Source organism: Mus musculus, chromosome 14, assembly GCF_000001635.26.
Source record: "Mus musculus strain C57BL/6J chromosome 14, GRCm38.p6 C57BL/6J".
NCBI classification, from domain to species: domain Eukaryota; kingdom Metazoa; phylum Chordata; class Mammalia; order Rodentia; family Muridae; genus Mus; species Mus musculus.
Window position 1 is genome coordinate 74,004,945 of NC_000080.6, and position 70,000 is coordinate 74,074,944.

General features: G+C 39.5%; 1 long non-coding RNA gene across 1 annotated transcript; it reads left to right on the forward strand.

The window, feature by feature from the left end:
- The first annotated feature begins 9,907 nt into the window (after positions 1-9,907).
- Positions 9,908-23,768, forward strand: Gm35517. The gene is made up of 3 exons (XR_383588.2): positions 9,908-10,131; positions 21,656-21,845; positions 23,558-23,768. It is a non-coding gene; the product is annotated as a predicted gene, 35517 (long non-coding RNA).
- The last annotated feature ends 46,232 nt before the right edge of the window (positions 23,769-70,000 follow it).

Genomic DNA, 70,000 nt, shown 5'->3' on the forward strand with positions numbered 1-70,000 from the left:
ATTTTAAGAGTAAGAAAGGAAATAAAAATGGGCTATTAAATACTCACTGGCTCAAATTTTAATTAAATACAGATATGCACTATTAGTGAGAAAACACTTGAAACCTTTAGAAAGGTAATCATTTGATCTCTTGAGCAATTATGGCAGGTATTTACAGTTTGACAACAGGTGGCAGAGGGACTTAATTGCTGGCTAGGAAGAACCCTAGAAGTAATTGAGAAATTACTGTCAAAGCTAAAATTTCTTGCTTTTCAGTCAGGCGTACAGATCATAGCTTGTGAAAAGTGTATGTATAAATTACAAGTAGACAAAAATAAAGACTAGGACCAGGACTAAAGATTCATTGAAAGAAGGTTGTGAAGGCTAGAGACAGACCTGCCCAGTACTTAGGTGTTTCCTAATTACAAATGTAGAAAAGTAGAAATTGCCTATAAGCAACATTCAAATACAGATTCATAAGGTAGAGAGTGTGCTTTACTCATTCAGCAAACTATCTCTTTAAGGAAAAGCTTTTTTATTTATTTATCCTTTCAGGTAGCATACAAAATAAGAGGTTTTAGTATGACATTTTTAAATTAATCATTTTATTCATTTACATTTCAAATGATACCCCCCTCTTCCTGATTACCCCTTTACAAACTGCCCATCCCATCCCCCCTCTCCCTCTCCCCTTTCCCACTATGAGGATGCTCCTCCACCCACTCACCTACTCCCACGTCACCGCTCTAGCATTCCCCTACTCTGGGGCATCAAGCCTCCACAGGACCAAGGGCTTCCCCTCCCATTGATGTCAGTTAAGGCTGCCCTCTGTCTTGTATGTTTCTAGAGCCACAGATCGCTCCTTGTATACTCTTTGGTTGGGGGTTTAGTCTCTGGGAGCTCTGGATTATGTCATTTTCATGTTTTACTTCATTGTTCTTTGCTCGTTGGCTCCAGTAACCCCTGCTTAGTTCCATGACCCTGGTTCTCTTCCTTGCTCCAGAGTTTCCTCATCTTGCTTTCTTACCATCTAGCTAGATTCCACATGAGAGAAGACGATGCTCATCCCTTGGTCTTTCTCTCACTCTCACCGTTTCCTGCCCTCACACTTCATGTCCACTGGACCATGTTGCACATATCTAATGTTTGAGCAGATGGGCGATGCAGCTCAGAAGCCATGTTTCATAGGGCATGAAATGAGGACAAAGGCTGAAAACCCAGAGGGAGACTGTACACATTAGACATCATCTGAATAACTAGAAAATAAATATAATCTTGATAAAAATGTTAGAAAGTGTAAGAACAGATGTAAAATGACTGCAGTCACTCCCCTGTGCTCTAGAAATCCCACTCAGCTTCCAGGTTTAATTCTAAATAATTCTTAAAATTAACTTCTTTTTCTTTCTCCTCCATATCTTAGATATTTCACTGATATTATCCCAATACTTCCTATCCTTCATATACAGAGACTCTGTATGTGGAATATGGACACTTTGTGAATGATTGATTATATAGCTACAGATTTATATTCTGTCTTTCCTAATTACTATTGTGTTTCTAGCCAGGTTTAATACTTCCATTTGAAATGCACTGTGTGAGACTAAGTTTGGAGCTAAGATGAAAGGACAGATTATCCAGAGACTATCCCACCCAGGGATCCATCCCATAATCAGCCATCAAACCCAGACACTATTGCATATGCCAGCAAGATTTTGATGAAGGGACCCTGGTATAGCTGTCTCCTGTGAGGCTTTGCCAGTGCCTGGCAAATACAGAAGTGGATGCTCACAGTCATCTATAAGATGGAACACGGGGCCCCCAATGGAGAAACTAGAGAAAGCACCCAAGGAGCTGAAGGGTGCTATAATCTTTTAAATAAACTCCAAGTTGGCTTCATACAGATTTGTTCTAAAATTCTTTTCTGAAGCAAAGTCAAAACTCTTCCCTTCAGAGCGGAGGTCTCTAAAGATTTCGGCCTCCATGGGCAGCAGCAAGAGCGAAGTCTCTGACCTATACTGACTCCCCCTGACATACTGAACTTTTCCTTCAGAAGAATTCCCATTTTAATTCCGTTCATCCCTTTTTCATTGAGCTCAAGTCTCACATTGGCTAGCCTGGAACTTATTGTAGCCCAGACTGACCGGAACTCACTGCAATCAATCCTTCTTGGCAGGGAGACCCAAGGCCTCTCAGTCCTTGAGGCTCATTGGCATGGCAGGAAACTCCCCATGTCTCAGCTGAGACCTTGAACAAGTCATTCTCTCTGTCCTTACTCCAGGCTGGCATAGGATTCAGGTGCTCTACATGTTCATTGACAAGTCCCACCTCAGCTTCCCAAGGGTTAGCGCTATAGGTATGAGCCACCATATATGGCTTTAATTAAGGCAGTGTTGCTTATGATGCTCACTCTTAGTGTGTTTCTTACGTATTAAAAAAAACCCTCAAACACATGTTTTATTTGTTTTAACATGGATTTTGTTTTATTGGTGGGGGCAAACATTTTAATTGAAATTTTTCTTTTCATATAATAGTTTTTGAGGTTTTCCCCACTCCCAATTCCTCTTAGATCCTCTTCACTTCCTTATCACCCGACTTTATGTTCTTTTCATCGTTCTCTTTAAAATCAAACAAAAAGAACGCCCATACAAAAACCCAACTCAACACAACCCCCCTAAAAGGCCTTGTCTTAGAGCAAAATTCAAAATAAACAAGCAAAAGAAAAAACAGACTGTAAACTTTAAGTTGCTATTTAGGGGAATTCCTGCATTGGTTCTGACCTCCAGGGATCATTCAACATCCAAGTGTGTGTCTTGTTGTGAAAATCTGGGACAGAGGGTAGACAGGTGGGTAGAGTTTCTACTTCCATGAACTAGATAGAGGGCATGGCTTCTGCCATACAGTTGTGGCATACAAGACAGTCGCAGATGCCTACCTCCCTGTAAGGATTATATAGTCTCAACCCCAGTATCCAATGATTGCTTTTGAATGTGTATTGCTATTCTGTTGGGCCAGTAAGTTGACCAGAAATATTTGGGAGAAGGGTATGAGTTTTTATTCCTCAAACATATTTGTAGGGTTCATACACATTTGTTTCAAGTACCTTTTAAATAATGCTTTATAGTTTCATTATGTAAGCACACACATTTCTTTTCAGGGATATTTTTGATATCGCTTTTTGGTACGGTATATGTATTTTTTTCACCATGTTTTTATAGTAGAAAGATATTCTAAATGTGATGCTATTTTGAACATCTATTTTAACACAATGCTATCTAAACACTTGTAAAGCTCCATGTGCACAAAAATCAAACAGGACAAGAGTGTTCCAAGCCATAGGCGTGGAAGGTTCACCATCTCAGAATCTCTTCCCTCATGGCAGAGGGGCTTCTGTCTGTATGGCTTACAGGAGTGGGGGTGCCCCTTTGTCAGCATTTTTGAGCTTGAGTATAAAATCTTTAGTTAAACTATTTTTGTATAAATGAGAAGAGGCAAAGGGAAAGATTGTTTCCCTACGCATTCAGAAAGAGACACTTTAGCTTAGCAGGACCAAGAACTTCTGGGCACAGAGCTTTAGGAAATGTCTGTAAAGCTGAGGCTGTCATAAGGGAGGGAAGACCCAGGTCAGGACAACAGGGTGTCTGGAAGGACTTGGAGAGGTGGCAGCATGCCTGACCTTGTAAGGTAAATCTCATGAGGCAGAGGTTCAGAGCCTTGCAATCATAAGGAGCTATAATGAGATCCAAGCAGAGATAACAGCTGTGAGTCCTTTAATATGTTCTTGTAAAGGCTCTAGTGACAGGACCTTGAGGGGTTAGAGCAATGATTCTTATTTCTTTAGTTATTTATTTATGTTTACTTGTTCACTTTATATCTTGCTCATTGCCCTCCTCCTGATCGACCCCCTCCCACAATTCTCCCCCCCTTCTCTTCTTCTCTGAGTGGGTGGGTCCCCCTGGGTATACTCCCATCTTGGCCCTTCAAGTCAAGACAATCTCTTAATTGTACCTCCCCTTGTAAAATAAAAAATCAAATTTCATACATCCAACATACAATGACACAGAATATACATTGCCATTTCAAAATGTAGAAATCAAGGTATAATGGAGAAATACTGAAACAAAGCAAGACTGATGGGTATTTGAACATGGCAGTGTTGTCCATGTGACTATATTCTTAGAGTTATAAAGAGAACATGGCAAAAGGGTTGCAACTCCTTTTTCCATCTCAAAACAAAACAAAACAAAACAAACAAACAAACAAAACAACAACCAATAAGGTTTTGGAAACAGAATCCCTGAAGGGAGTGCATAGTGAAGCTATAAAGTTACATCTGTATGGTGTTGAACAACATAAGAAATCAGAAATCCCAAAGCCATGAGACATTTCCAAGATAGGGAGACAGGAAGTGGAACCAGGCCAAGAAATAATAAAGCATATTGTAATCAGCAAAACTAGAAGCATCTAAGGAGCCATCTAAGCCCTTGACTTCAGACATGGATCTACCAGATTTGGAGTTGGCCCTGGTGGATTTCAGTCTTGCTTTGTTTCAGAGCAATGGCTCTTAACCTGTGGGTTGTGACCCCTTTAGGTGTTGACTGGCCTTTTCATAGGGGTGCCTAAGACTATGGGAAAACATGGATATCTACACTCTGATTCCGAACAGTAGCAAAATTACAGTTATGAAATAGCAATAAAAATTATTTTATGGCTAGGTTCACCATAACATGAGGAATGGTATTAAGGGGTCACAGCATTAGGAAGATTGAGAATCACTGGGTTAGAGACTGGATTCTGGGCTACTGGTGGGATTAGTAGAGGGATAGTAAATGATAAATCTTCAAGTAGCTAGGAGTTAAAGATGGTCTAGAACATTTTGTTAGCATCTTCTAAAAATCTAAAAGCTCAGTAAGGTAAATTAAATGGATCATAGCTTTCAAGTGTGATGGGAAAACTGCACTAGGAGGTAGTTCTAGTTGCTGATAGTGCTGTATTCAAATTTTTCCAGTTGTTATTTGAGCAATTGAAGAGCTTTCTCAGATTTCTAAAGGTAAGAGAAAGATTATTGGGATAAATCAGTTTCTCTGAATAGCAAAATCTAAATGTTAAGTTATGTTAAGTAGGAGATGAGAGTAAAAACGTTCAAAATCAGAAAACGCATGTGCAGTGAATCAAGTGATGTTATAAATACATGTTTAGATCAAATATTCAGTACCATAAAATACAGGCAGGAATTACTAAAGATTCACACAGGCATAAAATAGATTGCATCTAATGTGTTATGACAGGGTAAATAAATACAGTGAAATGCAGAATGGATTTAGCTACAGAGTTTGAATCAGAAATGGAAACTTCTGGTTTGGATTGTTGAATAAATTAGCACGGTGTGTTTCAAAGTCCAAAATAGGAAGTGAGAAATTATACTGATATTCCATGCTTGGAGTTAGGTTTGGAAAAGAACAAATTCAAGTGTATTTTTGATGAGATCATTAGAATAGATTAATGGAAAGGTTGGAAAATCAGAACCCAGCAATCTATACTTGAGTTTTCTCCACTTGTAGTATGTTCTTAGTTGGTATATTAAATAATTAACCATAGAATAAATAGGATCCTGAATGGGAGGAAAATTATCTATGGTATGGTCATTAGTTAGACTTTATAGTTGCTTTGCTGATGGAGTGGTCCTTCTCAGTAGGCAACTGCCTGTTTCTCCCACAGAACAAACTCATCTGTGAAGACAAAGCACAACAGTGGGGAGGAGGAAGAATATGGGGATAGGAGTGACAAAGGATGATGGGAAGATTTCCAGCGTGGTGGGCATGTTTCTAGTCTTTGTTGAGATGGTTACACAGGCACCAAAGTTTATCAAATATATTTTAAGCATGATCAATTTATGATTTAATAGCATGTAAAATATATATGTTAAACTTAGAAGGACTTGCATATATATAATTTTTATATATTTATATATATATTTATAATTTTTGTATACATGAATACATTAATTTCAAACTCATTTTTAATAGGTGCTTTGACTAGGTATAAAATTCTAGAGTGACAGCTGTAGTTCAGTAAAGAGGCCCCTTAGTGTCTGCATAATTCTATAGTGTTTGTCTTTGTTTTCTTTACATAAAATAATATTCACAGATTTAAAGTTTTGTCCTTACCATTGACTATAACAATGCATTGCCTTTTTAGATGTTTCAGTATTTCTTATACTTAGGATATGAGTTCTTAGAACTGTGGATTTCAAGGTTTCTTTTATTCAAATGTAGAGATGTTCCATCCATTGTTTCCTCAAACACCTTTTCTGCCTCTCTTTGTTACATTTGGACACTCCAACACCAAGAATATTAACTGACTATAGCAAGCTGCATAGCATATGGAACATCCTGTTCTTTTATAACTTTTCTTCATTAAATATTTCAATACCATATTTTCTATTAACTGTATCCAGTAAATCAGTTCATCTCATCTTCTGCACTGTAGCTTTCTTTTAGGTGATTCTTTTTTTTTTAATCTTTCATGTTTCAACTTAACTTTTTGAGCATCTGCAATATGGTTATAACAACAATTTTAATATCTTATCTGGTTATTTTAACATTTGAGTTCCAGGCCAGTTAGGCTGGTTTCTTTTACTCCTCATTATAGATTCCTTTCTCTACTGTTTCAGATGCTTGGTGAGCAACAACTTTTGTATTTCTATAAACTATGACAATTTTTTTTCCTGAGGTAGAATATAGTTGGCAAAAGAAATTTTGTGGTGAGAGGTTTGTTTACATAATTTTATCAGTGTGACCAGAGCAGCATTTAGCAGAACTACGTGGTTTTTTTTTAATGTATAGACAGAGCCTTTCTGCATAATCTACTTAATACACCATGAATTATCAGTGTTCTAATGTGTTGTAAGAACAGGAACTATTTGGGCCCTGTGTCTATATCACAGAACACCATTCTCTCTAATATCTGCTGCTGCTTTTCCAGACTGAGTTAGTTTATGTATAGACAACTATTCAATATTCTATATATCTGATGGGAAATGCCTGTGGATTTGTAAAGTTTATTTTCTATGCTGATTTTTACTGCCAGTACTATGGTTTGAGCATTCTTCTGCCCCCATATGGCCCAGACTCTGACAGCTGCTTTGCCAGTACAGGTGCCAGTTTGGGTGAACCTCCAAACTGGTTTTCATGTTGGCACCAGTTTGCATACTCACTGGAAGAACACAAGGCTTCCCTTTCATCCATACCCTCACCAACACTTACTATCTATTGTGTTCTTGTTAAGAGTTACCCTGATAGGTATAAGGTGATATTTAATTTGATTTTAATTTGTATTTTTATGGTCCTGATGATGAGCATTTAAAACTATATACTTGTTGGCCAATTGTATGATGCTGCTAAGGGTTTGTGGTTTTCTTTGTCAATTAACCAATTAAAAGACAGGACTCCTTAGGCTGTTGTAGCAGGGCTACCAAATGTACTGTGGAATTCAGGTTTCACTAGTAGGTGTCTTCATTTCAACAGTAAAGAACTTAAGAATGAATACAAATAGAAGCTTGGAGACAAAGAACAGACTCAAATAGAAGCCCGAGGGTAATTTATTAGAGTATAGAAGGAGAACCCCAAGGCAGGGAACCAGTGAATCTCCTAGCTGCCTGGAGGAGAAACATGGAGAAATGGAACACTCCTTAAGATATGGTTATACACCAGAATGGCCCGCACGGGAGCTTTGGGGAAGGAGGGAGGTGGCCCTAAGCACTGTTTAGGGAGTTTAGAAGCATGCTTAGGCTCTGGAATGATCCTACAGCAAAAGGCAAAAGAAAAAGAATCATCTACTGCCTCTTAGAATCAAGCTTTAACACTGTGGGTAGACACAGCTCAACTTCATGGCAGCTTGCTGGCTTGCAGGGACTGCAGTAGAGGGCAGGCAGGAGTTCCAGATGAGAAAAGAATTGTGTTAGGGTGAAGTTACCTTTCTAAGGGCTGGTCCCCTTGCCAGGTCCCTGGTTAGATTAGATTATGCCATAAGGGATGAGACAACGGCAAGTTTCCACCTAGATGCAGAACCTGTCCTCTTTTTAAATTTTTGATATATATTGAATATATTATATGGTAATATATAAAACATGATGTATCATATATAAAAATAAATATATGAATACATTCTTTAAAGTGTGCCAAAGTAAGTCTTTTGAGAAATGTCCCACTTCATGCATTTTGTTTTTGCTTTGTAATCTACTAGGTTTAACCAGGGCCATTCACATGGGCATGGGTGTAACATCCACTGGAACATGATTAACTCAAATATTGCATGTCACTAAAGATAATGACCTGTTTTCCCTCAGCAGCCTTCACCTATTTCCCATGCTCCTTCTCTGTATATGGCAGAATGCAGGCTAAACTATTCATTGTTGAAATCATGCTACTTTTGAGAAGCCATTGTAATTTATTAAACATATTGCTACTTCTTTTTAGGTTATATTTTCACTTTCTAAGTCTACCTCAGGTCACTATAAGTCAAAAGTAATTCAAGACCCTGAGTTGACCTGGGAGATCTTAACATTTGTGATAAGTGATGTTGAAAGGTATAGGGTATTGTCTGAGCAGAATTCAGAAAGGAAATGTTGGACTGATGGATCAATCTGCCTGTTCTTACAGAAATCAAGTGAGAGAACAGTGAATAAGACTGAAGGTGGGTGCCAGGCAGTGGTGGCGCACGCCTTTAATCCCAGCACTTGGGAGGCAGAGGCAGGCAGATTTCTGAGTTTGAGGCCAGCCTGGTCTACAGAGTGAGTTCCAGCACAGCCAGGACTACACAGAAAAACCTAGTCTCAACAAAACAAAACAAAACAAAACAAAACAAAACAAAACAAAACAAAACAAACAAAAACTGAAGGTGGTTATTGAGAACTTGGATTCTGAGAACTTAATGTGGAAAAATTAAAATAATCCACTAATATTGGTGATTGATTAAATTATATTGTACCATTATTAAAATTATATTTGCCAGTCTGGTATGGTGGGACATGTAATACCAGCTCTCGGGAGGTGAGGCAGGACAGTCAAGAATTCAAGCCCAGCCTCGCCTGCATAGTGAGCAACAGGCCAGCCTGGGTGACATGAGACTCATCTCAAAAAACAACTTAAAACTGCTTTTGTCCAATTCTTTTTGTCCTTTTACTTTTCTTAGGAAAATTGAAATTATAACATTATCTGCATTGTGTTCCTTTCTACGGAACAGTTAATGTTGCTTGTGACTCTCAGGCAGTCAAGCTTCCTGCAATGTAATGAAGTAATTACCTAAGGTAAAATAAATCTCAAACAAGGATGTTTGTAAATATTAGAAACACATTTGATTATTGCAGGGTGAACTACAGAGAAAGCCCATCCTTTATGCACAGTGATTCAGGGTGCAAGCTTATGCCAATGCCAATGCAAAAAAGAAAAACCATGGTGTTTATGGCCAAGAGCAGAATTAGATTAGGATTTATTTTAAGCAAATGGAGAAGAAGAGAGCATGATGAAGCTCACTAAATTCATTGAACAGGTACTAAGTATTGATTGTTGATCAATAAGTACTGAGTGTTGATCAGAAGTCTACAGTGTGTGTGTGTGTTTGTGTGTGTGTGTGTGTGTGTGTGTGTGTGTGTGTGTGTGTGTGTGTATTATTGTGTATGTGTTCAAGAGCTCTTACTATCTACAGTTATAACTTTCTGGGAAACCTGGAAATTTTGGGATTTTCTACTTATGATGTTTCATGTTGTAGCTATTAATTGGGTAATAGAAAGCCATAACTCATCAAATATTTATTAATAAGTAAAAATATCCATCTCATAACAGAGTTACACTAAGGCTTAAAAAGATCTCTAACACTATCCCCAGATAGTCAGAGTCTGCTCATGGCTGATTGGCTGAGTCTGCATGTCCTTATGTTTTCTGAGATGTACAGAAGGGAATTGTGTGGTCCATACTGGACAATCCTTTCTAGATCTTCTATGACATTGATGGCTCCTGTCTTTGATGTCTAGGTATGTCTATGTAGGAGTGGCAGGTTCAGAGTCCCTGCACAAGGCTGAGGCCCGCTGCTGACATTCTAAGTAACATGGTGATACTGGGCATCGGTTTCTGGCCAGAAAATATAAACATCAAATTGGTGAGCAAAGTCTTAACAATCTAATTCTATAGTATTTTAACATTTTTTCCTCTGGCAAATGTCTGTTTCCTGGTGATAAAACTGAACATTCTACATTTTTTCCCCAGTATAAATCAATTTATTTGAGATTTCCCACTGAAGAGATAACACAAAATCTGACTTTGGCACACAATTAATCACTATGAAGCCATTTATTAAAAAGACAGAATTAAACTATTTTATATCCTATTATGTGTGCCAGCTGTCAAAGGACATTCCTAAGGACAGTCAGTCAAAGCGCCAGATGCTGAGTTTTGGATCTGGGCACAAGAAGGAACAAGGAGTGCCTCACAGCCTTCTCAAACCTCTGTCCTGAGGGGCTCCCCACCAGCTGGGACAACCTCAAGACTTACTTAGGAGGTTGTTATAGCCCTGATTTGTACCACCTTCACCAAAGTCTCATACAAAATCGTTATTTTTTTTCTCATTTTCAAGGTTTTGGTAGTCATATCCTTAATTGTTCCTTTTAATTTCCAGTTTAATTCCTCTTTGAAAATGATGTCTTGTTTCATTTAAAATAATCCAAAGAAAAGTTAATCTTTGTTTAGAATGGGGATAAGGAAAATTAGGATTTATTGCTACAAATATATAATATGGTGGAAAATCAGAAAATATAGAAATGATTAAGGAAATATAAAGGAGTACCTCCTCTTCCTGATGCAGGCATCGTCAGGGTTGCAGTGTGGTTTGCTCTGAGACATTTTTTTAAGGCAGTGAGCAGTAAAACATGTCTAATTTTTGCAAGGTTGGACTTCATATGAATTTTTTTCTATAATAAAACATAATATACAATAGAACAGTACCATACACACACACACACACACACACACACACACACACACACACACACACACATATATATCTTGAAAATACTATTTTAAATGGTCTGATTTTTAAATATATAGCCATAATTTAAAAATTCAACTATTTGATTTATTTTTGTTTATTTTTTACTTTATTTGGGTGAACATATTTTGAATGTCATAAACCATTAAGCATGGTTCTCATTTTCTTAGAATGAATTTCTGAAATGAAACTTTGGGTGTCACTGACTATGAATATCTTTAAGTCCTTCAATGAACAGATTGTTTAATTGTCCTCCCAGAGCTTCCTATATTAATTTGTAGTGTACAGGAGGTAGTAGTCTTCCTAGATTTAAAAACAGTAAGTGTGGTACCATACATAGCATGTTAGTACAACAAATGTTCTCATTATCTTTCTATCTAACTCTGCAATCTCTCCTCTTCCTTCCTCCCCATCCCTCTGTCCTCCCTCCCTCCCTCCCTCCCTCCCTCCCTCCCTCCCTCCCTCCCTCCCTTCTTCCTCCCTTCTTCCTCCCTCCCTCCCATCCTTGTCATTTTAGTAGTCTTTGCTGTTACTATTAGAGTCTCTTTATTCATACATGGTTGATTTTTTTCAATATGATCTTTTTTTTTTTTTTTTTTACATTTCATCGTCTCCCCATACTTGCTCATTTGCTCTTTACAGTCTCAGTCTTTGCTTATGACAGAATATCTTTATCTACATACAGTGAATTTGCTGTCAACCTCCTTACATTTTTACGTGTTTGTACAGGAAACTCTTCAACATCTGTCTCCTTTCGCCCTGAAGGGAGCTAGCTGTTTTGCTATTGTCTAGCCTCCCTTTGCTCTCTGGTGCTCACACCTTTATCTCCTTTAGCACATTGAATAGTCCAGCCTTTCCTCGATGCGTTGTTACCTGGATCAGCACCCTGTCTGTGAAAAGCACCGGCTTGCTTCTCTCTTCCTGGAGTTCTGCCGCTCTGCCTGTTCATCCACCTGGGCTGCTACAACCCCATTTGAATGTTTGCATCTAGAAATTTCCCTTGCTTTGTGGAAAACAGGCTTTGCCAAAAAAAAAAATGTTAGCACTACCAACCTCCTACTTTGAACCTCAAATGGTCTCAAGTCCTACCAAGACTACTCATGAAGCACCCTTTGAGTCTCTCTAGGTCTTAATGCTCAACGGCTACTTGAGCTCGAGGCCACTAGCACTTCTCTGTTGTGTAAACTGATTAAGTTCACTCCATCCTACCCCATCTCTCTTATTTCCTCCCTATAGGATTGGAGGTATAGCTCAGTGGTTGAAAACTTGTCTTAGCAACCACTATGATCAGAATATGCTTTCTAAAATAAAATGTTATCAGAGGAACTTTTTTTTTTTCCTCAAAATACTTAGTCTTTTATTGCCCTCTGATTGATGTTTAATATTTTGGTCTAGTTGGTGAATTTTCTTGACAGACTTTTTTTTTTCTACATTCAACTAATGATAGCCATGCCTCTCCTGACCTAGCAGAGTAAGGATTATTTCAGGCAGAGCAATAGTCTTAGCTCTGCCTTCCAGGATGATATTGGGAAAGCACTGGGGAATATATAGTTTTAATACGTACCTACATATGTTACACTCACACTGTGATCCCTGTCATTCCAGTATGTATGAGCACCAATTGGGGATTGCTGAAAAAGAAAATGTAGCTTTTCATTCAGTAAGCCTGGTGTATGGTCTGAGAGCACGTGTTTGTAACAAGTTCCTGGGCTATCATCTGTGATGCTGCGTGAGAGTCACAGTCTGTGTGCTGAGGCACCCAGAAGATACACCCTAAAGCTTTTTATTTTGTGTCCATACTTCCATGCATCCTGAAACAACACAACATTTAAAAATGCACTAGTCTTTTTATGCAAATTCAATTTAAAGCATATATTTTGAGCTGGTCATATGGGAAGTGTTGCTGTTATCAGGAAGAATGAAGAATACTTAACCTGTCTCTTAGGCTCCCTGAGGAGGGAAAATATGTAAATAAAGAAATGAAAACTGTGGAAATATTAAAAAATGAACCAGCACATGCCGCGCTTGTGCCAGCAACATTCTGCCCTGGTGGCCTGGCTTTGGCAGACAATGGCCAACCTGTTTTTATCTCATGGAGACTCTGACTCAGAACTCCACAATCTCTCCACCCAGCTTGCTAGTTCCCACTGTTGGGTTGCTACCACACAAACCCTGTGCTTCAAATTCCCCACTGCCTTTGTGGTACACATCAGGCAAACCCACACTTTGCCACTGTCCCTTTCTCTCTTGAACCCAGATGAGCTGCTGTATGAAGAAAAACACAACACAAACTTAGTTCAGAAGCAATGGTAACTCAGTTGCTGGGTGCAGCAACTAAAATCCTAATCTTGTAAGCCTTATTAAATCTGACAGATCTGCCATTGAAACTGGATGGCACTTGTAGCTACATCTTGTCCTCCCATTAGCCCCATCCAAAAAGACCCTCCTACTCACCCAGTGATTGGCTCCTTTATTCATTAGGGGATTGGTTCATAAGAAGTTACCTGAGTACGTGACTCACTCCTTATCCTCAACCCCTCCCAGGAACAGAGAGCTGACACATCACCGCACTGACAAAGCTAGGGACATGCAGAGGGAGGAGGAAGGATGCAAGACAGGGTTGTGCTTTGGTTGCTTCTAAAGCTCTGGTTTATACTTGAGAAGAATGCCACAAGGGCTAAGGGGGTGTCTTCAACACTTTGTTTCTTAGCACTTCCTTCTTCCTCAACTCTATCATGTATAGTGTGATCATAATGAGAGAGGACTTACTTAAAAAGACACTGGTTAGAAAGGAGCCTGATATAGCTGACTCCTGTGAGGCTCTGCCAGTGCCCGGCAAATACAGAAGTGGATGTTCACAGTCATCCATTGGATGGAGCACAAGGTCTCCAAAGAAGGAGCCAGAGAAATACCCAGGGAGCTGAAGGAGACTGAAGCCCCATAGGAGGAACATCAATATGAACAAACCAGTACCCCCAGAGATCCTTAGAACTATACTACCAATCAAAGAAAACACATGATGAGACTCATGGCTCTAGCTATATATGTAGCAGAGGATGGCCTAGTTGGTCATTAATGGGAGGAAAGGCCCTTGGTCCTGTGAAGGTTCCATGCCCCAGTATAGGGGAATGCCAAGAATGGGAATGGGAGTGGGTGGGTTGGGGAGCAGGGGGAAGGGGGAGGGGATAGGGGATTTTTCAGAGGGAAAACTAGGAAAGGGAATAACATTTGAAATGTAAATAAAGAAAATATCTAATTAAAAAAAAAAGAGATAATCCAAAAAAAAAAAAAAAAAAAAAGAGTATCTGATAGGTCTGGCCTGAGTTGGTATCAATGTATGCTAGTTAGGAATACAAAGGATGTGATGATGTGATGCCAGGAGAGAGAATATTGTATTTCAGCCAACAGAAGCAACGGATCCTTAGGTAGATGTTCGGTTTTAATATCATAAATTGATATGCTTACAGTACAGGGTGACAAGTCATTGTGTTATTAATTTGGATTTAAAAGTACATGATCCCAATAGAGGCACAAACTTGAGTGCTAAGAGTAAAAAGACACAAAAGCCCTGCATTGCTGGTAGATATCATCCTGGAAAAGCCAGTCTTACCAAATCATTATAACACATTCAAAGGCATTGCACACTGGGGCACATCCAGAGCACATGTTATATTCGTCTGTCAATGATTGACAGGGCAGAGGTGGCATGACTCTGTCTTTATGTATATGTTTATTAGATGTGTAAATACAATTTCGTATTCTGGGTGCATTTTAAAATCAGAAAATGAAGTCTGTAGGCTCTTCTGAAACAATCTGTAACACATGGAAATACAAGTGACATAAACTTGATATGAATATTTATTTCCCGAACATCTGCTTGAATACAAAATATACAGTTTAAGCAAACTCAACATGAAAAAAGAGGCCGCTTAAACTATAAGCACTTAAGAAGTGCGTTATCTTGAAAGCAATATATTTCACTTGCTGACAGCTAAGAATATATTGGGCCTACAAAGTGACAAAGAACAACAAAAGAAATAATTAGCTGAAGTTACAGAATGCTAATGAGAACTATATAAATAATTGCACTAACTTCTTAGTAGTCAATCAGTACTTAAAAAAGATATGTGAATAAAACTTTAATGCAACAGATTAAAATGTTTTAATCGAAAAAGTTAGCATCTTAGTTCTTTTACAGATACATAAAAAGAAAATATCTTTGACATTTTTTTTATATTCTGGATTAGTGCATGGCAGCGTTCCTACATAATCCATGGCAATATGACTTGTAGCAGTAATGGCAGCAATCATATTCTTTTGTCTAGAATGGAAAGAATACTTTTACAAGATCAATGGTGCTGAGCTCTCTTGGTAAGGTCTGCTAGAATTAACATTGACTCTTTTGGTTTGTTTTTGTTGTTGTTGCTGTTATTGTTTTGGTTTGTTTTTGTGGAGACACTCTAGTACTGTTACAGTGTCTTTTGTGCTTCAGGCAATGTTTATAGACCATTTTATTGAGTTTTAGAAGGTCGGCTATATCTAAAGATTTGTCTACTAGATTTTCCAGCTATTGGGAACATGAATATTGAAAGTATTCTCCAGTGATTGTTTGAATTTCACTGGATTCTGTTATCAGTCCCCTGTACCCATTTCTAATTTTCGTAGTTTGGGTTTTCATTCTCTTTTGGTTAAATTGGCTAAAGGCTTTGGTCACATTGGCTAAGAGGTTTTGTTACTTTGGCTAAGGGTTTGTCAATTCTCCAGCATGCTTTTAAAGACACACCCATTTATTCTGTGTATTAGTTTTTAAGTCTCCATCTCACTAATTTCTGCCTTGATCTTGGCTGTCTCTTAGTGTCTGCTGCTTTGTAGTCTGATTTCTGGTTACAGGTATTTCTTCTGGAGCTGCCTTAGTTATACTTCAGATGTCTGGAGAGCTGTGTTTTCCTTTTCATTTGTTCTAGGAATTTTTAAGATTTCCTATGATTTCTTAAGTGACCCTACTAGTCATTAAAGCGTGTGTTGTTCAATTTCCATGTGTGCACAGCTTCTGGGTTTCTCTCTCTCTCTCTCTCTCTCTCTCTCTCTCTCTCTCTCTCTCTCTCTCTCTCTCTCTCCCCTCTCTCTCTCTCTTTTTCTCTGTTGATTTGATAGTTCTGTTGTATTGTGACCTGGTAAGAGAAATGAATCATATTTAATCTTTATTTTTATTTGTTAAAATTTTCTTTGTGGTCTAGAAGGTGGTTTATTTTAAAGAAGGTTTCATGGGCTACTGAGGAGAGTGTAAGTTCTGTAGACTACTATGGGATGAAGTAGTCTGTAAATGTCCATTAAGTCTTGTGTATTCTGGACTTTTTTTGGCTAATATCCACTTATTAATGAGTACACAGAACTCAAAAAGCTCAACAACCTGAAGTACCCATGTGAGGATGTCTCAGTACCACTTGGGAGAGAGAAGAAAGCAATCACAAGTGGGGAGGGAGGGAAGAACCTGGTAGGGAAAGTGGATGGGGTGCAATTAACTAATATGTAATGGCCCAATTTTTCACCTCTGAATTTTTTTCTGTATATTTTATCAGAAATCGGAACCATTACACAGCTTAGTTTTACCTTCCCTTTTCTTGATAGGCTAGGTTCGAATGGTTGAATCTCAGTCTGTGGTTGTCATTTCCAGGGAGGAACTTTTTCTTAGAGACAGTGTAGTTGGGTCTGGTTTTCTAATCCAGTCAGCCTGATTGTGTTTTTTATTGGTGAGGTGAGGGCATTAACATTAAGGTGACCGTGAATGATGAATAATGCTGTACTGTGGGTGGTGGCTTTTCTGGTTGGTTGGTATATTCTTTGTTCTCCACACCCCCTACTCCCATCATCTACTAATGGCAGGGCTTTTGCTGGTTTATTGTGTTAGACACAGAGAACTCTTCATAGCTCTCCTCTTCTCCTCTTTTCCTCTTTTCTGTCATGAACTACAAAAAGGTAGAAACCAGCTGCTCTATTTCCTGGTTGCCTTGAAAGATCATACCTGGGAGGTTGAGATGAAAACAGACATGTTGGATATAAAGGGTGAGACCATTTGCTCAATAATTGTCTGTAATTGGATCAGGGTCAACCTGGGGCCTGGCAGAAGCTAAAGGTAAAGCTCTGTAACATTGGTGGCATATTGGCTACCACTGAAGATGCTGATGGGTCCTGGCTAACACCTTAATAGAGTTAAAATGTACAACAATTCACCTAATTGAACTGAACCATTAAAATATTGTTGAAATATTTCTGAAGTAGTATTATTAGAGGTATACATGACATTACAAAAACCATTCTTAGAGGCACATGAAGCCAGAGGCATATGAACCTGTGGGATGGGTTTCTCAGAAATGAAGCACCCATTGGATACACTCATCATGGGCAATGTGGAAACAATTTTTTGTTTAGGGAAATGATTCTCTAGCTTCCCATGGTAGCTAGCAAGAATGCCTGACCTATAGGGTAAGAGTTAGATGCCTATGAGAGTAGATCCTGAGGAATGGGTATCACAGTTATGCCCGGGAAATGACTCAGAATTGTTAAAGAGGTTTTCAGCACCCGCAGGGGTGTTAGAAATATGCTACCCTCAAAAGGGGTAACAGTGGGTGCTGATGAGTAAGCCAAGTGAAGCCAATACATTATTTTGTCAGGGGGCTGGAGGGACATTTTGATTGGGAGGTCCCATGTGGGAGAGGACAGGGCCTTATAGAGATGCCCACAAGCCAATCTAATTGAACTAATCTCATAATTGAGACTCAGTATCTCTGTACTATGTTATGTCAGCAAGGATACCCATCCCCTGCATTCTAGAAAACTGTCACCACCTTGTAGATTCCCAAAGATTTCTCCTCTTTTTGGTCTCGGATTTATATTTTCCTTCTTGAGTCTTCTTGACAGTTTACACAGAAGCTGGTTATAAAGTCTGACATCCCAGAAATCTTGAGATCTTTGCTGATATCCAAGGGTCCAGAATCAGTATTCTAAATATTATTTGTAAAAGTACCATAAGACGGCAAGACTTAGGAGGCAAAGCAGATGTCGTCCTAAGCAACCTTTCCTGAGTGTTTAAAAGGGTTAATTAAAGTGTCTTTCCACTTGCACTCTAAATTGAGTTATTTCAGATAAAATTTTAATCTAACATCAATATTTATAGATCCTTAGGTACAACTGGATACAGAGTAAAATAAACAAAAGTATATAAACACTCATGAGTTACCATGTAAAACCTCTCACTCCCAAAGTGAATATTTCATAGTTCTCCTTGTGAGCACCGTATTCACCATGTATACTCATCCAAATACCCATGCCTTCTTCCAGACAGTCCAGGAGCTGGCCGGAATATGGTTGCAAAAAGACATGTAGAAAGTTCTAGAATACAAATCTGAATATCCACATTTTGGGGCTTATGTTACAGCATATCTTATTTATCCATGTAATTTTGCATTCCAATGCATTTCCTGTGATGAGAAGCAATGAACACATTTTCACATCACAGACACAGCTCAGGGGTACGTGCTTGTGTGGTGTGAGCAATGCCCTGGGTACCATCCTGACACCATACACGGATACACACGTAGTCATGTGTATATGCACTTACACCCAGATGCATGTGCGCATAGGGGTATGCATGTGTAAGCATGACACACACATGCACACGCACATGCACGAACACTCACACACACACACACACACACACACACACACACACACACACAAATACACAGGCTTAACTTAATTTCTGATGAAAATTTCAATGAAGTCCAATTCCCCAGACACTGTTTAATCAAATGTATCACATTTTCTCATATGCTAAAGGATGAGAACCTGTGACAGTTCTTTCAAAACTGCCTCAAACTAGACTTTTCAGTGGGAAATTGCTATAGACTTCTCATTTTCAACTGGACTACCAAAGAGAGAAATATTGGCTGTGGGCCAAGTTATTAGAAACTTTTACTACTTTGACCTGTCCCTACTATAGGCACACCTCCAGCATTCTTGTCATTTCTTCTCTGTCAGGGCTCAAGCTTCACCAACTCTGAAAAGGCATTTAAGAGACCATAGTGAGACCAAGTTAGTTCTTGTCTGAAAAAAGAGTGGCCAATATTATAACTTTGAATATTAAAACTTATTTATAACCACTAAGGCAAAGTGGCCAAGTTTTGATTCTGAAAATCAAAGACTTGAGAAGAAATTACTTTTCAGATTAAGGGAATCATATCTGAAATGGGAAAAGCATCCAGCATCTGTCTGTTGGCTTTGTTCTTTCAGTAGAACACGTATACACAGTGCATTCATACAGTTGCATTTAGTTGATCCACATGGCAAGGCATGGCAGTGGTAGCTTTCGGTGACCTGGTATTGGATCCTAGAGATCATGAACCTTGAGTGGGGCCATTGGTTTTACATGTAAGAGGGCAGAGACCCTAGCCTTCATCTTTGAATCAGTTACAGTCACTCATGTTGATGTGGTCAACCGTACCCACACCACATTGGGATTGAATACTGGCATAGCCATAGAAAAATGGCCACATGGTTGTCCCTGCTCCTTAAGAGTCTTAGTCACTTTTAATGTCCTACTGAGAGTCTTCTCACCCCACCTCTCTCTCTCTCATGTGTGTGTGTGTGTGTGTGTGTGTGTGTGTGTGTGTGTGTGTGTGTGTGTGTGTGTTGAGAGGAAACTTACAGCCTGTGCAGGGAACCCTGCCTGGGTCTCTAGTGTACTATCTTACTAGTAACTAATATCCCTAGGCTAAAGTTGCCAGTCCAATTGGTAGAACTATTCATGGGCCTCTCTTCTTGACTTCCTGATTGCCAGGGATTCTGATCAGGGGAGCTACCATTTATTTATTTATCTTTAGTACAAGAAGGACTGAAAGAAACATTTGCATTAATTGTCTACTGTTTTAGGAGTTTTTCTTCTTTTTTCTTCCATCCTCTTCTGTTTTTTATTATTCTCCTTACCTGTCTTTTTCCATCCTTTCATTTTCCTGACAACTTAGTCCTGTCTTCTAAAAGTCTCCTACTCTTCTTGGGAATCTTCATTTCTCATAACAAGATCATTAAGGTGCTCAGGGCTTTCATGTTCTCTGTAATTCCATTCTCATCTCCTTTCTCCTCCCCCTTGTCTCTCCTATCTTTATCTTTTCATTCTATCTCAATACAGTGGAGAACTTCATTTTTAGTAGTACCCATTATTGAATCCTCTCATACATAGAAGATCCTCTAGGAAGGAGAAAATGATCCCATTAGTTGGTGCTGTTCATAATTTTTTAACAAGACATGGTTCAATCCCATTCCTTGGGCATCTATTTACTTCATTCATCTTTAGAACAAGCAAAAATAAATAAATAAAGCCAATATCATGTCAATCACAGAGGTCGAGTGGCAATCCATTGTTGCAAGTGGACAGGCCACACTGTGGGCAGCTAATTCTGCGAGTGTATTCTTCCGTGTTCCGAGGGATGCTAGCTATCTTACTCAAATTTCTTCTTAAATTGCTGTTGGAGCCACTATCCTAGTTGTTGCTGTGAATGAATGAGTCAGGCTGTGGCTTTAACTTGATTGCATTGCCTGTGATGCTTATAAACATCTCAGAGGGTGTGTATTTTGTTGAAATGTTGTTGTGTCTTCATTATCATGTTTTCACACAATATTCTTATTTGTTCTTATCTCTGGTTCTGATTAGAAGTGTGCTTTCCCTTGGCGTTTGTATGTCTGTTCATTCTTTCAGGAAAAAGTAAACTAGGTATTGATTCGACTGAAATGCCACTCTTGCACATGAGGGAATGAGGCCTCATAGTCAAAGGCAGCTATAAAACCCTAACCCAGTAGGATACAACATTCTTCACTTCCTTTTGCTGTAGCTATGGAGGGAAGTGGTGATTGCATCCATAATGGGCATATGCCTAGGGAAAAATGGAGTGCTGATGGCATTGTAACCACATGATTCTTTTTATGAGTTAAGTGCAAAGACCCATCTCATAGCAGACAGGACCTTGGTCCCAGTATAGTCTTCTCCCATAATGAGCACAGAGTCACAGGCTGAAGGAACTCAGGGCAGAAGTGCTCATGTGTCTGTGACACAGTCTTCTAAATATAGCTGGGGGAAGCAGATCCCTTCTCTGTTCCAGAGACGGGAGAAAGGAGGCACTCACCCGAGAAATGCAGCAGATATATTCACAATCATTTCAGAGTAAATAAGAGTAGCTGTGACACTCTATTTGGCTCAGCTCTTTTAAGGCAAAAGTGACAGGCTTATGTACTGTGCTAACTCTGAGGCTAGAAAGTTTTGTAAAGGAATCTTGAGTTATGCCTTCTAGTGGTGTAGGATGCTTCCACGTCTGCTCTTAACAACTACTATAACCACACTCTGTGTTCTCAACTGATTTTATGGATTCTGTCTGTCTGTGTGGTACCCAGACAACCTCTTTGTGTTTATATGTTGCAGTTGTAAGGGGTTAGTTAGCCATTTGGTGGTTATTACAGCAAACTTCGCATAAATCTCATTCACTCTACTTCTGGATGCTAAGGCTGGGGCCTTGTATGTCTTCTTCTCTGTTGGTTTCTCTTCTTGCTTGCTTACTTCCTTTTTACACAGGTCTTTTGTTTGATTTTTCAGCAAAAGAGACCAAGATGCAGATGGAGGAAGAAAACATCCCTTGAGAATAAGTCCTTGACATTTGCTGATAAAGTTTGGTTCACTTTGCAGTGCTTGGAATTGATTAAGACTCAACAATTTAATGCTAACAACCTAACTTTTAAAATGGTGAAGATATATGATCACTGGAACATCCCACTAAAGAAGATATGTAAGGAGAAAGAGAGGGGGAAGTCAAGAAGCAGAGTGTGTGTCATGGGGGCTATGAGATGAGGGTAGGGTGTGAGGTAGGGTGGGGGAGTCTGCCCTTCCAGGGTAATATCGCAATTGAGAACTTTGGACACTTACTCATTTGTTTGTATAAGTCCCACTCCCCTTAATATAAGTAGCAACATTTGCCCATTTTCAGATACTTACTGAGAGACCTGAGATCTGTCTTAAAATGTGAAGTGATAGCAGAGCTGTTAAACACGACCAGTTCTAGGGCTTTCATTCAACAATTAAGCCTCAAGTAGAGAAGTAATGACACACAGAGAGATGACTTGACTTCTGTCTCACTGAGTCACAAAGGCCCTAACTCAGGTCTCCATGACCTTATGAGGGATTCTTTCTGCTTCAGGGTCATTCTATTCATTTTCTTAATTTTTCCCTCGTCTGCTCCAATTTCTGCCCCGTTTCTTTATTTCCTTCATCTGGAGTGTGGATATGAAATGTCACTGATGTATAGGGAGATGCTTAGCACATACATACTATGAAGAAATCTCCCATGAATCACTATGCAAGTCAAAGAGGTAGAACACACCAAAGACTGCTCATGGCAGAGCTGATCATGTTATCTGACACCTTGAACTGGATCATTAGAAGACAGGGCGGGTTGTGGCACACTGCACTAGGTAGATGGACCAGGCTATAGCCACTAAACTGGCATAAGAGGGAAGAAAACTTTTAGGGAACACTACAGAGGTGCCTTGCAAAGCACAAAGCACAGCTAAGCCATTGTCAGTTGCTATGCCATGAAAATGATTAGAGGTTAGGCAGAAGTGTGCATCATCGATTTGTATCTTGTTGGCATATTTATTCCAAGAAAAACAGCTTTACTCTCTAGAACAGAAAATTCTATGGGATTGATGCTATAGTACATTGTTTCTCTTTGCATACAACATCACAGTAATTGTCACAAACAACATATCCAGAGAAGATTTATGTTATGATTTTTGAACACATTGAGTTGTAACTGTTAGTTACATTTAAACATGCTCTGACCTGCAGTTTCTGTCACAAATAACCTGCAATAACTTGAAGGGCATACATGGTTCGAATGTTTCCTTTCTCCATGTATCAATGACATGTTTGCTGAATTTTGTAAAAAGTCATTCCTCCAAGGATGTGTCCCTATAGCTCTGGACTGGCTGGCAGTGTTGTGAAGATGAAACACAGGAACTACAGAGAGATGCAGTTACCTGGGTTACCTGGAGCAAAATAAAAAGAGGATTTGTTTTTAAGAGATGGAGAAGTGGGTTGGGGAGGAGGAGGAGGAGGAGGAGGAGGAGGAGGAGGAGGAGCAGGAAGAGGAGAAAGAGAGGAAGCTGTCACCGTGTACTACTGTCTGTGATCACCAGCCCTGCTTTTCAGTTACCACACAAAGGAGTCCCTGTCCCTGTTTACCTATAAACACTCACTTGCTCATCTTAGCAGCTCTACAAAAGTTCTCAGACATTTTCTGTAGGTTTATTATGCCTGAGGTTCCTTTAGCCTAGGATTTTTATGTTTTAGTTTGTTTTAATCAAGTTTTACCTTTTGTGTGGCCATTTCTAGTCAATGTGATCTAATTTAGCCTGTTTTATTGCTGTTTATAATGTAAATGCTACAAAAACCTGCATATATTTAAATTTATTAATTTCCTGACTTTTTTTTTTTACATAGGCACACCATATGAAAGCATCCAAACCAAGACAATGTACAAACCCATCTTCCCCAAGGTCGTACTTGTTTGTATTTCCAGTTTCAAGCTCCTCCATGCTCCATCTATCTTCCTTCCTCCAGCACTCTAGATGATTGTTGATCTGTTTGATGCTGTTATTTATAAGTACCATTTTCTAGAATTTAATGTAAATAAAATGGATGATATGCTCTGGAATGTTTCATTCATTTTAGAAGGCACCACACAATATCTTAGAATTTCATTCTTTTATTTCATTTTTTGATAAGCGTATGTGTATATGTCCTTGTGTAGGTATGTGGATGTGAGTATATGTCCTTGTGTAGGTATGTGGATGTGAGTATATGTCCTTGTGTAGGTATGTGGATGTGAGTGCAGGTGTCTATGCTGTAGATTCCTGTGGAAGACGTTTGATCACCTCAAGCTGGCATGGTAGCATAGCTGCCTAAAGTGGGTATTGGGAGCTGAATTCATTCTGTGGTCCATCAGTTTTCATTAGTTCCACTCTGGGAGGTTTCCATCTGAATATTATATATTTTCATCCCTGATCTTTATGCAGAAGAACAGCACATACGTTTAACTGTTGAGTCATTCAGCCAGCCCATCTTCCCAGGGTTTCAATTTGGCTCTTGGGTATCTGTGTATTTCCTCTGTTAACATGTGAAAAGACTCTTGACACTGATTTTAGTGTTGAGATATTCTGCATGAGCCTAAGCTATACATCTCAGTTTTTTCCTCCACCCATGGCTTTGTTCACATTTCTATGACAGTGACTCTTGAAAAACAAATATTTTAATTTTAATGACATTGGTTTCTTGTTTTCCTTGATAATTAAGATTGTATGTTGTATTAGATAAATCTTTTTCAAACCAACGTTATAAAAATTTATGAATGTAGCATTTTCCTATGGGAATTTTATACTTTAAACTCTTAGATTTAGATTTATAATCCATGCTATTCTTAGAGTACAAGTCAAGGACCAGCCCTGTCTCTTGTCTGATGTGTGATGGTGTAGGGCAAGGGAGAGATGCTCTCCCAGCCTCATGCTTTGCCACCTACAACAGAAGGGAGAGCTGGCCCTGGGATCATGACAACAGAAGAGCTAGCTCTGCCTCTCACCTGCTATGGAACTTGGGGATAGCGGCTCCTATACTTCACGTGGGCAGAACAGTAAAGCCAGTCCTGGATGTGGAGATTTGCAGGCGAGCCTGTCCAGAGAGCAGGAGAGCAGTTGAGCTGTCCCTGACTCTTATCTGCACAGTAGTGGCCTACTGAGAGAGAGACACCCTCCTTCCCTCCCTGTCCCTCACCACCTATGACAAGCCAGAGAAACAGCCTGGGGGTCATGAGAATGGAAAGACTGGCCAGGTCCCTCACTAGCTACAGAGCCAGTCCTGCACCTCACCTGGGCAGCAGGGTAAAGCTGGCCTTGGTTACAGGGTTTGCTGGCCAAAGGCATGGGAGCCTGAGAGCCAGTGGGCTGACCAGCTCAGACACCTCTCAGGCCCAGGTCCAGGGCTTTGAATTGGTCTCAGGCCCCAAATCTACCCCATGAATGAACTGCCAGAGTGCATGAAGGTGTTGGTCCAACAGATCCAAAACTACAGGACCTCCATGACAACCGGGCAGCCATAGGATATCTTAGATGAATCCCTTTGAGGTTCCAGTATTGATAGAGTAGCAGAAGCCAGCAGCCTCATACCAAACCAAGAGTCACTGCAATGAACATTTGCAATCAAAGAATCGTGAACAAAAGAATACACCATGGGACACACTGTGAGACACTACAGCTTCCACACAAGATCTCTATTTTATTTTTTCTATTTTGGGGGGAGGTTGCTAGGATAGAGGAAAGGTATGAGGGGATGGAGAAATGAGTGGGTTTGGGGAGCATGATGTGAGCTTCAGAAAGAACCAACAAAAAGTTAAAGTCAAGGCTCATATTGTTAAAGCTAATTAGTTGTTACAAAATTATTTCTGGAAAACACCATTTCTTTATTGGATTGTCTCAACACCTTAGTCAGAAGTCGACTTATGATGATGTTTCTATTTTAGTATTTCCTATTCTGTTTCTTCTATGTCCCCTTAACTTAAATGCAATACTGTTAGTCAAGTTTATTTTGTGTTTTAAAGTCGGGAAATTAAGTTCTTCCCTCAACTTTAATGTGTGTTTTTTTCCTGCAGTTCTCTTTACTGTTCTAAATGGTTTTCATTTGTATACAAATCTTAGAAACAGTTCATCAATTACAAAAAAAACATATCCTAATATTTGAATTGGGATTATAATGGGTATCTAGACCAATTAGGAGAGCACTGTTGTTTTAAATATCTATGCTACTCCATAAACATGGTATTGTCCATTCATTTAGATCATCACTAGCCTCTCATTGATGACTTTTAGAATATTATACTATTCGGCATTATTTTATATAGGTTTATTCCGCATAGGGTTTATTTAGTTTGGGGATCTTTGTGTTCCTAGTATTTTAAATCAGGCTTTGTATTATCTCAGACATTTTTCCTTCAAGTCTACAGTCACCAGGTGTCTTTTGCTGATTTTGGTTTCAAGTAAGAGAGTATTTTTCCAAATGCCATTGCTGATGCTCTGCTTGACCTTGTACTTCATCATACTTCTGTGTGTTCCAGGTCTATACTTTATGCCACTAAACTTCCACGCCCTGTCTTCAATCAGTTCTCAATAGCTGTTCACTCCACCTTGAGAACTCTCTTTGTGCCTATTAGATTTTTCATTTTAGATCTTTCTTCATTTTTATACCAGTGTTGTGGTTGAGTTTTGTTTCTATTGTTTTTTCCATGAATTTGACCAAGAAAAGCCCTGGGAAAGAATTTCTTTCTTTCTTTCTTTCTTTCTTTCTTTCTTTCTTTCTTTCTTTCTTTCTTTCTTTCTTTCTTTCTTTTTTTTTTTTAAGCTAGCTGCATACACTTGCATATCTTGCCCTAGGCTGTGGGACAATAAACTTACTTTTCTAACCTTAGGACTGAGTTCACTGAGCGGGCCTGACAATCTGCAGTGGCTTTCCATCACTGGGAAGACAAAGTTTGAGCTATGAGGTAAAGGGGGCTCAAGTCAACGACCATTTTCTTCACAAGTGAGTGCTAATCGAGTGTCACCTTAAAGGAGGTTAGAGCCAGAGGTGTGTCCCCAATAGCTCAAGAGGATCAAACTTAGCCTTTTAATTTGTTCTGTTAGTTTGGAGCTTTGGTGGTGGTGGTGGTTGGTGTGTGTGTGTGTGTGTGTGTGTGTGTGTGTGTGTCCTTTTGTCTGTTTATGTACACCCTGTACATGCAGGTGCCCAAAGAGGCCACAAGAGGGTATCAGATCCCCTGCAATTGGAGTTAGAGGGAGTTGTGATCTGCTGTGTAGATTCTGAGAGCAGGATCCAAGTCCTTTTCCAGAGTGGTGCAACTCTCTCCACTGCTGAGCCCTGTCTCTAGCCTCCAAGCTGAACATTAGAATTCATTAAGGCCTCACCCAATTTTGGGACCACCGGTAAGTTGACTTATCAGCTTATATTACCCATAGATGCTAAAACTGCAGTTGTAGTCCATGTATATTTTTATTTCCTTATTGGTGGTAGGGATGGTGATGAGGATCACACCCGGAGCTTTATGTCTGGTAGATATATGCTGTACCACTCACCTATACTTGTAGCCCTATACTTTAAATACTTATTTTTTCCCTAAATCTATTATATAGCTGTGGGTAAGTACTTACAGAAATTTTGTTTAATCTCATACCTTCATCTCCTCACTCTAACCCTTCCCCCTCCTATATCTGTCTTACCCTCCACCACAACCCTCTTTTCCCTCTCAGACCTATGATCTCGTTTGTTTGCTTAATTATTATTGTCACATATATATGCATATATATATAATTACAAATTACTGAGTCAGTTTAATGTTTCTTGTATGGACATGAATTCAAAGGCTGACCCTGGGTTTCATCCTACAAAACTAGAAAAACTAATTTTTTTTCTTAGGATCAAATGACAGCTGTGTTGCAGAATCATCTTTAAATGGCTTTCATTTCTGTAGGCCTTTTGAAACTACACTGTCGGTTCTAGTTAGTGACATGCTATTTCTGAAGGTCCAACACATTCTTTATCACCATCTCTGCAGTAAGTGAGCTGGCACCTCTGCTGGTGGGATTGTCGTGCTCTGTCCACAGAGGGTGCTAACTGTGGGGGGAGGGGCGGGAAGGATGTTCTCATTCTGCATTTTCTGGGAAGACTTCATTTGATTTTCTGAAAACCATTTAATTTCAACAGTGCCTAGCTCTAATGGATCCAGTGAGCAGAGATTAGGGCTTCTCCATCACCCGCATCTCCTGGCATCTCTTCATTTCACACTTCCCCTTGGATAAGTGTCTCTGTAGAGTCTCATGAGTAGTTTTGACAAATGAAACCTTGAGCAGCTTTTACAAGAGAGCTAACTAATGAACAGCTTCCTTAGGCCCAGGGTACCTCTCTCAGAAGAGAATTTCCAAGAGCACTTTAACATGGGTGGCTTTCACCAGAGCCCTATGTAAATTCTTCCAAATCTAGATGTCATTGAAAAATCTTGTAACTGTCATGCAACAACATTGATGGGACCTGGCACACTTTGCAGTAAGTAAAGTAAGCCAGGCCCAGAAAGACAACTATTGTATTTATTACCTATAACTAAGATTAAAAAACAAATCTGATCTGTAGTATCAGATTAGAAAGATTTTTACTGGTGGTAGAGAGAAGAAAGAGGTGAGGAAAGATGCAGGTCAAAGGTTATCAAGTTTGAGGTAGCCCAGAGAAATAAGTTTTCATTTAGCTATTAGAGAGCATAGTGACCACCATGAACAACATACAGAACACTTTAAATCCCTAAAATAACAGATTTTTAGCCTCTTTACAAATAAAATTTAGATGGAGCAATGAATATAAATTAATTTGATTGACTCTTTGTACAATATATATGAGGATCTATGCATCATCTTCTACCTCATGAGTATACACATTGTCAATTAAATTTTTATTTAAAAACATTGTTTGATATCCTTGTCAATTTAGTTTTAGGAGATAGAGAAGGGTTGATCCAAATGAGGTAGCTTGCAGTTACTGAAGACTTGAATGGCAGCTCATTTCTCACAACAAGGAAATTTGCTGAACTTCAAGAGACAGGGGAGAATCCGCAGGCTCTTCCTATGAAAATGCTGTTCTTTCAATAGTCACAGCCCTTTTGGCCTCTGATGGGTTTCAAAATCTTCTCATTTCATTAGCTAGCTGGTATCAATAGCTCATTAGGGCTTTGCTGCACTTAACATTTGACACTCATCTCTTAACATATTTCGCACCAGTTCTGAGCATCAGCCAGCGTCACTTTCTGTGTATCCCTCTGAGCACCACATCTAGCCACCTGACCTTTGCCTGTGCTGTTGCAGCTGCCCTATTCATTCTCACACAGCTTGGGAAACATTTGGACGTGACCTCTGAACATTCCCAGTGGTTGTATCCGTGTTTCTCCTTGGTGCTTCCATAAAGGATGTCTATTTGCATCTAACCTATTTGTGCTCTTGATTGAAAATGTCACTCATTGATTTATTCATTCATTCAGCAAATCAATATTTAGCATATTGCTTCCCCTGCCAGGAAAATGAAGATAGAAAGACTCAGAAGACAGGCATTATTCTAGCTTCATATTTTTGTTTAGCCTTGCCTGTTTGTTATTATATCTTCCCTAGTCTTTTGAGATTGTTAGCGTCTCAGGACCTAGTTCATGAGTTGCAAATGCAGCTGTGTAAAAAGTATGTACATCATCTTGAATGAATTAATGATGATCTGTGAAGCAGAGGAGGAATCAGGAAATCCCAACAGAGAATACTAGTTGAAAAGTAAAAAATGATTTTTAAGCCAGTCCCTTTAATTAGTTTACAGTTGTACGATTTGATATATTATATATTTTGTTTCATTTCTCTTGTGTGTATGTGCATTTTCATATATATGAAGGTGATGTGCATTTTCATATATATGAAGGTGAATGAGCATCAACGTGGTCTACTGTCTCTCACAGTTCTGACAAGTCAGAGGTTGGAGGGCTCATCTTATTTAAAATGTCTAGGATGATTTTGGTTAATTACCGTAGACACTGATGTCTAGCTCACTCTCAAGAAGGACATATCAGGAACGTTTCATTCACGATGTGTCTTTATTCATACCTCTCATTGTCTTGTACATCGATTTCTCTCTGACACACATCTGCATCTTTATGGCAGTACTCTGAAAACCCAACCTTCCCCATGCCTACTTTCAGTGGCCTCCTCCTCCGCCACAGCATAGCAGTGCCCAGTGTTTCAACAGTAGGATGATTTTTTTTAGAACACAAGGCTGTTTTTTTCTCATAGGTTTATGGGTTTGCCTTACTGCTTCATGAGAGAGACTGTGGCAGAAAGTACTTGGAGAACAGTATCTTGCCTCCATCCTGAGCTTCCAGTTTTGGGAAATAGCCTGGCTGTTGCTCCCAGGTTGAGAGTCGTAGCTAGAAACCATGGAGAGTGATGTACCTTTATCTTGTACTTTAATTATGATGGAAGAGCAGACAATTTAGGTACCCATGGACAGGTTAGTTTGCACTGGGGAAAGATGGTTGAGAGCAGATATCTGGGAATGACATTTCATGTGCAGTGTGGTCAACAGTTAGAGATCTATGCTGAAAGTCAAATTGAGACCTTTGTCCCTTATGGCTCTTGTGTTTGTCCAGGCTAACCTCTTAGAATTCGACTTTCATGCCTACAAATAAAGGGGACATTATTTCTGTCTGTCTCAATGAATGTCTGAAGGTCAGCTTCTGTCCAGCATATCCGAGAAGCACAATGGATGTTCCCTTTTCCTTGTCAAGTAACTGAAAGTAAATGTAGCAAAATCCCTTAAAGATTAACTACATGGCTAGCTGATTGCTTTCTCTTACTCAACTTACTTCCTGTACTACTATTTTTTCTGTAAATCACTTAAGCTCTAATAAAAATAAGTTTATGATTAGAAACATGGGATGAAAAATTAGGCTAAGAAATATCGCCTATTAAAACTACACAATACATCTTTAAGTAACAACTGAGACCATCTGAAGAAGACCTCAAAATTATCAGGGGATTTTATAAAGGGAGGGATTTGGCTGTGTCTATGCCAAGAAGAAAGTGGGAATCTCTAATCTGCCTAACTTTTGGGTTGAAGAGAGAGATACACTGTTAATCTACGTGACACACTCATAAATAGATGACTGGATCAAATAGAACCCTATAATAGCTTTCCAGGCACAAGTAAAAACTGTGACACAATTGCCATTAAGCAGTATTGTTTACTTGGAAGGTGTCACCCAAATTTATCACCAATCAGATTAAATCTCTGGCAGGAAATTTAGAGACTTAATAGTATCTCCTCCTACAGTGAAGGCAAAATCAAAATCTGTAAGTTCTCCATAAGTGTAAACTTGTTGATGTCTTATTGCTATGAAGATATGAAGAGATACCATGATCAAAGCAGCTTACAAAAGAATTTAATATAGGACTTGTCTACAATTTCAGAGAGTTAGTCCGTGATCATCGTGGTGGAGAGCATGGCAGCAAGCAGGCAGGCATAGCTCTGAAGGAGTAGCTAAGAGCTTTCATCTCTATCCAGAGAGAGAGGCAGGGGGTGGGGGTGGGGGACAGAAAGAGAGGGAGAGGGAGACAGAGGGAGAAAAACAGAGACAGAGAGAAAATGGTTCTCACATGAGCTTTTGGAACCTCAAAGCCTACTCCACAGTGCCACACCTCCTCTAACAGGACAGCACCTCCTAATTCTAATCCTCCATCAATAGCCCACCATCTGGGAACCAAATATCAAACATACAACCCCGTGGGCAGCATCCTCATTCCAGCCCCCACAACTGGCTCATTGTTCATGAATGAGGCTGATACTTTTTTAAATGTCGTTGATCCGATGTAGGACCTCAGACACTCAGGAAGGTTCATTAAATAAGTGGGGGCCTTGAACTCTAGCCCACTATGCCATGTAGCTACCAGGCTTCATTCTAATGAGTAGGCATCTGTATTTGAGGCTGGATGGCTCCTGTGGTTATTCTTGACTATTAAATAGGAGAATTCAAATGAAAGCAGGAGGTGGCAGAGGCTTCTTGTGAACTGGCTTTGGAGAATGCAGTCATCCACAGCTGCAGATATTTTTTGATATCTTGCTGTTTCCCATAGCCTTGCTCTAGGGTTTTGAAAGCAAATACCCAATGGAAGTCTCTGCATATAGAGATAATTATTACATAATTATTCATTGGTAAGGAATGCACATAATAATTTCTACATAATGTATCCTAATTTCAGTGAAATTCTAGCTTTATGCCCTTATTTGGAAATTTTATTCAAGCAGACCAACAAAACTTCTCTGGTAAGAATCTGTATTCCTATATCTTAGACATCCTACAGTGAGAATCGCATAAACCAATGGCTATGTATAGAACCTGTTAGCAATCATGACAGACATACTATTTCTGTGAGATGCAATCCTGGGTGGTCCCAATTCTTGTATGGGTAGAGACTATCTTAACACTTTTAGCCAATGTACACAGAAAAAATATTTTCATTTTTCTTTTATTGAGTTCTTGTTTCTAATACTCATCAGACAGAATTAAATACAGAAACATCCTTACTGCTTCTATGAATAAAAATCACTGTCTTCTTTGCTAGAAAAGTGTCAAGTGTTTGTTGAGATATGAAGACCAGGAATATTTACAGGAACTACCTCTAGATCTTCAGGTACAGTGCCTGCTGATTCCTAAAGTTTAACTTGGCACAAGTATGATCTTACAGTCATTATGCTGTGCTATTTCTAAGTGGATTGAGGCCCCTGTAGCTGTATTCCATGTTTTTACATTGTTGCTCTGCAAATCAGGGTTGAAATCTACCATTGTCCAGATAGCCCTCTGGGCTTGGTGCAAAATGGCAGATTCCCTTTAGAAGCAGGACTTCTCCTTCTTTGACCTTGTCTGGGGAGTTGAAACTACCCAGCCCTTGCTCCCCTGACCTCCACCTGTTGAATGTTACACAGCCTTGGTTAAGATTACAGGTTCAACTCACTTTCTCCCAATAAGAACCCATTCAGCTAGCATCTAAGATTCTTGGAATGCCTCTCCAGGCTAATGAAGCATCTTGGTAGTTTAGCTTCCATCCAGTGAACTTTGCCACCCTGGATATTCCTACTTCCCCAAAACTATATTACCCTTGATTCACCCCAAGTAAAGTTGATCTGTCTCCCTGATGGTGGTTCCAGTGTGTCTTCGTTATTGTAGGTACTCACAGGGCTTCCATATCCCCAAGTCCTTTGTCTCTGCTCCTTTGTCTTCATGGAGCAATGTTGGCCCATGATCCCTGGGGGGAAAGGGGGTCACATTACATCTTTGGGACCTTCTCCATTTTTCATTTGAATCCAACTTCCATATGGGAGAAGGTAAATTTCTTCCCATGGTAGCCTTTCTGTTTCTTCTGGTTAGTTTTTTTTTTTTTTTTTTTTTTTTTCCTTTTTCTCAACTTGATACAAGCTAAGGTCATCCTGGAAGAGAGAACTTGAGAAAATGCCTCTATCAGACAGACCTGTAGGCAAGTGGCAAGTGTGTAAGGTATTTTGTTCATTAATGATGGTTTTTGGAGGGTTCACCCCACTGTGAGTGGTATTACCCACCTCCATGTAGGTCAGGTGGTCCCGGAAGGTATCGAGAGTCTAGCTGGGTGAGCCATAGCAGTGAGTAGCTTTCCTTTTGGCCTCTGCTTCAGTTCCTGCCCTGACTTCACTTCACATGGACAGTTAGCTGTGGGATGAAATAAATACTCTCCTTCTCTAGGTATTTTTGGTCACAGTCTTTATCAGAGCATTAGAAGGCAAACCAGGATACCATACTAAGCTAATTTTGAGTCTTTTCTGACATGTGTGTTACTGACCGTACAGTGACAAAAGTCAGATATTTAAGGCTGCTGAGCACTTGCTGTGGTGCTAGGAATTTTATTGGCAACTTTGGCAGTATTGTGCAATCCTTATAACCATCTGGTGGTTATGCTTTGTACCAAAATCAAGCTTAAACAACTTAGCCAGGGTTGTTCAATTGCTGTGGCATTATTCAAAGTATGAACTGGAATACCAAGCATCACATATATAATTAATGCAGTCTATTGCTCTAGTGGGATTTCATTTAAAAATCATGCTGTTTCTTGAAGACAGTACATTAGTTACCCCAATGGTCAATATTTTAATTCATGTTCAGAAGTGATTATATAAGGATGAGTTATTGTGACTTATTGGTTTGGGATTAGCGAAAATCACATGGGTGGGGAGAAATGAGTGCATGCGCACACATGTGCATGTGTGTACACATACTTACCTCGGATTCTGAGCATTCTGATTTTCTATTTCAGCATATTTCTAATATTCCATGATAATCACAGCAGATTTGAAATATATTCAGTGAGCCTTGGTAAGAGCTGCTCAGTCCAGTGCCACTTGGGAAATCTGGATTTACAGTCTCAAAGCCTTCTATGTAACTGAACTATTTTTTGTGCCTTTGGTTAAAAATCCTGCAGGCTCTGGAAATGGAGATACCTATATTTCAATGCTTGAAACATGAGGTAACAACTCTAGGAAATTGTCACGTTGTGTTCAACAGTTTTTTTTTTTTAATTAGGTATTTTCCTCATTTACATTTCCAATGCTATCCCAAAAGTCCCCCATACCGCCCCCCCCCACTCCCCTACTCACCCACTCCCACTTTTTGGCCCTGGCATTCCCCTATACTGGGGCATATAAAGTTTGCATGTTCAATGGGCCTCTCTTTCCAGTGATGGCTGACTAGGCCATCTTTTGTTACATATGCAGCTAGAGTCAAGAGCTCCGGGGTACTGCTTAGTTCATAATGTTGTTCCACCTATAGGGTTGCAGATCCCTTTAGCTCCTTGGGTACTTTCTCTAGCTCCTCCATTGGGGGCCCTGTGATTCATCCAATAGCTGACTGTGAGCATCCACTTCTGTGTTTGCTAGGCCCCAGCATAGTCTCATAAGAGACAGCTATATCAGGGTCCTTTCAGCAAAATCTTGCTGGGGAATGCAATGGTGTCAGCATTTGGAGGCTGATTATGGGATGTATCCCTGGATATGGCAGTCTCTAGATGGTCCATCCTTTTGTCTCAGCTCCAAACTTTGTCTCAAAGGACATGCACTCATGTCCTTCCATGAGTGTTTTGTTCCCAATTCTAAGAAGGGGAAAAGTGTCCACACTTTGGTCTTTGTTCTTCTTGAGTTTCATGTGTTTTGCAAATTGTAACTTATATCTTGGGTATTCTAAGTTTCTGGGCTAATATCCACTTATCAGTGAGTACATATCATTTGAGTTCTTTTGTGATTGGGTTACATCACTCAGAATAATGCCCTCCAGGTCCATCCATTTGCCTAGGAATTTCATAAATTCATTCTTTTTAATAGCTGAGTAGTACTCCATTGTGTAAATGTACCACATTTTTTTTGTATCCATTCCTCTGTTGAGGGGCATCTGGGTTCTTTCCAGCTTCTGGCTATTATAAATAAGGCTGCTATGAACAAAGTAGAGCATGTGTTTTTCTTACTAGTTGGAACATCTTCTGGATATATGCCCAGGAGAGGTATTGTGGGATCCTCCGGTAGTACTATGTTCAATTTTCTGAGGAACTGCCAGACTGATTTCCAGAGTGGTTGTACAAGCTTGCAATCTCACCAACAATGGAGGAGTGTTCCTTTTTCTCCACATCCTTGCCAGCATCTGCTATCACCTGAATTTTTGATCTTAGCCATTCTGACTGGTGTGAGATTGAATCTCAGGGTTGTTTTGATTTGCATTTCCCTGATGATTAAGGATGCTGAACATTTTTTCAGGTGCTTCTCAGCCATTCGGTATTCCTCAGGTGAGAATTCTTTGTTTAGTTCTGAGCCCCATTTAGATCCTTTCCCAATCTGTTGGTGGCCTTTTTGTCTTATTGACGGTGTCTTTTGCCTTACAGAAACTTTGCAGTTTCATGAGGTCCCATTTGCAAATTCTCGATCTTACAGCACAAGCCATTGCTCTTCTATTCAGAAGAGCAATGTGCCCATATCTTTGAGGCTTTCCCCCACTTTCTCCTCTATAAGTTTCAGTGTCTCTGGTTTTATGTGGAGCTCCTGATCCACTCCTGATATGACCTTAGTACAAGGAGATAGGAATGGATCAATTCGCATTCTTCTACATGATAACCACCAGTTGTCCCAGCACCATTTGTTGAAAATGCTGCCTCTTGTGAGACTATGCCAGGGCCTAGCAAACACAGAAGTGGATGCTCACAGTCAGCTATTGAATGGACCACAGGGCCCCCAATGGAGGAACTAGAGAAAGCACCCAAGGAACTAAAGGGAACTGCAACCCTATAGGTGGAACAACAACATGAACTAAGCAGTACCCCGGAGCTCTTGTCTCTAGCTGCATATGTATAAAAAGATGGCCTAGTCGGCCCATTGGACTTGCAAACTTTATATGCCCCAGTTCAGGGGAACGCCAGGGCCAAAAAGGGGGAGTGGGTGGGTAGGGGAGTGGGAGGGTGGCTATGGGGGACTTTTGGTATAGCATTGGAAATGTAAATGAGCTAAATACCTAATAAAAAATGAAAAAAAAAGAAGTTACCAACTAATAGATAGTTACCCGGTTCAACACCATTTTGTTAAATCATGGAACCATAACAACAGACCCTGTTTATTTTTAATAAATTCTGTTTGAATTTGTAAAAAAATGAAGAAAAGAAAATGCTGTCCTTTTCCCACTGGATGGTTTTAGTTCCCTTGTCGAAGATCAAGTGACCATAGGTGTGTGGGTTCATTTCTGGGTCTTCAGTTCTGTTACATTGGTCTACTTGTCTATTGCTACACCAGTATCATGCAGTTTTTATCACAATTGCTCTGTAGTACAGCTTTAGGTCAGGCATGGTGATTCCACCAGAGGTTCTTTTATCCTTGAGAAGAGTTTTTGCTATCCTAGGATTTTTGAGTAGCTGATCTATCTCAATAAAAATGAAGGCAACTCTTTCTATAAAAACTGTTTCAGAGAGAATTGAATCAGAGATTAGAATAACCACAAAACACCAAATAGTCTCAGACTTTTACCCTTAAATTTGCAAAGATAAGGCTGTAAATGGGTGTTTTTTTCCTTATGTTTTTAAAAAAGTCTGTTAAGTCCTTGGTAAAGAGGACTTCTTGAGGTCCCTGAGAGACTAATGGAAAGCAGTGACAGTCCCATGGGACTTTCATGGTCCTCTGTTTCATCTTTGAAAGTGGGATGCATCTTTTTTAAAACCTGGTTTTCAGACACAAAGCTGAGCCTCTTGGTATATTAGAATATCATAAATACAGTCTCTTTATGTACAGAAACTTCAAAAAAATATGTGTAAAAAAGGGGTTACTATTTAAAAAAAAACTAGCTTTGGGGAAGTCAAACCTTAATAAGTAAACCAAAGGGAAAACTGCATTAAAAGCATGCATGTAAGTGGTATAGGAGGTAGCTATAAACAACTTTTTAATAATTTAATTTTGTCATTATAGAATTAATATATATGGAGATACTTTATGGGAGAAAAAGACAGGAAGACTCATTTATTTATGCCAAAATTATTGTTAAAATGTTAACTGTGACAGAAAAATGGCCTATTATCCTTGAGTAATAATTTGGGCTTTAAAATAAACCTGTTAAAAAGAAATGTTATATATCAATAGCTTTTGCCTAGGAGTCAGCTAGTCCGTGGTAACTAATATCCCAGTATAGGAATATATAAAAGTGTGTGTTCATGGAATATATTTTAAAGCCTACTCAAGGGAAAATGGCCATTAAAATGTGTTTCTCAGGAGAAACCATAAGAGTTACTGTACCTGGCCCTAAAGTTATCAGTCAAACCCACAGCCAGGTCAATAAAGACCTATAACGTACTGGGGAATCAAATGAGCACAATGCATGCTGCCTGACTCTCATCCTAAACATGTTTTCATGGCTGACTTTGGATGAGATTCATGGCTGTAATTAGAATGTGCTCAAATTATTATTTAAATAAATAGCATTGGAAATGAAATTTTTGCTAATTTAAACTTAATTAAAATATAATTATATAATTTCCTCCCTGCCTTGCTCCCTTTCAAATGAATGGTCTTTTATTCTTTATTATTATTATTATATACCTGTATATAAGTGAATAAATATATAAATGTAACTTTCTGAGCCTGTTTAATATTATTTGTGTGTGTGTGTGTATATGTGTATACATATGTATAAATAAATATATATACATACTTACATATATATACATATATATACACATTCATATCATATCTATCTATATCTATATCTATATCTATATCTATATCTATATCTATATCTATATCTATATCTATATCTATATCTATCTATATCTATATCTATATCTATATCTATATCATCTATATCTATATCTATATCTATATCTATATCTATATCTATATCTATATCTATATCTATATCTATCATTTAGGGCTGACCACTTGTGATTGGATAACTGTTTAGGCTACTTATTTCTGGGGAAGACTAACTCTCCCTCTCTCAGTACTTTTTATTTTATTTTTATTTTTTATTAGATATTTTCTTCATTTATATTTCGAATACCATCCCCAAAGCCCCCTATATCCTCCCCCTACCCTGCTCCCCAACCTACCTACTCCCACTTCCTGGCCCTGGCATTCCCCTGTACTGGGGCATATGATCTTCATAATACCAAGGGCCTCTTTTCCCATTGATGGCTGATTAGGCCATCCTCTGCTACATATGCAACTAGAGACATAGCTCTGGGGGGTACTGGTTAGTTCATATTGTTGTTCCTCCTATAGGGCTGCAAACCCCTTTAGCTCTTTGGGTACTTTCTCCAGCTCCTTCATTAGGGGCCATGTGTTCCATCCAATAGATGACTGTGAGCATCTACTTCTGTATTTGCCAGGCACTGGCATAGCCTCACAAGACAGAGCTATGTCAGGGTCCTGTCAGCAAAATCTTTCTGGCATATGCAATAGTGTCTGGGTTTAGTAGTTGTATATGGGATGGATTTCCAGGTAGGGCAGTCTTGGGATGGTCCTTCTTTCCATCTCAGCTCTGAGCTTTGTCTCTGCAACTCCTTTTTAATTGCCCACAGTTCTTCATTTATGACTGGGGTCCTGTGCGATTTCCCCCATTCACATTGCCCTGTCAATTGGTGGTTTCTTTGTTTAGGTCTTATTTAAGCAGCTCTTTTCTTGAGATGTCTTGGGTGTAGATTACTTGACATATACAAAGTACACAACATCATAGCAGGCTTTCTGGTTTATTGGCTCTTGGAATCTTTCCACCCTCCCTCCATGTTCTCCAAATACAAACCTTAGATTAGGAGTTGTGTTACTGATGTATCAATTGGAGCTTCAGCACAATTTTGGCCAATTTTGAGCTTTCTATAATGGCTTCTGTTAAGATAGGATGACTCTTTTGGAGTTGAGAGCTACACTTTATCTATGGGTATTAAATAAGTATTAAGAATGCAGTTAGGAATTATGCTGGCTTAAAAAATTAGCAGTAGTAGATTCTCCAAGATCCGTGGTCTCACTCACTGTTGATAATTTTCTAGTATTAGGTATAATTTCTCTTTTGTTGAGTGGACTTAAGCCAAATTAGACAACTGCTGGTTAGCTCCAAGACATGAATTCTAGTTGCATCTTTAGAGCTATCTTGCTGTGCTAATCACTGTTGTTGCTCACAGGTATCATGACCAGGTAGGACTAGTAGATGCTTTCTTATGTTGTTGGCTTGCGCAACATCTTTTGGTATTATGGCTGATCCTTACTAAGGGAGAAGGCTTTTAGGTCAGATCTAACTCTATTCCTCTGAGCACTGTATCCAGAGTACAGGTGTCTTCAGCAGTGAGGACTTACCTCCAGTTCTTGGAAGGCAACCAAGAGCAACAGCAACGGCCTATATGGTTTGCGGAGTCTCTTAGACTTCCCTGACCAACAACTTGCAAAAAGGTTTCTTATGTCTGGCACTATAGTTTTTGTTAATCAATCTATGAATCTTGGAGGGATCATTGTCACCCACATGGCATAATTTCATATAGATTATATATCTATATACACAATACACTTTTATGTATCATATTTAACTTTATTCAAATACAAAATAATATGATTCCCTGTGGTTTTCTTCAGGCAGCATCAGAAATATTGAGAAAAACAACTTCTATTTATTTTATTATTTAACCTTATTCCACTGGGTGACACACATCCTTGTAGTAGCATTATTTGAAGTGTGTGTGTGTGTGTGTGTGTGTGTGCGTGCGCGCGTGCACACGCACATGTGTGTGTGCGCGCACATGTGCATGATTGCTTGCCATATACACATGAACTCCTCCTGTGCTATACCTGCATAGCAATCTAAGATGCTAGATAAAAATCCATGTTCTTCTAAGTTGACACTTCAAGATTAGAACTTCCAGATATGCAAAAGATGCATGCTTCTGGACCATAGAAGGTAATATAAGAAAACCTGAATTAATTTTACTTGACAAAGTAAATCTAACAAGTGCACAATATAGATCATCCACTCTATTGAAGGCATTATGCTGAAACATGATGGGAGAGATACAAGAGTATCATTTCCTGTCTTACCTAATGGCTCTGCTTTTCTTTCTGGAAGTGTGCTACTGGATTGGTTGGCCCTCGTTTTGGCTTTGCAGGAAGGAATAGATGATGGCTATGGAAAGTGACAGCTGAGGCAAATCTTGCTTAGATGTTAATCTTGTTCATGTTCCTCATGTAGACGAATAGTAGTAAAATCAGGGACCTCCACTCATGGACTATGCTGACCCCAGAATTGCATGGACTCTGGGCCAACTGTATCTGATGCTGTAAAAGGCAATGTGGCAAGGTGCCTTGAGTCTTTGGGATATATTACAGGTATTAGCCAGAGAAAGATAACTGAGGAAGAGGGGTGAGAGAGCCATAGAAAGCACTGGTGAGTTGGTAAGTTGATTGTCATGGTGATACAACCTGTGTTAGGCTGTATGTAGAGGAAGGAAAAGTGGAGGATTAGAGACAAGATGTGCAAAACCTTTAACTTCTAAATGTTGAAGAGTGGGTACTGTTTTAGTTTTAGAGATCGACCTGTAAATTGTGGTCCAAAGATGTTTTGGTTATACTACTTCCTTCTAGATGGCCTCAACACCCTGGCTCTTTTTGCCTGTCCTGTGCTGTCAAACTCCTAGTTGGATTAGTAGTGCTGTGTTACCTTGAGACCTTATATGGGTCCCACTTCTATCTCTCCCTTCCTACTTCTTGCCACATCCCAGCCTACCAACCTGTTTTAGAACATTGGAAGTCAAAGATGTAGAGAAATGCATCTCTGTGCTTCTCAGGCAGGGAACAAGTACCTTGGGTACTTAATGGATTCTCAAAACCAAGAAAGGACAGGCAGTACATTTCCTATTTTAGTTTTCTGGGAATCCCGTCCTATTCTAACATTCTGTGTGGCTGCTGATTTCCTCCCAGTCCTCTTATTCTGCCTTTAAGTCTTCCAGAAATCATGGCAGGCCCTTATCTCTTGTATTTGTATGTTGTTTTTAAGTCTTAACCATGGAATCCAAGAATCTCCCTTCTAGGCCTTAAATTTTGTTCCTGATTGCCCACTAAGAAATCTATTATACAAAACAGAATTCTGATTGCTTGTTTTTAGCTTCATGTCCCAGAAGCCCAGATATTGTTAATAGGCTCATCACCCCCATGCCCTCTTCTCTCTTCTTCCTCTCTCCTAAATTATAATAAATGAGGATTTTTTTTTCTATTTTGAATCAATAAATACTCTAAAAATAATGAACTACATTGAAAGTTTTAAAGTATTATACATTGGGAATCATATGTTCATATATGGTTTCCCAAACATAATGAGATTGTAAAGGGAAAATGACATCATTCCAAATCTGTAGGATCACATAAAATAAGAAGATCTTCTGTAGTAGTGAATATGCTGACATTTTACAAGTATCTGATGCCTGTGTTTGGGACCTATTAATTCTCTTCCTTAAAGGATAGAATTCTGTTTTCCCCAGTTTTCAGGATCTTGTCTCTTGTGCTCTAGAGCAGTATCTATGAAGGGTTGTGTGAGTGTGTGTGTGTATGTGTGTGTGTGTGTGTGACGGGGGGGGGGGGGGGGAGGAAGAGGAAGAGAGAGAAAGAAAGAAAGGTCCTTTCTATCAGGTAGTGACTTCCAAATTTAACATTCAGATGGAAAGTCATTTATATGAAATATTGTCATTTCCCCCAAGTTCTAATTTATAAGGTGCTGGTATATTTGAGGCTGTAGCATTTCTTTGTAAGTCATTAGGTATTTCTGTCTAAGAATGATACTCCCTACTCTCTTAGGTGCTAAGCTAGAGGGGAAAACTTGCAACAATGGAGCAATAATGGCAAACCAAGGCAAAAAGTAAATATCTTATTTTCCATTTCATCTCCATAAATTATGCCTGGCCATTGAATTCTCTATATGAGTTGTACCTACACTTCAAGCATTATTCAACTGCTACCTGGAAGCCATCCTCTAGAAGGGTCAAGTAATTTACATGTCGTTCTTTCATTTACACCTACCTGCTAAAGAAACATGTTTGTGCACGCAGCTTCTGGGTTCAATGTGAAGATCCCTAATTGAAAATGCCCAGCATCCAGTGAGATCAAAGCAGTATAATGAAGCAGAAAAGGTCACTAGGCAGATTGATTATTTCCTCTTATAACTATGTTTCTCTGCTGGCAGAAAAAGCAGCAGCAGCAGCTCAGGTGTACGTGGTTGCCATAGGGACAGAAGTTGTGATTTACTGGGGAACATTGCTGCAAATAGCAATAAAACAGCAATTCAGCTGAGGTCAGAGGCGCAGAGTCTCTGAAGCTGCAATCAAACCAGACAGCTGCACAATTCATTCAGGAAGAATTTCACAGTTGCTGTTGTAAGGCAAGTGGAAGAAAGGGGAAATCAAGCCAAGTGCTCCTCTCGTGGGTACACCTCTGCAAACAATGCCAGGGCTTTTGTCCAGAGCTTTCAAGCCATCTCACCAAGAACTCTGGGTAATTGAAGGGGTAAAAAGTAGATCAAAATGCTATTTTTAATATAATAACTAAAAAGCAGAAGTTTAGAACTGTCATAATATTCTTCATGATATTTTATGAAGCAACATAGGGAAAACTGCATTAAATATTATAAATAAACCTACTGCTCAGGCTAGCCTATGAAATGACAGGATTGCAGTCAGCTGAACATGCTCTGCACGCATGCGTGTATGATATGCATGTATGGAGAAAAACATGAATATACAAAGATTGCAATCAGCTGAACATGCTATGCATGCATGTGTGTATGATATGCATGTATGGATATAAGCATGAATATACAAGTGGCTTTGGCTTTAAGCGAAGCAGACTGTCTGGTTCTCCCTTCTCTCAGTCCCATCCCTTTCTATCTCCGACACAGTGCTCTGAAGTGAGGGGTGCTCTCTGCTGTCTTAGCGTGAGGAGGATGTTTCTGTCTTTTTCTTTGTTATCAACACAGCTGCCTACAGCCTTGGATCCTTAGTCTCTTCACCTGAATTTTTGATTTCAGTTTTTCTATTTCTCTTTCTGTTATAATTTTTATTTAGTGCAAGGATTTGACAGGGGAGGTCGTGGCAGTTTGAAATGTATAGGTTAAACTGTACCTATGTATTTGAGGCATCCCTTTCATTAACAAGCACTTAAGTCAAGCTGGTATCTGTTCTCAGAGGATGGGATTTGGAATATGCAAAATAACACCAGCTGTGCTTACTGCACACACACAAAAATAAAATACAAAATTTACCGAGGCTCTTAAAAAGAAAGCATTAACGGATGAAAGAGTGAACTGCGTAGAAGACTGAGCACTCTGTTGCCTTTTATAGGAATTTGCTGTTGGAGTGACTCAGGGTCAGCTGACAGCCTTTGAAATGATGGGGTAAGATCCAGGCTTTGGAATGTCCAGTCCTTGGAAGGCATCACATCTCACAAGTAGGAGGGTTCTCAGATGCAGTCATTTTAGCTTTGATGGGTTGAGTGAGCCATTAGTTGGTACATACTTGTTTTTTTTTTTTTCCTTTACCAAAAGAGAATACTGTTTCTTCTGAAACTCAATAAAAAAATTGCAAAACCAAAAGAGCCACAACAAAATAAACCCTCAAAACTAACACAAAAGGCAATTTTTCTCAGTGCTGTTAGTAAAACTAGCTATTTTGTACCTGTTTTGCTAGCCGGAGTTTTGTCAACTTGACACAATTTAGAGTCATTTGGAAAGGTGTGGGGAGCTTCGATAGAGAAAATGCCACCATCAGGTTGCCTGTAGACAAATGTCTAGGACATTTTCTTGACTAATGACTGAAGTGGGAGGACCAAGACCCTCAGGAAAGTGCTCTCCCTGGGCTGGTGGTCCTGTATGGTATGAGAAAGCAGGCTGAGCAAGCCATGAGAAGCAAGCCAGCAAGCAGCATCCCTCCATGGCCTCTGCATTGAATTTTGCCTTGAGATCCTGCCCTGACTTCCCTCAGTGATGGAGAGTGGCCTGCAAGCTGTAAGATGACATAAACCCTTTCCTCCCCAAGTTGCTTTTGGTCATGATATCTCATCAAAGTTACAGACATTTTAACTAAGACAACTGCTCTTAATTAGCATCCTTTTCTTTCTCTTTATACTTATTTCTGACGTTACTGTAGGAGTAGAACATGGAATTGATCAGATGTGGCAAGCAGGGATTAATTCACAGTTACTCAGTACTGGCCTCAATTCGTTTTTTCTTAGTTCCTGGTATGTGTGACAGTTACTATCCTCACCTCACCCCATGTGATGGTTTGTAGATGCTTGGCCCAGGGAGTGGCACCATTAGAAGGTGTGGCCCTGTTGGAGTAGATGTGTCACCATGGGTATGGGCTTTAAGACCCTCATCCTAGTTGCCTGGAAGTCAGTATTCTGTTAGCAGCCTTCAGATGAAGATGTAGAACTCTCAACTCCTCTTGCACCATAGCTGCCTATATGCTGCCATATTCCTGCCTTGATGATAATGGACTGAACCTCTGCACCTGTAAGCCAGCCCCAGTTATATGTCCTTACAAGAGTTGCCTTAGTCATGGTCTCTCTCTCTCTCTCTCTCTCTCTCTCTCTCTCTCTCTCTCTCTCTCTCTCTCTCTCTCTCGTAGATATTTTCTTTATTTTCATTTCAAATGATATCCCGAAGACACCTCACTTCCCCTTTCTTTCAGTTTACCTTATTTAAAATGTCCTCATCCATGCCCTTAATAAACATTCACAGATGCGTTTTTATCCATAAAGAATATACAGAACTCTTTTTGCAAAGTATTAGTGCAAGTCAAGGATGAAAACATGGACCTGCCTGCCTGAGTGAGGCCATCACTCTACTACATGCTAGGCATGTGTCCACGGGCTTATTTCTCATCATGTCTGAGACTCAGACTCTTTATCTGGATAATGAGGGTAGTGATGTCTGCCAATTTTGGTGTCTGGTTGAGAAGATTGAAATTAATATAGAACCCTAAGGACAGTCTCTAGAGCATGTTATTTATATTGGTTATTGTAAGAATTACTAGATATATTCAATGTATACAGATAGAATTTTGTTATCGAACTTTTTCCAATAGTTAATTTTTACAACAGCTATTTGTATCTCCTGGCCATTTTCTTTATTGCAGCTGTTTTCTGAAGTGCTGTATTCTGTGACTACCATCCCTATGTATTCTCCACTTACAGGACACACAAGCTATTCCTGTCCTTCTGTACTATAATCAAGGCTTATAGTGCTCATTCATATCCCTCTTTAGGAAACATGGGAGAGTTTCTGAGGCTGTACCTGACATCATGAGTCTACAAACCCATGGGATATAGGAGAGTGTTTTGTCAAAAATTACTCTCATATTCCTCTGTGTACCTTCCTCCACATACTGCTTGGAATTTTCCCATTCTCATCAGAACCTTAAAATATATATATAATTGATATATTATTTTTTGTAATATACTTATTATATATAGTGACAGATTTCACCCAGACATTTCCATGAAAGTATATCATGTCCTTTGACCATATTCAATTTCTCATTCTCCTTCCATCCACCTTTGTCAGCCAAACAGGCATTCTTGTTTCTACTTTCATTTCATTTATGTATTTGTATATATGGGTGTGTGTATGTTTGCCTATCTATATCTGTATCTGTATACAGCTTAAGATCACCAAATTACAGAAAACACAGTTGTCTTTTTAATCTGGCTTTCTTACTTTTGCCAATTTAAGCTGAAGACCACAAGATAAGAACCTTTCTTTCTGTTGCTGTGATGGCCAACACCCGAATGTTTCTTTATAATCAAGTTTTCTTCATTATCCACTTACGCCTATTTTCACTTCTGCTTCAGATAATGTCTTTTTTCTTGCTGATCTGTGGCCCAGGCTGGTCTTAAACTTGCTGTGCACTTCTGATAGCTTTATTCTCCACACTCTGTGGGACTGTGATGCGGGCATGCACCATGACACCCAGTGTATTCAGTACTGAGATTGAACTCTCTGCTTCACGCATGCTTGGCAAGCTCTCCACCAACCAAGCACTGTCTCCATTGTTCAGTTTTAGGTGCTGTAGCTGTCGTCCCAATTTATCACTTCCCACAAAATTCTGTTAAATAACAGCATTTATACCTTTGTCAGTTAATTTTCTATTGTAAAAATATATTCACATGTACAACATTCTTTTTTATCTGAGTTGTTTTATTTGTAACTTTTCCTTTTCATTAAAACGGTAAATTATAATTTCAAATTCTGCTCATACCTTTTTCAGTTGAAAGCTTAATCTGTTGTTGTTTTTAAATGTTTTCTTAGTTTAAAAAATGTATTTGAGTATGTAAACATGTACTTATTACTGCAACTCTTTCCTCCAGGTTTTCACATCTGGACTTAAGTGGTCTACAGGCCTCTGATGTGTCCTCTGCTCTGATGCTCCTGACAATCAGCTCCCTTACCAACAGCATTTTTGTGGCTAAGATGTCCCAGGTCCTCAGATACATGATTCTTACTGGTTTTCATTATGTTTCTAGTTTTCCTGCAAAATAGAGTCTGAGAAAAACCTAGTGTGTGTACTGTTTCCTTGGACAGTATTGATGTCTTGTAGTTACTATGCAGTTAGTTTATGATAGTTGCACTGAGTGTGAGGGAGTATATTTACAGATGTATATATATACCATTTGCCTTAGAAATCACATTCTAGAGATTTTAAAACTACTACTAGTTTTTGGCATCTTGACCTATCACTTCCTGGAAAGAATCGATACAGCCTATGAGTATGGTTTTGTTTCCCAGGTTCATGTAGGGAGTTAAATCTGCATCTGCGACACAGTACATTACCGCATCCTTGTTCCTCTCTGTAACAGCTCTATCATTTGCTTCCCAGAAGCAAACCAGTTACTTATGGTGTGTGATGTCTTCTGTTAATTTTTTTCATACTGCTAAATTTTCAATTTAAATGCCAGGGTGCATGTGCTTTATTGAAATAGTGAAATTCACATATGTATACATTTTCTATATGTTGAGATTTTTGTGTTCGTAAAAATGCTAAGCAGGCACTATTTACTGTGACAAGATATGCAGATGTAATTGTTATGTTACATGCACGGTTTGATCTCCTTTTCCTCCTCCCACACCAAACAGTTCTATTTTTCACAGCCAAGCTGCATAAGTTACTGTGATATATGTCACAATATATTTTTGGTTATGTTTAGTAATTGCCTCATTTTTCACTGAGCACTTGTCAGAGATGGAAAACCTTTTCAAAAGAATAATCTGCCAGTTTTAACTTTTTTATATTCATTGATACTGACTCTCCTCTGATATATGTGTGTGTGTGTGTGTGTGTGTGTGTGTGTTAAAATATAAATATGTGTATATATATTTATTTATTTCAAAACATACTTTTAAAGATGGTTTTACCTCCTTTTTCCTCTTGTAAAGTACCTGTTTTTTGTTTCTCTTCTTCCTTTATTCCAGTTTCCTACATAGCACTTCTGGTATTTTTTTAACCTAAGAATCTGTAGCAGGAGGATTTGTGAGACATTGTTGAATAAAAATAGCTTATTCCCATTCACATGTGATTTCATGGGCCTAATTCTACACTTCCAGCATTCTCTCATAGAGCACTGAGCCTGTAGCTTTGCTGCCTTCAGGCTCCCAGGGTTGTCTCTCTAGCATCCACCTTGTAGTTCGCCTACCTTGTAATAAAAGAGGCAGGAAGGCGAGCACAGCAAGGGCACAAGTGATTACTTGTTTGGGACTCAGACATCATTGGGGATGTCTACCTGTATCCCAGGCATCTGAGGGTAGGGCATGGAGTTAACTAAACTCATTTTCTATCTCAGAGCACTCTAGAGTGATTCAGCAAAGACAAAGCCAGCAGAGAAATGAAAACCCTTAGCAAGCATTCCCTTCGGATCTTTCCAGTCCACAGCTCCGTCCTTTCTGAGTCCTCACTGAATCAGGGTGACATGGCAATCTATGAACAACTGCTGTGTTAATCAGGATCCTCAAGAGATTCTTTTGGTGATGAACGTAAATGTTATTCAAATATATTGAAACCATATATAGTTAATTCCATTAAAATAAACTAATATTGGGGTACATTGTCTGTGTGAAGCTTCACACTTTTTTTCCTGTTGGTGAGTGGCACATCTTTTTCACTCCCTGTGAGGCTGGACACTAAGAACCAGTTTTGTTTCTTCCTTCTCCTTTATGTTTCCATAAGTATTTCATCACTAGATTGTCCAGATAATCCTTTCTCAAAATACACCCTAAACCTGTCCAGTTTTCTTTTAAAGGCTTACTTTTATTGTTTTGAGTTATGTGTTGGTGACTGCAGAGTCCAGCAGTGCCAGATCTCCTGGAGCTGGAGTTACAGGTGATGGTGGTCTGCTCAGAGTGGGTGCCAAGAATAGAACTTGAATTCTCCACAAGACCACTATGTGCTCTGAAGCTCTGAGTCACTGCTCCTGCCCCCACTTTACTTCCGGTACCCTACTGGTATTGTGTTTCAGCTCTCTCTTCTGTGCATTATTGTAGAAGCCCAGCATGGTCTCTATTCCTCTATTGCTCCCAGTCTCTCCAGGGAAGCAGATGTAACTTTGCCAGATGCCTGTCTCCATGGCAGACAGGAAGCATAGCTCAGGTTTCTCCCCAGGCTCCAATGCCATTCTTTCAGCCCCTCTGACTGACTTTCAGTGCATGCCTGAGTATTCTCTGTTCTTCCCAAGTCTCCAAGTTTGTGTGGAAAGTGCCCTTGCATTTACTGTAAAAGCTACTGCTCATCTTTGGAGCATCAGTGGCAAAAATAAGAGGTTTGCCCTTGGGACTCTTACTAAGGTGAGCCCTCCCCAATTTCCACAGTCATTTCCTCTCTTTTCATCTCATTTAAGATTGCAATCACACTGAACTTTACGTGTTTATTTAGTGTCTGTCTTCTAAGTAGACTGGAAACACTATAACACAGGTGTCTTGTTTATTTTGTTGAGGTCACTACCTGGGGAAACCGCCAAAAGCTTGCTGAGCCATAGTGGCTGCATTTGGACTTAGTAGCATGTCTTAGTATTCTATTGCTGTGAAGAGACACCATGACTACAGAAACTCTTACAAAAGACAAAATTTAATTGGAGATGGCTTATAGATTCAGATGTTTAGTCCATTTTCATCTTGGTTGGGAGCATGGCAGCATGCAAGTAGACATTGTGCTGGAGTTGTTGAGAGTTCTACATCTGTTTCTGTAGGCAGCAGGAAGGGAGACAGACACTGGGCCTGGCTTGGGCTTTTGAAACCCTAAAGCCTCCACCCCCATCCCCAGGAGACACAATTCCTCCAACAAGGCCACACCTCCATCAAGGCCATATCTGCTAATCACTCTCAAGTGGTGGTACTCCCTGATAACCAAGAATCCAAGTATAGGAGCCTATGGGTCCATTCTTATTCAAACCACCATATAGCAAGAGTTATAGCAGAGTGAGTGTATTGCTCTGTAGATGGTGCTGAAGAAGGTGAGATCTGGACAGGTAAACAAGAGATACAAAACTATTTGTTCATCTATAAACAGAAAAAATGGGCAGTATTGAAATCATTATATCAAGTGAACTGAGTCAAATTCAACATGACAAACTTGTGTATGCATGATAAGTAGGACATGAAAATAGAAAGGGGGATTTGAAAGGGGAGGTGGCATTTTAATGAAAGGGAGATGGGGGTGCAAGAGAAGACAGAATACAGATGCCATGAAAACCAAGTGGAAAACTATTGGAGGATGGAAGGGGACAAGCAGATGAGAGGTAAGATGGCTGCAGTAGAGGCATTGAAGAAGAGCAAACTATAGTGGTGTGTATGTATGTAAATGTCACTGAGACATGCATTTGGTTAATTAAAAAAACAAAACTAAAAAAAAACTTAAAAAAAGGGAGACTCGACTCGAGCCCCGGGCTACCTTGCCAGCAGAGTCTTGCCCAACACCCGCAAGGGCCCACACGGGACTCCCCACGGGACCCTAAGACCTCTGGTGAGTGGACCACAGTGCCTGCCCCAATCCAATCGCGCGGAACTTGAGACTGCGGTACATAGGGAAGCAGGCTACCCGGGCCTGATCTGGGGCACAAGTCCCTTCCGCTCGACTCGAGACTCGAGCCCCGGGCTACCTTGCCAACAGAGTCTTGCCCAACACCCGCAAGGGTCCACACGGGACTCCCCACGGGACCCTAAGACCTCTGGTGAGTGGACCACAGTGCCTGCCCCAATCCAATCACGCGGAACTTGAGACTGCGGTACATAGGGAAGCAGGCTACCCGGGCCTGATCTGGGGCACAAGTCCCTTCCGCTCGACTCGAGACTCGAGCCCCGGGCTACCTTGCCAGCAGAGTCTTGCCCAACACCCGCAAGGGTCCACACGGGACTCCCCACGGGACCCTAAGACCTCTGGTGAGTGGACCACAGTGCCTGCCCCAATCCAATCGCGCGGAACTTGAGACTGCGGTACATAGGGAAGCAGGCTACCCGGGCCTGATCTGGGGCACAAGTCCCTTCCGCTCGACTCGAGACTCGAGCCCCGGGCTACCTTGACAGCAGAGTCTTGCCCAACACCCTCAAGGGCCCACACGGGACTCCCCACGGGACCCTAAGACCTCTGGTGAGTGGAACACAGCGCCTACCCCAATCCAATCGCGTGGAACTTGAGACTGCGGTACATAGGGAAGCAGGCTACCCGGGCCTGATCTGGGGCACAAGTCCCTTCCACTCCACTCGAGCCCCGGCTACCTTGCCAGCTGAGTCGCCTGACACCCGCAAGGGCCCACACAGGATTCCACACGTGATCCTAAGACCTCTAGTGAGTGGAACACAACTTCTGCCAGGAGTCTGGTTCGAACACCAGATATCTGGGTACCTGCCTTGCAAGAAGAGAGCTTGCCTGCAGAGAATACTCTGCCCACTGAAACTAAGGAGAGTGCTACCCTCCAGGTCTGCTCATAGAGGCTAACAGAGTCACCTGAAGAACAAGCTCTTAACAGTGACAACTAAAACAGCTAGCTTCAGAGATTACCAGATGGCGAAAGGCAAACGTAAGAATCCTACTAACAGAAATCAAGACCACTCACCATCATCAGAACGCAGCACTCCCACCCCACCTAGTCCTGGGCACCCCAACACAACCGAAAATCTAGACCCAGATTTAAAAACATTTCTCATGATGATGATAGAGGACATCAAGAAGGACTTTCATAAGTCACTTAAAGATTTACAGGAGAGCACTGCTAAAGAGTTACAGGCTCTTAAAGAAAAGCAGGAAAACACAGCCAAACAGGTGATGGAAATGAACAAAACCATACTAGAACTAAAAGGGGAAGTAGACACAATAAAGAAAACCCAAAGCGAGGCAACGCTGGAGATAGAAACCCTAGGAAAGAGATCTGGAACCATAGATGCGAGCATCAGCAACAGAATATAAGAAATGGAAGAGAGAATCTCAGGTGCAGAAGATTCCATAGAGAACATCGACACAACAGTCAAAGAAAATACAAAATGCAAAAGGATCCTAACTCAAAACATCCAGGTAATCCAGGACACAATGAGAAGACCAAACCTACGGATAATAGGAATTGATGAGAATGAAGATTTTCAACTTAAAGGGCCAGCTAATATCTTCAACAAAATAATAGAAGAAAACTTCCCAAACATAAAAAAAGAGATGCCCATGATCATACAAGAAGCATACAGAACTCCAAATAGACTGGACCAGAAAAGAAATTCCTCCCGACACATAATAATCAGAACAACAAATGCACTAAATAAAGATAGAATATTAAAAGCAGTAAGGGAGAAAGGTCAAGTAACATATAAAGGAAGGCCTATCAGAATTACACCAGACTTTTCACCAGAGACTATGAAAGCCAGAAGAGCCTGGACAGATGTTATACAGACACTAAGAGAACACAAATGCCAGCCCAGGCTACTATACCCGGCCAAACTCTCAATTACCATAGATGGAGAAACCAAAGTATTCCACGACAAAACCAAGTTCACACAATATCTTTCCACGAATCCAGCCCTTCAAAGGATAATAACAGAAAAGAAGCAATACAAGGACGGAAATCACGCCCTAGAACAACCAAGAAAGTAATCATTCAACAAACCAAAAAGAAGACAGCCACAAGAACAGAATGCCAACTCTAACAACAAAAATAACAGGGAGCAACAATTACGTTTCCTTAATATCTCTTAATATCAATGGACTCAATTCCCCAATAAAAAGACATAGACTAACAGACTGGCTACACAAACAGGACCCAACATTCTGCTGCTTACAGGAAACCCATCTCAGGGAAAAAGACAGACACTACCTCAGAGTGAAAGGCTGGAAAACAATTTTCCAAGCAAATGGACTGAAGAAACAAGCTGGAGTAGCCATTTTAATATCGGATAAAATCGACTTCCAACCCAAAGTTATCAAAAAAGACAAGGAGGGACACTTCATACTCATCAAAGGTAAAATCCTCCAAGAGGAACTCTCAATTCTGAATATCTACGCACCAAATGCAAGGGCAGCCACATTCATTAGAGACACTTTAGTAAAGCTCAAAGCATACATTGCACCTCACACAATAATAGTGGGAGACTTCAACACACCACTTTCTTCAAAGGACAGATCGTGGAAACAGAAACTAAACAGGGACACAGTGAAACTAACAGAAGTTATGAAACAAATGGACCTAACAGATATCTACAGAACATTTTATCCTAAAACAAAAGGATATACCTTCTTCTCAGCACCTCACGGGACCTTCTCCAAAATTGACCATATAATTGGTCACAAAACAGGCCTCAATAGATACAAAAATATTGAAATTGTCCCATGTATCCTATCAGACCACCATGGCCTAAGACTGATCTTCAATAACAACATAAATAATGGAAAGCCAACATTCACGTGGAAACTGAATAACACTCTTCTCAATGATAGCTTGGTCAAGGAAGGAATAAAGAAAGAAATTAAAGACTTTTTAGAGTTTAATGAAAATGAAGCCACAACGTACCCAAACCTATGGGACACAATGAAAGCATTTCTAAGAGGGAAACTCATAGCGCTGAGTGCCTCCAAGAAGAAACGGGAGACAGCACATACTAGCAGCTTGACAACACATCTAAAAGCCCTAGAAAAAAAGGAAGCAAATTCACCCAAGAGGAGTAGACGGCAGGAAATAATCAAACTCAGGGGTGAAATCAACCAAGTGGGAACAAGAAGAACTATTCAAAGAATTAACCAAACGAGGAGTTGGTTCTTTGAGAAAATCAACAAGATAGATAAACCCTTAGCTAGACTCACTAAAGGGCACAGGGACAAAATCCTAATTAACAAAATCAGAAATGAAAAGGGAGACATAACAACAGATCCTGAAGAAATCCAAAACACCATCAGATCCTTCTACAAAAGGCTATACTCAACAAAACTGGAAAACCTGGACGAAATGGACAAATTTCTGGACAGATACCAGGTACCAAAGTTGAATCAGGATCAAGTTGACCATCTAAACAGTCCCATATCACCTAAAGAAATAGAAGCAGTTATTAATAGTCTCCCAACCAAAAAAAGCCCAGGACCAGATGGGTTTAGTGCAGAGTTCTATCAGACCTTCAAAGAAGATCTAATTCCAATTCTGCACAAACTATTTCACAAAATAGAAGTAGAAGGTACTCTACCCAACTCATTTTATGAAGCCACTATTACTCTGATACCTAAACCACAGAAAGATCCAACAAAGATAGAGAACTTCAGACCAATTTCTCTTATGAATATCGATGCAAAAATCCTCAATAAAATTCTCGCTAACCGAATCCAAGAACACATTAAAGCAATCATCCATCCTGACCAAGAAGGTTTTATTCCAGGGATGCAGGGATGGTTTAATATACGAAAATCCATCAATGTAATCCATTATATAAACAAACTCAAAGACAAAAACCACATGATCATCTCGTTAGATGCAGAAAAAGCATTTGACAAGATCCAACACCCATTCATGATAAAAGTTTTGGAAAGATCAGGAATTCAAGGCCCATACCTAAACATGATAAAAGCAATCTACAGCAAACCAGTAGCCAACATCAAAGTAAATGGAGAGAAGCTGGAAGCAATCCCACTAAAATCAGGGACTAGACAAGGCTGCCCACTTTCTCCCTACCTTTTCAACATAGTACTTGAAGTATTAGCCAGAGCAATTCGATAACAAAAGGAGATCAAGGGGATACAAATTGGAAAAGAGGAAGTCAAAATATCACTTTTTGCAGATGATATGATAGTATATATAAGTGACCCTAAAAATTCTACCAGAGAACTCCTAAACCTGATAAACAGCTTCGGTGAAGTAGCTGGATATAAAATAAACTCAAACAAGTCAATGGCCTTTCTCTATACAAAGAATAAACAGGCTGAGAAAGAAATTAGGGAAACAACACCCTTCTCAATAGTCACAAATAATATAAAATATCTTGGCGTGACTCTAACTAAGGAGGTGAAAGATCTGTATGATAAAAACTTCAAATCTCTGAAGAAAGAAATTAAAGAAGATCTCAGAAGATGGAAAGATCTCCCATGCTCATGGATTGGCAGGATCAACATTGTAAAAATGGCTATCTTGCCAAAAGCAATCTACAGATTCAATGCAATCCCCATCAAAATTCCAACTCAATTCTTCAACGAATTGGAAGGAGCAATTTGCAAATTTGTCTGGAATAACAAAAAACCTAGGATAGCAAAAAGTCTTCTCAAGGATAAAAGAACTTCTGGCGGAATCACCATGCCAGACCTAAAGCTTTACTACAGAGCAATTGTAATAAAAACTGCATGGTACTGGTATAGAGACAGACAAGTAGACCAATGGAATAGAATTGAAGATCCAGAAATGAACCCACACACCTATGGTCACTTGATCTTCGACAAGGGAGCTAAAACCATCCAGTGGAAGAAAGACAGCATTTTCAACAATTGGTGCTGGCACAACTGGTTGTTATCGTGTAGAAGAATGCGAATCGATCCATACTTATCTCCTTGTACTAAGGTCAAATCTAAGTGGATCAAGGAACTTCACATAAAACCAGAGACACTGAAACTTATAGAGGAGAAAGTGGGGAAAAGCCTTGAAGATATGGGCACAGGGGAAAAATTCCTGAACAGAACAGCAATGGCTTGTGCTGTAAGATCGAGAATCGACAAATGGGACCTAATGAAACTCCAAAGTTTCTGCAAGGCAAAAGACACCGTCAATAAGACAAAAAGACCACCAACAGATTGGGAAAGGATCTTTACCTATCCTAAATCAGATAGGGGACTAATATCCAACATATATAAAGAACTCAAGAAGGTGGACTTCAGAAAATCAAATAACCCCATTAAAAAATGGGGCTCAGAACTGAACAAAGAATTCTCACCTGAGGAATACCGAATGGCAGAGAAGCACTTGAAAAAATGTTCAACATCCTTAATCATCAGGGAAATGCAAATCAAAACAACCCTGAGATTCCACCTCACACCAGTCAGAATGGCTAAGATCAAAAATTCAGGTGACAGCAGATGCTGGCGAGGATGTGGAGAAAGAGGAACACTCCTCCATTGTTGGTGGGAGTGCAGGCTTGTACAACCACTCTGGAAATCAGTCTGGCGGTTCCTCAGAAAACTGGACATAGTACTACCGGAGGATCCAGCAATACCTCTCCTGGGCATATATCCAGAAGATGCCCCAACAGGTAAGAAGGACACATGCTCCACTATGTTCATAGCAGCCTTATTTATAATAGCCAGAAGCTGGAAAGAACCTAGATGCCCCTCAACAGAGGAATGGATACAGAAAATGTGGTACATCTACACAATGGAGTACTACTCAGCTATTAAAAAGAATGAATTTATGAAATTCCTAGCCAAATGGATGGACCTGGAGGGCATCATCCTGAGTGAGGTAACACATTCACAAAGAAACTCACACAATATGTATTCACTGATAAGTGGATATTAGCCCCAAACCTAGGATACCCAAGATATAAGATATAATTTGCTAAACACATGAAACTCAAGGAGAATGAAGACTGAAGTGTGGACACTATGCCCCTCCTTAGATTTGGGAACAAAACACCCATGGAAGGAGTTACAGAGACGGAGTTTGGAGCTGAGATGAAAGGATGGACCATGTAGAGACTGCCATAGCCAGGGATCCACCCCATAATCAGCATCCAAACGCTGACACCATTGCATACACTAGCAAGATTTTATTGAAAGGACGCAGATGTAGCTGTCTCTTGTGAGACTATGCCGGGGCCCAGCAAACACAGAAGTGGATGCTCACAGTCAGCTAATGGATGGATCATAGGGCTCCCAATGGAGGAGCTAGAGAAAGTAGCCAAGGAGCTAAAGGGATCTGCAACCCTATAGGTGGAACAACATTATGAGCTAACCAGTACCCTGGAGCTCTTGACTCTAGCTGCATATATATCAAAAGATGGCCTAGTCGGCCATCACTGGAAAGAGAGGCCCATTGGACTTGCAAACTTTATATGCCCCAGTACAGGGGAATACCAGGGCCAAAAAGGGGGAGTGGGTGGGCAGGGGAGTGGGGGTGGGTGGATATGGGGGACTTTTGGTATAGCATTGGAAATGTAAATGAGTTAAATACCTAATAAAAAATGGAAAAAAAAAAAGGGAGACTCTGGGTAGAGGATAGGCTATTGACATGCCACCCCAAATATGGAGTGATTTCTTCATCCCTGAAATTATCCTAGTTATGGAGTTCTAAACTAGCATTAATTTGGGAACTTGGAATGTCTAGTTTGTACTCACTAATGTGGTAGAAAAATCTGTGTGTTTTCATGCAAAGCAGAATGATTCAAGCACTCATCAAAAAGGTAACCATCAGGCCTGCAGGTATGGTGGGATCAGATAAGATTTGAAGACAATGATGGCAGCTTAGCATTGAAGCAGGTAGAGGGTTTTCACAGGCAGCTTGGGGTCTTTCCTGTCTTTCATGTAATGTGAGCAGCTGTGGAAAGGATCAGGTCTCTAGTCAGATAGATTTAATAGGATTTCCTCTTCTGCACAGATCTGAGGCTTACAGAGAAAAAATGTGTGCTGCATAAAGAGAGCATGAGGGTTAAAGATTGGTGATATTTAATATGATAGACCAAAAGGTTGCAGGTGTTAACTGAATTTTTGTCTGGTGATTAGCCCATTAGTAACTTAAAAATTTATTTCAATTATATCTTCTCTTTAGTGGGCCATTATGATCTTGAGAATAAGGTATTTTAAACACTACATATTTAAAGCATATACAAGCCATGAGTCTAGAAATCATGCAGTTTGTCTACCAATATATTTTTGTGTATGTACACATAGACCTACTTCTAGGTAGAACGAAGTTTGAGTTAATTTGAACATAATTCTTATTTTCTCTTATGATTGTACTTAGATTATAGCTATATACACAGCAGCTAATTGCTTCTGAGCATTTTAATGTGAGGGGATTTCTCTCCCCTTTCTCAAGGCAATTTGCTGCTGTAAATAGGCACACAGTGTTCAATGCATGCACATCACATAGTGGTTTGTAAATGTTACCGCCTTTATTTAAAGGTGAGCTGATGAGAACGAAGAGACGAAAAAGGATTTAATAATTCATGGGATTTCTATATTATCTTGCAATGCCTCTTTCTCCTTAGAAAACCTTTACCAGCATGTCATTTACAATGGCTAATAAAAGAGTTCCTCAAGGGACTGGGTTTGTATGCTTGGCAACAGACTTGTGCATTGGGTTCCTTTTCCTCTTTTATAGGACTCTCAGCTCCCAGTTTCTCCCTGTCATACCTGATAAGACCCTGGTTTCATCTATCTGTGGCTCCTGAAGGGAAGCAAGGGAAGTACAGAGAATGAAGATCAGGAAGGGTCCTGTACATAACTTGTTTACAACTCAGACTCTTGAAGCTCCATCCTTTTTAGATGGTCTATAGAACACACTTAAATCGTGATGTGTTTTTAGATTGATGCCATTGAAGAATTACCTACTCAGCTCAAACTACAGGCTGTAGTTGTCTGGATAACTAGGAGGGATACTTTTCTTATTCACATCATTACTGTGAGCACCAAGGTCTTACAAAGACCTTGTAGCAGATGTACTGTACGCCCCAGTATTAAACAGTAGAAATCTTGAAGGTTATCAGATGCTGAAGTCCTTAGTACAGCAGCCAAACATTCAAAATCCCTTGCTTGTGTTGACTAACTTCAGATCAGAAGATTGTGATGACATCCTGAACAGTGACCGAAGGTGGCTGGGTGAGAGCAGGGCTTGAGGACTTCACTGCCAAGAGAATAGAACCAGAAAGATTTCTATTTCCCTATCATGGGGATAAAGACTCCAGAAGCTGCAGACAGAATGGAAAGTGAGTTTTTATTAGTCGATGTCTGTTATAAATGACAGAGAAATTTCCAACTTTAGGTACTATATAAGAATATATATCACCGAATCTGTAGATTAGCCTAGAAACTTAGAATACCTAAGATACAAGAAACAATTTGCAAAACACATGAAACTCAAGAAGAACAAAGACCAAAGTGTGGACACTTTGGCCCTTCTTAGAATTGGGAACAAAACACCCATGGAAGGAGTTACAGAGACAAAATTTGGAGCTGAGACGAAAGGATGGACCATCTAGAGGCTGCCATATCCAGGGTTCCACCCCATAATCAGCCTCCAAATGCTGATACCATTGCATACACTAGCAAGATTTTGCTGAAAGAACACTGATATAGCTGTCTCTTGTGAGGCTATGCCGGGGCCTAGCAAACACAGAAGTGGATGCTCACAGTCAGCTAATGGATGGATCACGGGGCCCCCAATGGAGGAGCTAGAGAAAGTACCCAAGGAGCTAAAGAGATCTGCAGCCCTATAGGTGGAACAACAATATGAACTAACCAGTACCCCTGGAGCTCTTGTCTATCCTTTTCTGCCATTAACTAACTTTTCCTCTGGTCTTGACAGGATGAGCTAGTCTTTGTCCCCTTGACACCCTGTAATAAACTGAGCGGTATGTAGATCTTATGGGTTATGATTGATGCAATTGTTGTTCCCATTTGAAGTTTAGGATGCTTTGGGGCATATTAGATGGATGTGTGTTTCATCACCATGGAATTCGGCTTAAAAGTTCCAATGGTTTCCAAACCCTCTTTGGAGAGTCTTTGTAATTATAGGGAAGATTGTTAAAAGGTTTATGCATTTTGATTTAGGTGAAAATTTCCTCCTTCTATGTCCAGTCTCTGTCTTGCTCTCTTGAGTCTGTCACCATCTATTTTATGGGTACAGAATATACGGGCTAGATTCATCGCTTTTTATCAGTGGCTGACAATCTTGTCTTCTAAGGACTGATATCTTCAAGACTTTGACACTAGAGCTACTGATTTCAGTGTCTTTCCCGAGAAAGCCTCAGAAAGTAGATGTCAGCATGGTTAGGCCCTTCCCTGTTTGTTGAATCTGTTCTGTTTCTCCTTCTCTCCCCCTCACTTTTATTGCTTTTTTTTTTTTTTTTTTTTTTGGCTTGGACTATGACCCTAGATCTCCAACTTGTGCCCAGGCTTTGGGCTTCATCTCTTTTCTATAATTCTTATATTATGATTTTGCAAAATGCAGAGCACACTACTATGTGTCCTTGAATAACTTGTTTCTTGTAACTCAGAGAACCAAATTCATACTTCTCATTCCCATGTTCTCCTCATTTTGCAGGTCGGTTTCGACCTTGTTCCAGCCTTATCTACTGCCTGTCTCCTGTCTGTCCAACTTGAGAGCCACACAGCTGTTACCTCCAGAATGCATTTTACATTTTCATGCTTTGGGTATTGGATCTAAAGTTCAGTCAAAGTAAAAATAACTCTCCACTTCAATTTTGGGTTAATTACTCAAATCCTTCACTATTATCTTAAATCTTACCTCCTCTATAAAAGCAGCGGTAATTTTTGAAGTAAGAAAACAGTTTTCTTCGTAGCATCTTGGCGTCTTGGCATTCTAGTGTTATGGGTTGTGCCCCTTTGTTCTGCAATGCAGTGAGTTCCTGAGAGACAGTGATAATCTTCTATTGACCTTTCCCCTACCTTCTTTAACTAGATAACAGGGTGTATAGTAAATATTTGGCCCGTCGCCTTCCAGATACAGGGCTGTAACACTTTGTTTCTGTTCCCTGCCTCTGGAATAGAACTATCCATAGGAAATTGCTCAGAGTATGAGTTTGGCCTGCCCTAGGCAACCATCTGTTTAGAAAGACAATCCTCTTCTGTATGGCTCTAAGTAGCCACCTTGAGTTGATCATTTAATATTCTCAGGTCTCTATCTAGCCACATGAAGGTTCAGTCAAATGTGAAGTGGGTTGGAAACTTCTGGATGGTGAGGCCAAATGTTACCGACTGCTGGTTACTGATGAGTACTGCCCTGTAACCTTACCTAATCTCTCTCTTCCATCGGATCTTCCCATCTGGAATACCATATAGTTTTAATATTATATTTTGCGTTATATGTTGGAGCTTACAAACAGAAGCAGTGTGTATATTTACTTCTTTTAAAATGGAACATCAGAAGAATGTAATTTGAAAAAAAATTAAAGAGGAAGAAAAGAGAATCTGGAAATGCATGATAGGTTTGAGCCCCCAAACTGAAGAACAAAAAGTGACAGAAGATGCTTAGACTAGCAAGAGATTACTGAAGAGCAAGGTTGCTGGGTTAGGGTTAGGGTTAGGGTTAGGGTTAGGGTTAGGGTTAGGGTTAGGGTTAGGGTTAGGGTTAGGGTTAGGGCTAGGGTTAGGGTTAGGGTTAGGATGCCCAGAGATGAATGTCTTACCGGATTAAACAAGTGGGTGAACAACTGGGGTCACAGGACTTCTAGAGCCCCACACTCATATATTTGATCAGCAAACTTCAGGGGCAATGTTTCTTCTATGAAAACTAAGTACTAGGGCCTTATAAGTGAAACTTTAAAATGATGCTGGGGCCTTTGGATACATTTCTTCTTTAAGTGGATCTTTGCCCATATCTAACATCTGCAGATGATTTGCATGAAGCAAGGCATGGCAGGATTACTGTCTGCTCATATAAAATGAGTGATTCCACATGTGTTTCTGGGAGTGGGTTTTAGTAAGGAGGAAGACAGAGGGGAGAAGATGGCAGTAAACTTGGCAAAAGCAAACAAACAAACAAACAAACAACAAAACCCCCAAACAATCCCAAACTACAATAATTGTGGCAAAATCCCATTCCCCACCAAGATTCTAGACATCACAGGACAGGAGGCAGAAAGAATGCAAGAGCTGACGGTGGGGAAGATTGCTGTGAGATGCTCATTTCTGGACAGGGCATGGCTGTTGCACATGTGAGCCCACAGTGATGATGGCCACCCACAGGAGATCATCACAAGAACAAGCCAGTTGAACACCCCTACAAGGATGCAGTGAGGTACTACTTAGTCCTTACCTAGCTAAGATCTTGTTGGCAGTTTAAAACTGCTTGTGGGAGAAGACTCCATTTTCTCTGAGGAGGTGGCCACTGGTGATTTGCTGGTGCCCCAGTGCATGACCACACATTCATGTTCCTGTGGGAAGCATTAATGAGACTCAGTGCTCAACATCTCCCCTCATAACCCCCTGCCTCCAAAGCTGCTTTTCTAGAAAATCAAAAAAAATGTGGTAGACTTGGAAGATAGAGCAGGCAAGCCAGGACTTCTGGATTCCCGAGTCTCATTCTTTTCTTTCTTTTTTTCTTCTTTCTTTTTTCTTTTTTCTTTTCTTTTCTTCTCTCATCTTTTCTTTTCTTTTTTTAAAAAAGATTTATTTTATGTGTATGAGTGCTTTATCTGTTTGTACACCTGTGCACCAGAAGAGGGCATTAGATCCCAAACCACCACGCAGTTGCTGGGAATTGAACTCAGGACCTCTGGAAGAGCAGCCAGTGCTCATAATCACTGAGCCATCCCTCCAGCCCCCAGAGTCTCAGTCTTATCTATGAGAATATTTCTAAGTTCATTTGAGGTTGTTGAAGATTATATAGAGATAAAAAGAGGTATGCCCACCCCAAAGAGCTCCCAACCATATAAAAACTGTTGGTAGCTTTAAAAATGCTAGGATAACTATTTATATCATGAAGAGAAAATGAGTATAAAAAAATTCATGGTTCACACAGCATATTCAACCCCTAGTCCCTGCTGGGACTAAATAATGCATGTTGTTATTATTGGAAATGATTTAAATTGTGCCATATGTATTGAAAACTTAAAATCACATCAATACAATATTAAAGTTAATAACACCAGTTTGCAAAGACGTTTTTTATTAAGCTCAGGAGTTCCCAAAGTAGATGTTTTTAACTGCAAAGTAGAATAAGACTCTTTCTTTGTGTGAAATGTTCTCATTAAAAATATTGTTAGGTCTCTGTAGGCTCTTGGCTTTTAGGATGCAACAACGGTTCTATCATCAAAGGGAAAGAGTCTTAGAAACTTGCTGTATTGATGAATGCTTTATTTATGTTTGGGGTAGCCCAGAGGCAGATGGTTAAGAGCATTAACTTCAAGATGGATTTCTGTTATTCATGCTGCTTCTATCTGCTCCCAAAGTATGTAAAATTGACTAAGGATTTCCCACGGTCAATGGGATTTCTAATCTGATTCTTTTGAGTGAATAGCATGAGAAATTGATGTAGTCTTAAGTAATACAATCATATAAAGCCACAGTGAGAGGACAATTTTTACATCCATCCACCAATAAACAGCTCTAGAAATGTTTCCAGAAAGGAGTTTTATCTGTCAGAATCATTGCTGGGCAAAGAAAATAGAAACATTTACCACTATGCAAGTATTAGGGTCATAAGGAAGCAAGAACAAATGCATAGAAACAATACGTGCATTCTCCTTTAGCCTGCATAAATATCTTTGATGCTCACAGACCAACACAGGCTGGTGTCACAACCAAAGAAGCTGCACTGGGAATGTTGAAATAAGACAGTTCAGTAATTCCATGAGCTTCTGTAAATATACACTGAATTTCTTCTTAATTATTCTACATCTGTTTAGAGATATGCAATTTCCAACTATGTAATTGGGTTCTAAGTGCCTTTTCATGTCTATAAATAAAGTGTTACATGCAATTACATTGAAAATTCTGCAGTGCAAAAGCAAGCTATGGTCTGCATGACACTGCACCTCAACATATGGAGTGGGCTTCATATGGTATGAGGGCAGCAGAATGAATAAAGATGACTTACTGCCAAGCTGCGTGAGGGACTGGTTATATGGATTGATCATAGTCCCTCTCCACAATTACTTTGCAGAAAAGACAACATAGTTTAAACTACTTCTCCTGGACAGTACCATGACTGGGAGGAAATAGTAGCAGGAGAAAGGAATAAATCCACCCAGGATAGAGATCAAGAATGGTAATTACAGTTGTGAGAAGAAAGATGTGTTTCTATCCTGCTTTCAACCCTGAGTTTTTCTCTTACCCAGAGTAAAACTTGTGATTCTCTATCTGTAGAGGTGATTTAGGACAGAGTATCAGAAGGTGTGCATCTTGGTATAATGTTCTCCCTGTTAGGTACTAGTTCCCATCACATGAGACCTCATCCATCTTTCTTTTGTTCTAGGCTACAGTAATGGATGTTCTGTCACCTCTCAAACTGGCTGAATGAATGCCGAAAGGCAGATGATCCTTAAGATGGTTGTTAGGAAGATGTGTAGATCAGCCAGGACCCATGCACATCATAGAGCTGTAATGAGGATGCTTTGAGTAAGTTGCTTAACACAGAGCACACTGGCAACACACCCTCTGTCTTAGTTGGAGTCTATTGCTACTAAGAGACACCATGACTGTGACAACTCTTATAAATGGAAGATTTAATTGGGGGTTGCTGGTAGTTTAGAGGTTTATTCCATTGTCCTCATGATGGGAAGTATGGTAGAGTACAGACAGATACGGTGCTGGAGAGGTAGATGAGAGTTCTACATCTGGTTAAGCAGACAGAAGGAAGAGAATACCACACCAGTCCTCCAGCATCAGAGACCTCAAAGCCCACCTTCCACAGTGACATACTTCCTCCAGCAAGGCCACTCATACTCCAATAGGAATTAGACCTTCTAATAGTGCCATTTCCTATGAGCCTATGAGGCCATTTTTCATTCAAACCATCACACCCACAACTAAATTCTCCTTCCTTTGAAGCTTTCTTTGTTCCATTTTCCAAAGTGGCCTCTCCACTTTAACTCCCCATGGCAATACTTGCTCACTTTCCTTTACTTTCTGCTCCATTGCCCTGCCAGGATGCTCTGCAGAGCTCTTCCCTCCAGTCTCTTTTGCTTATGATCTAGCCACATTGTCACCATCTCTGTTCAGGTTTTTCACTTTCAAAGAAAACCCACAAAGCCTCTGTGGGTACCATGTGTGTGTTTCATCCAAAGTTTTAGTTTAGGTGGTTTGCTGAATTTGATTTTTAAACTCCAAGCTGGAGCAAGCAGCTTATTTTTTTATTATTATTTTTGATAAAGATATTCTCAGTTTTTAAGATTGTGAAATTGATGTAGTTTGATAGTTCTTAGGATGTAACAAATGTAACAAAAATGAAAGCTTCCTATCAACACAATGCACAGACAGGTCTATGATGCTTTTCCCATCAGCTCGTGGTTTCTACTTCTTTCAGACCCTCTGGGTCTGTCCTCTGGGCTCCCTGAGAGTTCAGATAGAAGGTGAGAAAAAGTCCTTCCAGCCATTAATATTTATATTTCATCAGAGAAGAGAAAGGTTAGACACGCTAGAGAATGAAGTCTGACCACTCTGGTGCTGGTCCTAAAGTAACATTTAAATGTATGATGGGGAAGAGTTGGTCCAATAATATGCTGGACCCCTTGATTTGATTCAGTTACTTTATTGATGTAGTCTTCCTCCAACCCCATCTTACTACACAGTCTTCCTCCAAACAAATCTAACTACAAAACTTAGATCTTAATAAAATTTCTCCGTAACTTACTGCTTAGGAGTTAAAACATACTATAAAACATTATGTAGATAAGTTATATAATTTAGGATTTAAGAATTGTGCACTTTGGGTATTTTCATTTGTTTGTTTGTTTATTGCTTGTGAAATTTGGGTATTTATTTATTTATTCATTCATTTCTTTCTTGCTTTCTTGCTTGCTTGTGAAATGGTGACCAGATACTATTGGGATTTTTACACACTGACATTTTTATCCCTTGTCTAATATTTTTCCAACAAATTTCTACTTTATGACTAACAATTTCAGAACAGTTCCCTATATGGTTTTGTGGGTAATTTTAAATGTTCTTTCCCTCAGCACGTATGATTGCTATTTTCTTCTTTCTCAGAATGTGTGACTCATTATTAATTCTGTCAGTCTTAAAGCAGATGAAGAACCAGGCATGTTGTGAAATGGGCATCAAGAAAATATGCATCAACAATTCTCCCCAGGAAGCCTTTATAGTGAACTGGTAAGAGGCTCTTGGGAAATCCATTATCTAAACACAGATATTTACACGCAGTCATCTGTTTACAAGTATAACACTTGTACATTAGTCTTCCAAAAAAGCAAACCACTATCTAGTTCTATTTTATATCAGAACTTCTATAATTGCAATCTCATTACAATGGTCAGTGAAACTTAAATGTTTTCAATATCTAATTTTATATTTTGGATGCAATTCTTTTATCAGATAGACTGGTTTTCAAATTCTTTGTCTATGGTATTTCCTTCCATTATGTTAATGATTTAGCTCATAGTGCGAACATCTACTTTTAGCAAACTGTTGTATCCCCGCGGGTATCATGTACGAATCAACATCATTCCTGCTATCACTTAAGTTTGCTGTGTTATCTTCTTGATGTTTTCTAGTTTGGGTTTTAAATAGGCATCTGATCCCTTTGTAGTTAATTGTTGTGTATGTTGTAAGGTTTGTGTCTATTTTTAACTTTCTACACATAGCTGGCTATTTACTCAGTATGATCTATTGAAATTACAAACCTTCCCCTCCTTCTTGGCCCTTTCTCAAAGACCAGGTCTCTCTTGTATATTTGTGTGAGTTTATTTCTAGGCTGTCTTCTCTTAATCATGTACTTGTGTGTCCTACCTTTTCTATTCTGATTCATCTTATTACAGGAAGTCTTGGGGAGCTAAATGATCATCTCCAGTTACTCATAGGAGTTGGAACTCTGGTCTCCTGAAGTCATAGCCAGCAACAGGGCATTAAACTATGGCTGACTCTCTTCCAGTGCAGACCAGACACCACTGGCCACACTGGGGACACTATTTTCCTCACATCCTCTTCTTCAGCCTTGTGATTTACAGCACACTGGACAAGTGGAGACACCGTTATTTGAGAATAGTACCAAAGAGTAGACAATAGATTTCACACCAGAAGAGCTATCTGCTTGTGTAATCTGAAACTTGGAATTGTCTAATTTGAGTTTGATTGCTTTATTGAAGTATACACAGGTGCAGATTAAAGCCCATATCTGTCTAGAACTGGTAGCAAGTGCTTGCTGGATAATGACAGAACTTCTCGAGGTACAGCTGGGGAGGCTGGTGCTGCTTAGAATGTTGCTCTTTAAAGAAGAACAGTTTAGCTTGGAAAAACATTTGCAGCACCCTGGTTTTGCTCATGTGAACATATTTACATATTTAAGGGAGGAGTTTATTTTGAAGGGTTCCTGGTTTTTGTTGTTGTTTGTTTTGTTTTTAAAGAAAAAAACAATAACATGTTTTTATGTAATTAGCATTGACAAGAAAGTATTTTCTCATATAGTCATCACTCTTTTAATTTTTTTTAATACATACTAGGTAAAATAGAATTACAGCATAGTCATTCTTTCTATTCTTCCCTTCAGACTCTATTATGTCTCTGTCCACTCCCAAATCAAAATTCTCCTTTTTTTGTGATTATCATTATTTAATAAATATGTATGTATTCACAAATATGCAAATACAACCTGCTGAGTCCATTCAGTTTCTGGGTTGACCATTTTTGTATTGAATAACCAATAATGTGTCTCATCCCTGGGAAAGGCTAATCGCGCTCTTCCATCATTCAAATACAGCCTATAGCTCTTTGTCTGAAGTGTAACCCCAGGAGATGGTCCCCTTTCTGTACAAGCATGTCTATTGATATTGCCACTGTTCTGGTCTCATTTATGCAGCCATTTCTAGGAGAGATTGCATCACAGCAGACATCCTTTTGAGAACTGCCTGCTCATACAGTTGGGAGTGTTGGGGTGTTGGGTATGAGACTTAAGTTCCTGATTTCTATCACAGCATGTTTATTATTGATATAGGAAAAAGTGGGTGATGATTCTATGTTGAATTTGTATCTTGCTACTTTACTGAGAGTGTCAGTCCCGAGTTTCCTAGGGGTCTCTTCTGTACATGATGATATTGTCTGATAAGGATGATAATTTGACATTTTTTTCTAGTCATATTCTTTCTGTTTATTTCTCTTATTCTAGCTAAGACTTGAATGACTGTATTACAGAATTGTGGAGAAAGTAGATGCTCTTGTAGTCTTTCATCTTTTAGTGGATGCGTTTGAGTTTTTTCCTGACTCAGAATAATGTTCACTACAGTTTTATTAGTCAGAGTATTTTTTGCCATGGGAGTTGGACTCCTCCCTCCACCACTTAAGAGGATCTTATGATTTTGGCCTATTATTTTAATTTTTTGTCATTTTAAACTGAGTTTTAGTGTCTTTTGGCTTCATACAAGTTTGCCATTGTTTCTTTCACTTCTATTTAATGAAATAATTTAACTTACATAGATGCTAGTTTTTGACACCCAGGTCTGGCTTGAAATTCAGCTCAGTGGTACATGATTGCCTAGCAGTTTATCCCATAAAACATCAAGCCCCAGTAGAATTCAGCCTACATCTATCTATCTAGGCAGAGACTTGCTTTTATGGATGGGAGACTTTTCATTACCATTTCAATCTCTGTTTATTATAGATTTTCAATTTATTAGGATATAGCTTTTAAAATATGCCATAGAATCTAATAATTCTTCTGTAACTATTACTATTTCATCTCTAATTTTATTAATTTGAAGCCTGCCTTCTTCTGAGTCAGTTTTCTAAGTGTGTATTAATCTTCTTTATCTTTTTAAACAACCAACTCTGTTTCATTGATTGTTCACGTTCTTTGTGTTTTTGTTTAATTAGTCTTTGTGTTGGTCATTAATACTTCTTTCTTCTGCTGACTTTGAGTTTGGCTTCTTCTTATCACCTGAAAGTGTGCCCTTAATTTGATACATGTGCAATTTAAATGTGGGCTGTTATAACTACAATTTTTCTTCTTGGAATGGATTTTATGTCATAGGTTGCCATATGTGTATTTTTAATTCTATTATTTTTTTCCTTCTATCACTCACCTGGTAAGATAGATGTATTACAAGTATCCCTGGTTTATTATTCACATCACTACAGTCTTTGCATGGTAACCTATCATTTGCCTTTTTCTGAGGTACCCTCACATACCCTGAAACATATGTTCTTTACGATGCTTTATACATTAAGATGAAGGTTTTGTTAATGAGATTAAAACTATCCTTTATTTTATAAATTCATTTAAAAAATGATTTACTTATCCTTTTTATGTGTGTCAGTGCCTGCATGTCTCTGTGTGTACCACACTGGAAACTGTTTGCCTGAGAGGCCAGAAAAGGACAAAAAATACCCTGGAACTACAGTTAGAGGCAGTTGTGAGCTGACATGCTAGTTATAGGAACCAAACTTTGGTCCTCTGGAAGAGCAGCAAGTGCTCTTAACCTCTAAGCCAACTCTCCAGACATTGACTCATCTTTGTATCATGTAGCCCAACAGGACTTTATAGTTACTCAAAGACATGGTTTTACCATCAGATCATTAAAGGGTTTACAATCTGAAACTTCCTTTAAGGCTTTGCAACATCTATATTTGAAATATGGTTTAAGAACTTAGTCATACCCATTAATAGTGTTATTTTGAAGTTTATGGGAATTAATTCTTCTCTATTAGGTTTAATATCTGAAAATTAAATTGATTTTTGGAAACATTATAAAAATAGTAAACACATTTGATTGACAGCTTCAGGAAGCTTAAAAGTCCATAGGTCTGACATGCTACCTTCATAAATCATGACTGAGAGGATGCTATGTCTGCAGGAGTTCCCAGGACATGCTGCTGATAAGGCAAGTAGCCGTAAACTATCATTGTTATCTTTTCATGGTGTGGTGTTTTCTTTTACTTTGACAATAGTTCCTCTATACTGCATGTTTCTTTTAATGAAGTGGAAATAGTTCATATTTTAAAAATAATGTCTGTTTGGCTTTGAGTGTCATTTGTCCAGGACTTACTTGGACACTGAAGATAGAGTGAATGTGAGAATCCTGGCTCCTATAATTTAAGTCCAAACCATTATGACTGAGAATCTCAGAGTGTGGGCAGGTTGTTCAGGGTTGAATCCACCTCCTGTGTCTTTTCCAGCAGTGAGCAGCACACTGATTCTCATACAGTATGGAAAGCATCAGTGGCAGCATGAATGTTTAAGAAGGGCAGATAATGTGGGAAATTACCTAAAAAGACCTCACAGACCTCACATAGACTTCTGTAGACTGGTTGATTATAACCTTCCTGATAGCTGAGTGTTTGAATGTTGTAGAAAAGGAGCCAAAATCATTTTGTGATATCTTTTCTTTGCTTACTAGCCATTTATCATTCACTTTGGTGT